Source organism: Malania oleifera, chromosome 2 (genome assembly GCF_029873635.1).
Source record: "Malania oleifera isolate guangnan ecotype guangnan chromosome 2, ASM2987363v1, whole genome shotgun sequence".
Lineage (NCBI taxonomy): Eukaryota > Viridiplantae > Streptophyta > Magnoliopsida > Santalales > Ximeniaceae > Malania > Malania oleifera.
Genome location: NC_080418.1, coordinates 84,648,470 through 84,720,558, shown reverse-complemented (window position 1 = coordinate 84,720,558; position 72,089 = coordinate 84,648,470). Strand labels below are relative to the sequence as shown.

Below are 72,089 nucleotides of genomic sequence, written 5' to 3'. Positions count from 1 at the left end.
CAACCCCCTTATGTGTTATAAGCCCCAATCGAACGACCTTAATTTTTGGGCAATTTTATATAGCCCCAACCGACCGACCATTTTTATACTTAAGTAGCCCAGCCAACTGGCCTTAGTACTCTACTAGTTTCTACAGCTCCAACTGACTGGCCATTATAGTACAGAAAAGCCCCGACCAACCGAACCATCAAAGGATTGAAAAATCACCTAGGGCTAGCCGACCGACGCTTTGCCCAGTCAATCGAACCCTTTGTTGCTTTCTGCAAAAGCACTGAGGCCAGCCGACCAGTGACTTGCCCAGTTGACCAAACCTCTCGGAAAAGCTAATTTTTGCCTAAGGCCAGTCGACTGGTCCTCTCGGGTTGGCCAAATTTTTCAGTGCTAAACATGATTAATTTTCAATTAAACAAATTCTAAAATGCCTAGCATGTCCCTAATGGTCAAATTTTTTGAGAATTCTATATATAGCCCACTCATAAGCTTAATTAGTAACTTTATTAGCATTGAAATTCTCTCAAATATTTTGTGCAATTATTTTACTACTCTCACAAATACAAGCATATTTTTTCATTCTCTTTCTCATACTCATTTGCAAAATCATCTCAGAAAGAGAGCATTAATTCATCTTCTTTATTTGCAAATTCATTGCAACTTGAAGATTTTTTGAATTCTCATTCTTGTGGGCATTATACATTTTTTCTAAAAGATTACACTCTCATTTATTCATTAGTTTTTTGAAATCATTTTTAAGAGTAAGTTTTGAGTTCTTCCCATATTATTTTTTAAATAAATATTTTTGGGAAGACTCTTTACAGCTAGTGAACCTTTGTACATTGCAAAGATTCAAAAGCTTATATTGTGGTTATTGCAAAAATATTTTTATAAGCTAATCCCCAACATCTCCACTTCATTTTTTGAAAAACATATTTGGAGATATTAGTTGGGAATTTAGATCTTTGGAATACACTTGGTAAATATTTGATATTTGATTCAAATATCATTTTCATAATCATCTCTCACATTATTTCATAAATACATCTTTGAAAGAAAAACTTCAAATAATCTATTAAGCATAAACTCTCATCATACAAGAGTGCATTAAGCTTAATATTGTACACATTTGCTTATTGTAAAAGCACTTTATTTGTAAACAATATTATCATATCTGTGAACCAGTTTGGCTCCACTCGGTAAGTGAGTTAGGGAGACTCCGCCCTGTAAGGAGAACTGGTCTAGCTTCGCCCGGTTAAGTGAGCTAGGAGGGCACCATCCTATATGGTGTAACGGTTTGGCTCCACCCGATAAGTGAGCTAGGGAGACTCTGCCCTGTAAGGAGAGTTTGTAAACGGCATCGCTCCACCCGGTTAAGTGAGCATATAGTGAATCCTCAAGTGGGATGGCTTGAAGCGAGGACGTAGGTACGGTTTGCTAAACCTCGTAAAAACCGAGTGTCATTCTTTCCCTATTCTCTTTACATTTCTATATTTGCTTGTTTACTTTCTCTATTAAGATTACTGCAATTGCATTTAAATACTGTTTTGTGGTTGATTGAGAAATATTGGAACTGTCATACTTGTTCAAGTTATTTAAAATTTCATATATCTACTTGACTTGTGTTTGATTAGACAGACTCTAGGTTGTGTAATATTGGTCTCGATTTTACTTTGACCTAGGAATTTTAAAATATTCAATTCACCACCCGACCCCCCCCCCCTTTTCTTGGGATTACACCAAAAATCACACTTAGCCCTTAAACATCAAGTCCAAGACCTCATTGTTGCCAATATCCTAAAGTTCCAACTAGTCATAAATACTTCAAATATTAATGTGAAAACAAACCCTTTACCAAATTATGAAAGCACATCTATCAATACGAAGTATGTGAAATCCATTGCATCAGTCAAAATACATCTTCCATTACCATTAGCTTCACACCAACTATTATCCACTATAATCCACACTTCCTAATTAGTACCAAACCTTGGATTCTTGAACCACCTACTCCATTTCCATATTCCTCAAACCGAGTTGTATCTTGGAAGTATGAAATAGATGTGGTGAAAGTAGATGGGTTAGCCTAGATTACTGACCTAATTGGTATTGGTGGCATGACAAGTGGGCATTGCTATACCCCTACAGAATTAGAAATAAAAAGGAAGGATAAAAAGAAAGTAGATGAAGAGAAATAAAATGAAGCTGACACAGAAAAGAGTAAAGAAGTCAATGATAAGGAGATTAAGAAGTTTTTATAACAACTCAAGATCAGTGACTACAACATTATGCAACAATTGAATAAAACTTCAGCTCAAATTTCAATACTTAATTTGCTCACAACTTTAGAAGGTTATAGGATTGCTTTGCTAAAGGCATTGAAGGAAACTCATGTGATGTATCTCAGAATGAACTAGTTGAATAGTTTGAGAATATAATCAATCATATGTTGGTAATTAGCAACATTGCTTATATACATGACGAAATTCCATTGGATGGAAGGGGTTATACGAGTCCTTTATAGATTACTATAAAACATGGAAAAAAGATCATACCACAAGTTTTGGTTGATAGTGGTTGAACCCATTAACCTAGGCAGCAAGTTAGCCCAAGTCTAGATTGCAAGTTGCAATCTACCAATTGGCTCAGCCCCCTTTCAATTTTAAATTCAGTTCATTGTTCATAACTTCATATTTGAGTTTTTTTTCCATTTTTAATTTTATATTATTTAAAATTATTTAAGGGAAGTTCATGGGGAACTTTATTTCCCTAGTTAATGCATCCTAAAAATTGCTGGACCATCCAGTGTTTCTTAAATAAAAGACGTTGGACCATTTAGCGTATGTTAGTCCGGGAGAGGTACGCATTGTTTGACACGTGGCAACCAAAAAATGCTAGATGGTCCAGCATTTTTTGCTCTGGTATTTCATGTAGAGACCTAAAGAATTATAACAATTAAATAATAAAATAAAATAAGATAGGGTTTATCAACAAGGTCTCGTCGATGAACATAAAGCATTCGTCGACGAATTGTCATGTTGGGCTCATCGACGTGGACACCTATCTCATCGACTTGAAATTGTCGAAAGCTATTTTCAGTCCTTGAATTTCGTCGATGAGGGTACTGTGTTCATCGACGAACTTGCTTCTTGGCCTCGTCAACGAAGTGACGTGTACCGTCGACGAAGGCAGGGGTATAAGTAAACAAGAATTTCCTTTTTGCTACAAGTTTTGCATGCAGGCTTCCTCTATCTATCTCTAAAATCGTCCCTCCCTCCTTCTCTCTTCGATCTCGATTTTGTTCTTCGCCAGTTCAATGATCTGAAGCCACCACGTCACTCTTGGGAAGATTCTCTTCAAATCTGCTAGAGCAATTTGTTGGTTAGGCCAACTTGGGCTCCATCCCAAATTCAAGGTAAGTAGATTATTTGGATATTCTCAGTATTAACGGGTTTATCTGAGTTGAGATTTTGTATTCTATGAGAATATAATGGTGTTTTGTGGAGTAAAATCAGGGTATTTTATTTTCAAGGGTAGGGTGTTTTGGGTCCCTACAGGCAAGGGTTGAGGACCCCAGTGGGTGGTATTTCAGGAACGCAGGTAAAATGATATAGGGATTATAGTTTAGGAATTGTGCATATGTGGATTTGGGGAAATATGTATGCGATAATTTTTAGGTGAATTCAATTGTTTGATTGGGAAATTATATGTGTATATCTCAGGATGTTGAAATTATAAATGCTGCACGTGTGAGACTATAAATAGCAGCTAGTGTTCAGATAGTCAGGTAAGGGAAATATACTATGCTAGGAATTTTAGTATGATTATCACCAAAAATTACTTGTTTTACCAGATATTTATTATTCATGTTATAAAATATTTGTATAGCAGAGAATAAAAATTTTAGAGCATGTGAATTTATTTTTTTAAATTGTGTGGCATGAGCTTATAGCAAATTAGCATAGTATTTATGCAGCTACAAATACCATGTTTTATAGTATACTAGCAAAAAATATCATGGGATATATACACAGTATATTTAGAAACATGATTTACAGTATATGTACAGAAACATATATTTTCATCAATTTTAGAATACCATGATTTCAGAACCGTAACACCTATATACTCAGATATTTAGACAATTATTTAGTTATACAAAACTAAATATTTAGTCAGTTATTCAGATTTTCAAATCATTTTTACAAGGTTATGGTTATTTCAAAATCATGGTAAAACAGTAATATAGAAACAATAGTTACATATATAGTATCAGACCCTAATGGACCAGATTCAATTAGCATAGCACGATACCATAGCTATTTTCAGTTCAGAGTGCAACCACATAACTCAGATAGTATATGGATATCAACAGTCAATCGTGCCTATGTTGTGGACAGGCTCATCGTCAGTTAGGGTTGAGGAGGCCGATCTTACTTTCAGAGTTCAGTTGACTTATTCTGGTCGTCAAGCCAAGATAGGTCCCGCCTTTGGGCCGCACAACCCTGTCATGAGGGGTTAAATCATGACTTTCAGTTATCCATCTAGAGAAAATTTTCTCTGTTATTATATTTATATCTAGATTTACAAAAATCGTAGACGTACCTATAAATATTAGAAGTAGTATGAATAGAAAATTCAAGAAAACAGTTTATGTTAAGTAACATAGGTATAAGCTATACTGTACATTATCTATATGTGTTTTCTCAGATTCAGTTATTTATGGTATTTCTAAATCAGATTTTACAAATATGTAAACTCAACTGCCACATACTAGCAATAGCATATTTCATCTTATTGAACGTTGTCTCATCCTAGAAATTTAACATTTTTCAGGTGATCCAGTTAAGCGAGTAGATTAGACTCACAGGTAGAGGGGACTACATTACTGCCCTGACTGTATGATGAGTATTCTGTGTAGTCATTTTTTACTAGTCCCTGGGTTTAGATGAGGTTATTTTGAAAATAGTAATATATATATATATATATATATTTTGGGCAGACTTCTGTCACTCTGGTATTGTATATATTATTATGGTTGTATGTATTCTGCTTCTCTCTACTTAGGTAGTTTATGGTGTCTCAGATTCTATGGGTCCTATCTGGACCGTGATGTTGGTTCGATTTGAAATTAAAAGGTATTAGAGTAGTGAAATTTTACCGTTAATAATAATAAATAGAATAAAATAATGGCATGGAAAATCAGGTCGTTACAGTTCGGTATCAGAGCATAGGTTACTGGGTTCTGTAGACTTTAGAGTGTTGTGGAAGCAATATCAGAGTATAGGAAGAGATTTCAGGTTTTGTTCTAAAGTTTGGGTACAGGATTTCCATGGTGGTTTCCGTGTCTTTCCTAGGATGACGATTTTAGGAAATCTATAGTAAACTATTGTTGGGTCATGTGTCTAGGTTACAGGATTTGATTTTGAATTAAGAACAGTGAGGATAATTAATAGTGAATATGAGATTTTAGTTGAATGAAATAAATTAGATCTGTACGGGAGATAGGGTCCTTAAATAATGTTCTTTGCCTTTTTAGGATGGACCCAAGGTGTAGTGGTATGAATGCTAGGGGTGATGGAACAGGACCTTTCAGTAAGGGAGGTGGAGATACTGAGGCAGTATTGCACAGCGTCACTCAGCAGGTGATGGTTGAGATGGCCAGGAGCTCAAGAGAGCGTAGCTACACGATTAAACAGTTTACGCGAATGAAGCCCCCGTCTTTTTCTAGAGGTGTTGACCCGATTGTGGCTGAAAATTGGGTCCAGGACATTGAAGAGACGATGGCAGTGCTTCAATGTATAGACAAATAGAAGGTAGTATTTGCAATGTTCAAACTGACAAGAAAGGAAAAATGCCAGTGGAGATCAGCGCGGTTGATTAAGAAGCAGAGGTTGGATCCAGTGCTAGTGACGTGGAGTCGATTCAAGGAGCTATTCTTCGAGCGATATTTCCCTACTATCGTTCGGAGCGCAAAGGCAACAGAGGTCATGCATTTAGTTCAGGGGTAGATGACAGTATCATAGTACGCAGCTCGATTTATTGAGTTGTCTCAGTTCGCCCCACATGTGGCACCAAATGAAGAGAAAAAGGCGAGGAAGTTTGAGGAAGGTCTGAGACAGAACCTATTTGAGCAGGTTATCGATTTTTGGGCTCAAACATTCACAGAGGTCGTAAATAGGGCTGCAGTTATTAAGAGTGGTATGCAGAGAGGCATTGCTCAAAGTCAGAGAAAGAGGCCCACATCTTAGGGTTTTCAGGAAGGTTCCAGTCGGGGCCCATGTAGGGGAGATTGTTATAGGGGAGGTCAGAGGCAGATAACGGAACCTCGTGAGAATCAAGGAGTGCAGACCAACCCTGTATGTCAGACATGTGGGAGGTGACATCTAGGAGAGTTTTGAGCTGGGAAAGACGTCTGTTATTAGTGTGAGAGACTTGGCCACATGGCACGAGCATGCCTAGGACCACCGATCCAGGTTCCAGCTCCCAAACCCTACTAAGGAGGTTATCAAGCGCCTCGTGGAGGCTAGTAGAGGAATGTAGCCCCGACGAGGGTATATGCGTTGACGCCAAGAGACGCTGAGGTAGCTAAAGACATCATTACAGGTATCTTTACTACTTTTTCGTATCAAGCTGTTATTTTATTTGACACAGGTGTCATCCATTCTTTTGTCTCAACAAGGTATGCTAAGTTAGCTGGGATTGAAGCATGGTTGTTAAATGTTGAGTTTGGTGTAGCTATGCCGACAGGATCTACTGTGAGATGTAGGAAGGTATTTAGGAATTTTCAAGTGGCCATTCAAGGGAAAGTATTACCAGCTGATCTTATGATATTAGACATGTAGGGATTTGATATAATACTGGGTATGGATTGGTTGGTAGCTAATCACGCTAGTATTGTTTGCCATCATAAAGAAGTAAATTTTAGATCCCCTAGTGAGCAAGAATACAGATTTTTTGGTTCACATGTGCGTGCCTTACCACAGTTAATATCAACCATACAAGCAAGCAAATTGCTCCTGGATGGAAGTCAAGGGTTTATAGCTTTTGTAAAGAAGGTGTCAGGAAATGAATCAAAGCTTGACAATACACCAGTGGTAAGGGAATTTCCAGATGTTTTTCTAGAAGAGCTACCTAGGTTGCCTCCCGATCGTGAGGTAGATTTTGCTATAGATTTACCTCCAGGGACAGCGCCAATCTCTAAGGCTCTTTACCATATGGCTCCAACTGAATTCGGAGAATTAAAGGATCAGTTACAGGATCTATTGAATAAAGGATTTATCAGACCCAATGTATCGCCCTGGAGAGCACCAGTGCTGTTCGTAAAGAAGAAAGACGGGTCTATAAGGATGTGCATAGATTATAGGGAGATAAACAAGGTAACCATTAAGAACAGATATCCTTTACCCCGTATAGATGACTTATTTGATCAGATTCAAGGTACACGGGTCTATTATAAGATTAACCTCTGATCAGACTATCATCAGGTGAAGGTTAAAGCAGAAGATATCTCAAAAATAGCATTTCGAACCAGATACGGGCACTACAAGTTTTTGGTGATGTCGTTTAGGTTGACAAATGCACTAGCAGTATTTATGGATTTAATGAATTGGGTGTTTCATCAATATCTATACTAGTTCGTGGTGGTTTTCATTGATGATATACTGGTCTACTCGAGGATTCTTAAGGAGCATGAGACACACTTACAACTAGTACTTCAGATGCTCAGGGAAAAGAAATTATATGCCAAGTTTAGCAAATGTGATTTTTGGTTAGAGAAAGTTGCGTTTCTGAGGCACGTTATATTAGGGGATGGAATTTCAGTGGATCCCAGTAAGATAGAGGCAGTGGTAAATTGGGAAAGGCTGAGGAATGTTCAGGAGATTAGGAGTTTCTTGGGACTGGCGGGATATTACTGTCGATTTGTAGAGGGATTCTTAAGACTATCAAGGCCTTTAACGCGACTGACTAGGAAGAATGCCAGATTTGCATGGGATGATGAATGTGAGCAAAGCTTCTAGGAATTAAACCAGCGGCTCATCACTGCACCAGTACTAACAATTCCATCTAGGGGTGATGGTTATGTAATTTACAGTGACACATCTTTGAAAGGGCTGGGTTGTGTGTTGATGCAGCATGGTAGGGTTGTAACTTATGTCTCCCGATAGTTGAAAGAATATGAAAAGAACTACCCTACCCACAATCTGGAATTGGTTACAGTGGTACATACACTAAAGATTTGGAGGCATTACCTGTACGGTGAGAGATGTCAGATATTCTCTAATCATAAAAGTCTAAAGTACTCTTTATGCAAAAAGAGTTGAACATGTGGCAAAGGAGATGGTTAGAACTCATCAAGGATTATGATTACACCATTATCTACCACCCAGGTAAAGCAAATGTGGTGGTTGATACACTAAGTCGTAAGTCAGAGGGTACAACGCAGTTAGTAGTAGTAATTCAGCATCCAATTCAGATGGACTTGGAAAGGCTCGGTGTGGAGTTAGTGGAGGATGATCCTCAGACATTTATTTCCAGCTTGGTTGTGCAGCCTACGCTGTGTAAAAAAGATTAAAGCCACTCAAGGAAATGACCCAAAATTAGCAGAGGTAATAGCCAGAGTACAGGATGGTCAGGGAGAAGATTTTAGCATTTCTGATGATGGGGCTCTGAGGTTTCGCACTAGATTGTGTGTGCTTGCATATGATGATATTAAGAGAACGATTCTAGAGGAGGCTCACAGATCTCTATACACGGTTCATCCTGGCAATACTAAAATGTATAGGGATTTGTGAGAGTATTTCTGGTGGAGTGGCATGAAGAGGGAGATTGCTGAATTTGTGCAGCAGTGCTTGATGTGCTAGCAGGTTAAGGTTGAGCACCAGAGGCCGACAGGATAGTTGCAGCCACTCTACATCCCTCAGTGAAAGTGGGACCACGTATCCATGGATTTCGTCACTGGACTACCATCGGCGCCACATGGTCAAAATACCATCTGGGTACTTGTTGATCGACTGAAGAAAACAGCCCATTTTTTACCCATTAAAGTTAGCTACCCTATGAACAAATTGGCAGAAATTTATATTCAGGAGATTGTTCAACCCCATGGAGTGTCAGTATCTATAGTCTTGGATCATGACCCACACTTTACATCACGGTTTTGGAAGAGCTTACAGGAAGCTTTGGGGTCTCAACTAGCATTCAGCACTGTTTTCATCCTCAGACAGATGGTTCGATAGAGAGGATGATCCAGGTACTTGAGAATATGCTGCGAGCGTGTATATTGGATTTTGGGGGTAGTTGGACCTAGTATATGCCACTAGTTGAATTTTCCTATAATAACAATTATCAAGCCAACATCGACATGACACCATACGAGGCACTTTATGGTAGGAGGTGTCACTCTCCTTTATATTGGGATGGGCTAGGTGAGAGGCAAGTATTGGGGCTAGAAATAGTGCAGCAGACATACAATAAAGTTCGACTTATACGAGATATAATTAGTGCAGCTCAGAGTCGGCATAAAAGTTACGCGAATACTCGCCTCCAGGAATTGGAATTTAAAGTAGGTGACCATATGTTTTTGAAAATAGCACCACTGAAGGGAGTTATGAGGTTTGTGAAGAAGGGTAAGTTGAGCCCTAGGTTTATTGGCCCGTTTGAGATACTTTAGAAGATTAGGTCAATTGTCTATTGACTAGCTTTACCACCAACTTTGTTCAGAATACATGACGTATTTCATGTTTCTATGTTAAGGAAATACATCCCAGATCCTTCCCATGTCATCAGTTATGCAGAATTAGAATTCAGTGATGCTCTAGCATATGAGGAAACTCCAGTACAAATCTTAACAGGAATTGCCCAGTAAGAAAATACAACTAGTAAAAGTCCTGTGGAGGAAACACGTGGTGGAGGAAGCTTCTTAGGAGCTTGAGTAAGAAATCAAATAGAAATACCCACACCTGTTTAGTGGGGTATGGTAGTGATTTGTAAGTTAAATAATAACAAATTTATTTTTTTTAGTATAGGGTAATGAATGTGTAATCGTAATTTAGAATATAGGATAGGCAATGTTTTGTTTTTGGGAGAATTTTCTTTTATGAGTATATTTGTAATCTCCAAGAACCCTGAATGTAACCATGATATTCCTCTGCCATAAGTGAGGGTTAGTAATAAAATAAGTAGCCCATTTTCTTTAAAGGATGGTGTGAATACAGATAGTAAATTTTGAGGATGAAATTTTATAAGAAGGGGAGATTGTAGAGACCCGAAGAATTATAGCAATTAAATAATAAAGGAAAATAAGATAGGGTTTACTAGCAGGGTCTTGTCAATGAACACAGAGCATTTGTTGATGAATTGTCTTGTTGGGTTCGTCGACATGGACACGTGTCTCGTCGATGAGAAATTGCCAAAAGCTATTTTCAGGCCCTGAATTTCGTCGATGAGGGTAATATGTTCGTCGACGAACTTGCTTCTTGGCCTTGGCGACGAAGTGACATGTCTCATCGATGAAGCCAGGGGTATAAGTAACCAAGAATTTCCTTTCTGTGAGAAATTTTGCATGCAGACTTTCTCTTTCTCTCTAAAATCGTCCCTCCCTCCTTCTCTCTTCGATCCTAGCTTCGTTCTTTGCCGGTTCAACAATCTGAAGCCACCACATCACTCTTGGGAAGATTCTCTTCAAATCTGCTGGAGTAATTTGTTGGTTAGGCCAACTTGGGTCTCATCCCAAATTCAGGGTAAGTAGATTATTTGGATATTCTTAGTATTAACGGGTTTATCTGAGTTGAGATTTCCTATTCTATGAGAATATACTAGTGTTTTCTGGAGTAAAATTAGGGTATTTTATTTTCAGGGGTAGGGTGTTTTGGGTCCCTACTGGCAAAGGTTGAAGACCCCAGTAATGATATATGGATTATAGTTTAGGAATTGTGCATATATGGATTTGGGGAAATATGTATGCGATAATTTTTAGGTGAATTCAGTTGTTTGATTGGGAAATTATATGTGTATATCTTAGGATGTTGAAATTATAAATGCTGCACGTATGAGATTGTAAATAGTAGCTAGTGTTCAGATAATCAGGTAAGGGAAATATGTTATGTTAGGAATTTTAGTATGATTATAAGCAGAAATTACATGTTTTATTAGATTATTATTATTTAGATTATAAAATATTTGAATAGCAGAGAATACAAATTTTAGAGCATGTGAATTTATTTATTTAAATCGTGTGGCATGAGCTTATAGCAAATTAGCACAGTATTTATGCAACTACAAATACCATGTTTTACAGTATACTAGCAGAAAATATCATGGGATATATATATTATAGAATGATGAATTTTCAGTATATATATAGATAGAAATTATACAGTATATGTATAGAAACATATATTTTCAGCAATTTCAGAATACCATGATTTCAGAACCATAACACCTAGATACTCACATATTTAGACAGTTATTTAGTTATATAAAAACTAAATATTTAGTCAGTTATTCATATTTTTAAATCATTTTTACAGGGTTATGGTTATTTCAAAATCATGGTAAAACAGTAATATAGAAACAATAGTTACATATATAGTATCAGACCCTAATAGACCAGATTCAGTCAGCAAAGCATGATACCGTAGCTATTTTCAGTTTAGAGTGCAACCACATAACTCAGATAGTATGTTGATATTGGCAGTCAATTATGCCTATATTGTGGACAGGCTCCCTATCAGTTAGGGTTGAGGAGGCCGATCTGACTTTCGGAGTTCAATTGACTTATTTGGTTGGCCAACCAAGATAGGTCCCGCCTTCGGACCGCACAACCCTATCATGAGGGGTTAAATCATGACTTTCAGTTATCTGTCTAGGGAAAATTTTCTCAATTATTATATTTATATTCAGATTTACATAAATCATAGACGTACCTATGAATATTAGAAGTAGTATGAATAGAAAATTCAGAAAAACAGTTTATGTTAAGTAACATAGGTATAAGCTATATTGTACATTATCTATACGTGTTTTCTCAGATTCAGTTATTTATGGCATTTCTAAATCAGATTTTACAAATATGTAAACTCACTTGCCACACACTAGCAATAGCATATTTTGTCTTACTAAGCGTTGTTTCCTCCTAGTGATTTAACATTTTTCAGGTGATCCGGTTAGGCGAGCAGATCGGGTTTGCAGGTAAAGGGGACTACATTACTATCCTGATTGTAGGGTGAGTATTTTGGGTAGTCATTTTTGACTAGTCCTTGCGTTTAGATGAGGTTATTTTGAAAATAGTAATGTATGTATATTTTGGGAAGAATTTTGTCACTCTGGTATATCATATATTATTATGGTTGACGGGTCCTATCTCGACCGTGATGTTGGTTCAATTTGAAATTAAAAGATATTAGAGTAGTGAAATTTTGCAATTAATAATAATAAATAAAAGAAAAAAAATGGCATGAAAAATCAGGTCGTTACATTTCACGTCTTCCTCCTTTTTTTTCTTTGTGAATTGCAAAGCAAGTTGAGGGTGAGAAGAGGAAAGGACGCCTGGACGATATGACAACCTTGTAGACGACCGTCGCTTCGAATTGGAGAGATGACCATTGTAAGACAAAACCAAATCCGAACGTTAGGGAAGGTATTATATAAAGGAGGGAAATGAGGTATGTTTCCTACATTTAAACATTTTTCATTTTATTTTTTATTAAAATTAGGAATTTTGAGTACAAATTTGTGTTAGTTTGTGGTAGAAATAAGTATTTGATACATTGAATTTGATTGTATTGAGTCAAATTTGGTGATTTGAAGCATCATTTGGGAACCCCCAACTTGAGGTTAGAGTTTTTTCATATCTTGATTTGTTCATATTTAATTTATTTGATTTTGTTCTTGTTTTGTTAATATTCGTAATTTTGAGTGCACATTTGTGTTAATTAGTGGTAAAAATTAGTATTTGATACGTTGAATTTGAATGTATTGAACCAAATTTGGTGATTTGAAGCATCATTTGGGAACCCCAAATTTGAGGTTAGAGTTTTTTTTTTTCATGTATTAATTTGTTCATATTTAATTTATTTGAAAAAAATAGCTCTTCAAATTTCAAAGTAATCATTATTAGAAGCTATTTTTTGTCATGAGTGGAAGCAATAATGGATCTGTAGTGTATGTTAAAATGTTCTTGTGTTGTTTGTTATCCAACATTAGAAATTGTTAATTAATTATTTTACCAATTTTGCATTTAAATTTATTATATGACATCTATATTTTATGCACTGATTTGACAAATGGCATACGTATATTTTGGGTTGAGTAATGTTTTTCATGTTGGAGATAGAGAAGGGATGTAAATAATCATAATGCTCCAAGAAAGTGTAACTAGGCATTTTTCCATAATCATAAATATATCAATGGTATAAAAACTATCATAATGATTTTAATTATTATATTTTAGAACTCACTTTTTTGTACTACAAGAACAATCTTGTTGTACACAACAATTCCAAAATTGTAAAAACATTTTTAAAAATGAGCTTTATCCTTTGTTCAACTTGTTTAAATTTTTTTTGATATTTCTATATTAAGTATATTTTAAATTCACATGACCATTTTATTTTAATCACATTAAGAATTATGTAAAAAATGAATGATTAATATGATCGTTTTATTTTAATCACATTAAAATTTGTATAAAAAATGAATGATTAATCCATAAAATTTAATTTTATATATTAAAGTATTGTGGCAATTGTCGTAAATTGAAAACCATAAGAATCTTGTTTTTAGTTTTTTTTTTTCAAAAAAAAAAAAAATGACAAGAGAAACAAAATTAGCAGTGTAAAAAAAAAATAAAAATGCGCGCCATATTTCTCCATAATAAAAGCACGTAAACAAAAAGTATAAAAATAAAAGATACCAAACAACCCCTTAGTTCCTCCAATGCATTTTTTGAGATAAGACCACATCTTAGTGCCACGAGGAAGACATGTCCAAAAAATTCTATGTTGTCACCAATCTTCCTCTTCATCCTTGATTGTTGTTGCCATCACCCTTCATACCGCCAATGACTCCCTTAAACTGGATAACCATCAACTCCCTCATTTGTCTTCATTGCTATCATCACAATCAAAATGGCAAGATCTAACATCTCCACAACATTCTCTTCAAGCTTAGCTAGGTTCCCTTTTCATCCATAGCCCATCAATTGTGTACTATGGGGGACATGTAGCCATATAATATTAACTGTGCAAAATAGTTTGTTATTTTCTTAATAGAATTCAAAGTAATACAAAAGAATAGTTTTCCAATTAATCAAAGTCTAAAGTAAATGATTTTATATTTTTCATAGGTATTTACTATTTCTTGAGGGTCGGTCTAAATGGTGGGAAGCTCAAGTAGTATTCCAGTGACTATGTTGTTGTTGGACATTTGGGGGGGGGGGGGAGGATTATCAGAAGAGTAGATGGTGTTAGTTATAGTACTAAGCCTATTCGAGCAATTCAAATTGGCAATAGGGAAAAATTATACAAATTGTATGCGAAGAGGTACCTCGACCTCACCCGCCTACACGAAGATGGACAACAAGCACTATACCTCGACCTCACCCGCGTACACGAGGAGGTCAAGTTCCTCCAGTACGAGGAGGACACACTCCGCGTGCGGATAGTGGTTCATGGAGCCCTCCGATGAGCCTCCTGTTGTACAAAGTGAGTACATGTTTGGGCCATCAGCATCATATGCATGTTCGATGGTAGATGATATTGTAGAGCTGTCTAGTAGCAGATGTTATGCTGGAGATGCTCCTTCATCCTCCAGGCCTTTAGGTTTGAGTACCCCGTACGACTCCCCTACCACCTCATCTATGTCGTTTCTGTTGGACGACGGTCTAGATGTTGAGGACGTGGATGCACCAATTATGTCACTTCATTCCCGTCCAACATCATTATATAAGCCAACTCCCCATTTGCTTCATATGGATGATGATGTTGTACCTCATGGTAGAGATGATAGACCTACAGGACAGCGACGGGACAGGAGACCGGATGGAGATGACTAAAAAGGAATGGGTGGACGCAGACGACATCCACTCCGACACTGGAGATAACTTGTGTGTGGCACTTAAGTAGTCATTGTTGTATATGTACTTTTTGCCTTATATTATGTTGTACATTAGTTTGATTCTTATGTTTTCATGTGTATGGCGTCAATGTATTATTTTTGTATAATTGGGGATGTTTATTTGTTGTTCCCTAATATGTATATGTAATTGAAAAATACTATTTGCATATTCTTAATGTATGCAGTTGTGTATGAAAGTTGTGAAAATACTGTTATTAATTGCCGATGAAAACTGTTTTCTTTGAATATAAGCAAACATAGATAGGTATACTCAATTTTAAGAGGAGACTCTCTCGAAATTTTTTATAGTAATTCGATGTAGTGTGAATGTAGACAATTGTGTATGAAAATTGATAACATACTGTTATTAATTGTCGATGAAAATTGTTCTTTTTGAATAGGTGCAAGCATGGATGGGTATACTTGATTTTAAGAGGAGATTTTGCCAAAATTTTTACGCATACATTATCATGGTTTCCTTAGAATAAATTTGATGTCATGAATGTGTTGGATTTCATGAAAATAATATGTTCTTTCAAGGTACGTACAACATTTTAAATCTATCATTTCATGATAGCTTGATGTAGAGAACTCAAACTCCTTTTGCCCTAATGTATATCTTCTTAGGTTATTACTATAAAAGGATCTATGTAGCTAGACCCTTCAATCAAAACCTTCATTCCCTTATCTTGGCAAGACTTTTGCTCTCATGCAACTAGGGTATCCTCTTACTTCTTCAATGAACTCAATGAACCAAATATAATATGATTGCCTTCAATCTTTCAAATGAACACTTCCCATCATAACTAATTGAACACTTAGAAATAACTAATTCTTGTTCACTCTTGGCTACCTAACTCTTTATTCAAATGAAAAAAATAAAATAAAATTGTAACCAGTATTAAATATTCATTTTTGAAAATTATTTACAAGTAAATAGTTTGGAATCTCACATTTTTGTCTAAAACACTACCACCAATAACAATAATAAAAAATAACCATGCCTTAAATCCTAGTAGGTGGTGTCTGGGTCAATTACATGAATCATTTTCCACCACTGCAACAACTAGTTTATTTTTGTTGATTTAAGATTATTAGGTTGTTACATTGGTTATTTTGTGTATGCAATTTGGATTTTTTTTAAATTAATATTGGTGGACTTTTCTCTATCATTATTTTCTTTCATATTTTGGTAGTTTGAAATAACAAAATTATTCGTGCAAAGTTTGTTCACTAGATTCTATCCTACATTATTTCATGACAATATTTATTTAATGTTATCCACTATAAACTAAAATTGCACTTTCGATAGATAAAAAATATAATGGAATTACTCCTTTTTCAAGTTTTAGAATACAATGGTGTTTGAAAGTGATAAAAAGATTTACAAGTTAAAAATTAAAGTTGTTTAAATACTCCCAATATTTTTTTGTCCTAAAAGAAAACGTTGAAATCCGTTTAACTCTCCAAATAATTCCTAATACAAAAAAATATTTGAATTATTGAACGTTGCATGAGACATGAAAAAAATGCTGGATGGTTTAGCGGTTTTTACTAAAAAAGTGCTAGATGGAACATTTTTTAAATAAAAAATGCTAGACCATTTAACTTTTTTTATGATGCATCAATTGAGGAAATAAAGTTCGCCTAAACTTTAATTGAATATTTTTCAAAAAAATAATATTAAAAACGGAAAAAAATCCTTCATCTTTCATTCTTTTGAGTTTAGGTTTCACACTTTCACATAGCTATCATAGCGCCAAAGTGCCTGCCTCAGCCCTCAGTCGGTCAGCCTTAAGGGTGAGCATAATTTGATTTTAATCGAATTAACTGACCAAGTTCGGTCGGTTCAGTTCGGTTCGGTTCGGTTCAGTTGAGGTAATTTATAGTTCGGTTCGGTTCGATTTGATTCGATTCAGTTTTAGAATGAGGTAATTTCGGATATTCGGTTCGGTTACGGGTAATTTGTATATGGGTAAACCAAATTACCTGAATTTTTAATTAATAAATAATTAAATATAAATTATTAAATTATATGATTTATGATTTTAATTTTTAGGCTAGGTTGGGCGCTAGCCGCGAGGTTCCATTCGGGATTCGGCCATTCCTAAATCCCAATGTCCTATTTACCTCTTCTTCCCTCTTCGGCTCTTCCCTTCCCAAGTTCGCAGTTCGCAAGTCGCAACTTCGCCGGCAGCTGGCACTCCCTCACAGCCTCACTCCCAGTCCCAGTTCCCTTCAGCTTCACTTTCCCTTCCCAGTTCCCTTCCCACTTAGCAGTTCGCACACAGTCGGCAACGGCGAGTTCAAACCTCCTGTTCCAGATCGGCAGATCCAGTCTTTCCCTTCGGACTTCGGCTTCCACCTTCCCAACTTCGCAGCTCGCACTCTCGCAGACTCGCAGTTCTCCTTCGGACCTTCCGTCCTTCAGGTTTTTCGTTTTTCCGTTGTGTTCAAAACTCAAAAGTCTTTGCATTTTGATGTTTATTGAAATTTTACAATACCCTAAGATGAGCACAATGTGTTTGATTATATGTTTGAGAGAATATTTCCTCCAAATTATTATATTTATGTTGATCAGTCTCCCTCTTTAAAATGGGTTTCTTTGTGTTCTTTGTTCATATTTGTTTGAATGTTCATTGAATTTGAGTTTTGTTCCTTTTTAATTTTTTTTTTATATTTGTGTTTTCTTACTTTTGTTGTACCCAAAGTCCAGTGCCCTGTTCTCTTCTTCTTCGGTTCTAACCGAGATGAATTTTTTTCTCATAATTAATTTTATTTTTTATTTGGTTAAATTTGGTTAACTAAATTACCCAACAATTCGGTTCCATAGGGTACGCCCCCCACTGCACTCCTGTGCAAGACGTCATGCGCATGACCACCACTGGTGACTGCTGCCGCTCGATTCCACCCAAGCCACGCCTACGCTGCTGCCCTCACCTGTGCTGGCTGTGGTGAGGTTTTTTAAATTTTACACAAACTCAAATTGTTTTCTAGAAAATTATCGTTTCTTAAAAATCTATAATTGATTAATTACTATCTTATTTGGTTGTAATTTCAATAAATGTTTGATTTGAACTTGGCTGATTTGGTGAATTAACATTCAATTAGGAGATGAATATACTTTTAGTTGTTATAAAAATTGTAATTTATAATTTGTATTGAAATTACCATAAATTAAAAAGCTATAGGAACTGAAATTACAATAATTTGACATATACATTAATCACATTAAAATAAATTTACATTAACCAAATGATTTTTTTTTTAAAATGAAATGATCAAAACTACATCAAAATAAATTTACTGTGGCCAAGAATTTTATTTTTTTTAAAAAATTAATGAAAAAAAAAAACTGCATTTAAAATATGCAAAGGCTTGGCTCATGAATTTATTATTTGCTCAAAATAAAGTTCAAATTTTCAGTAATTTTGTAGCTGGCATTGCTTAATTACTTTAGACAAAGTTCAAATAATCAGTTCAATTAGATTTGCTTGCTGTTTTGGACATATTTTACCTCATTTTTCAGTGTTTTAATTCAATATAGTTCTAATATTGACTATTGTTATACACTTAATTTTTGCTTGATTTCTTTGACTTTGAGGATGACATTAAGAACGAGACTTTATAATCTTATGTGTTCATTCTTCCTTTATTTGTTTGGTTAATAAAAATTCTTGCATTTGATTTCCCGTTTCTCTATTTTTGCATTTCATTACTAGGATTAGAAAAAAATGTTTGAGGCAAATGCAGTTGATCAAAATGATGAAATGAGTGAAGAAGAAATTCAGTTGCCAGATTCATTTAATATAAAACCTACAAATGAAACAACTTACCATTATACCATACTGGCATACTTATGAGGTATTAGGTAAAATAAAATTTTACTTTGTGATTGATTTCTAAATGTTTTACAACTTACCAAATTCTAATTTCGAAAACAACTTGAATTATTATGATGCAAAATAAATTATTAATAAAATGATAATAAAATTATATTTGAGAATGGCAGATTATCCGCCATCCACCATGAATTATCCAACCTGAACCGCCATCAATCCGCTATTTAAACGAGTCGAATATGGATTATGATTTTTTCACCCGATAATCCATCATGGATTATCTGATTTGATCTGCTTTGTCAGATCTAGTCCTTGGGCAGAAGGGGGGAAGAGATTTCTGCTGAATTACAAAATTGTTATTGAAATTCATCATAATTACAGAACTGCCATATGTACATATTTAAATGATAGGTATCCTAAGCACTTATATATTTTTTTGAAGTGCACTGGGCAAACCACTCTTCGAATTGAAGCAGTCTCAGGGAGGTGCCATTGCCCTCCGCCAACTGTTTTATTAAATTTCCGAGAGAAAGAGGTGGTCAGACAGAGCATGGGTAGGAGAGGAGCAAAGAACAAAGGGCAGGTTAATACTACTGGTTCTCGAACTCTGCTCACGTTGAGAGAAGAAAGCAGTGGGCGAAAGCAAACCAAATCCAGCAATGTGAAGTCCGTGTTGAAGATGCAGCACTTGCAGAAGCTGGCAGTTTGGGCGAGCAGGAAGGCCTCTGTCCCTTCTTTGGGTGCCTTTTTTGGGCACTGCTTGGCTGCTTGTGGGGAGGCCGTGGGTTGGCCTACTGATTCTTCATTGTTTCCCTGTGAAAGGTATGTCATGATTAGGGTTGAGAATTGAGATATTATTTTCGTTTGTTATCTTCATCTCCTAGTAACTTTTGCAGTCTGTTTTTTGAATGGTTTAGTTTTTTTTGCTGATTGTGTACAGTTGGTTTGATAAAGTGTCTTGTTTGTGTTGATACATCTGTAGGTTTCGGACATCTGTTTTGGGCCTTCAATATATCAGAAATTACACAGATTTACTACACTCTTTCTTTGCAGTGTCTTCTCATGTCATACACCATGCTTGAAATGTATTTTGTAGTTAGCTATAATTCAAAACTTGCAGGAGATTGAGTTGATGCCTGATTTGTTGCCAGATAAGTTGTAGGGTTATATCATAATTTGTAGTCATTTGGTCCGTCCCTTCCCCGGACCCCGCATACGCAGGAGCTTTGTGCACCGGGCTGCCTTTTTTTTTTCAAGACTTTGAGTGAGATTTCCTAGAAATTACTGAATATGATGGAGACAACTTTGTCACTCACTTAGGGTGCTCATTGTTGGGCCATAGTATTTTTATTTTTATTTTTTTTTGCACAAGTAGACCACACTTGTTGAGTGGTATGAAAACCCCAAACTTGATGCAAATTGTGAAGTTCTTTGTTAACCATTTTGTATTGTAGGTTTATAATACCAAGAAATAAATGTTTCATCTTAAACCACATTTACTATAAAATATGCCCACCACATTGTGAAAATTTCTCAACAATATTCATTGGTGCAAATTTCATAAGGTAGTCTTTGGGAGCATGAATTTCTAGCTTTGGTTTTGGATTTGTGTGGATTTGGACAAAAATCAATACAATTCTATACTATGTTTTGCTCAAACCCACACAAATCCAAATTTAAGTCCGCAAATCCATGCTCCCAAACATAGGGTAAATTCATTTTTATGGTGAAACACCAATGGAGAACTTTAGATGTTAATAATGTAGCTACAATATTTGTTTTAGTTTGGGAAAATTTGTGGTTATTTTAGAAAGTCAGTTAGTTTAGGGTTATTTTGTGTGTTTAAGTACTTCGGGTTATTTTGTGATCTCTTGTTTTAGTTGGGGCTCTTTAATTGTAATGTTAGATGTATATGTACTTTTTTTTGTAATGTATGAAACAATTAGTTATGTTTTGAACTTGATTGCAATTTAGGGTTTGTTTGGTAACATTGCTGTTTTTGATTTTCTATTTCTGTTTTTCCATAGTGGAGAAACAGATTATAAAAATGCATTTGTTTATATTGTCAGTTTTCTGTTTTCGTTGCCAGTTTTTAGTCGTATGCGAAAAAATTGAAAACCATATTTTATGGTTTTCAGTTGTTTTGACAACCTTTTGCCAACAATTTTAATAACTAGAAATAGTTTTTTGGATTAAATTATTCATAAAGTCAATTACAAAGTACTTTTACTATTTTTCAATTGTTATGTCCAATAAAATTTTTATTTAGTAAATTTTGAAAGTGGAACAATCAAGTAAAATAATTATAATAAATTTTATTTTTATTATAGTATTTTTTTTAATGTGTATTATTTGTAATTTTATTATTTTAATCATATTTTTATAATATTAATTGATTTAAAGATGAAAATGAGCATTTTTTACTAAGTTTTTAATTTGTATTAGTTTTTCAAATGTTAACCAAACAAGTTGCTGATTTCTAGTTTTTAGTTTTTGTTTTTGGTTTTTGGTTTCCATTTTTGGTTTTCCTTTCTCTAATTTTTGACAGGGATACCAAACGGCCCCTTAGTTTCCCTCTCTCCCCCTCTGTTGTCTCTCTGCCCCTCCTCTTTCTTCTTCCTCCTTTCTTCTTCTTCCCTTCTCTTTCTGTTCAGTTCTGTTCTGCTCTCCTCCGTTATCTTTGCTGCTAGCACCCTATTTTCCTTCTCTTCTTCTCTTATCTTCTTTTCCTTCTCTTCTTCACCTCTTCTTTCTAATTCTCTCCCTTTGATCTCTCTCAATTCTCTCTCTGTTTTTGAATCTCAGTTGCTGTCCTGCATCAACTTGGTATAATCATCATGCAGGTTGTCAACTACAAATTTTCTAGAATAGTACAGTCGTGCCCTTGAGTTTCAAACTCCACTTTCCATGTATAATTTTATCACATGGCACAATTTTATCACACCTCCATCGCCATTAGAAGCAGAATGCTCTCAAACACCAACCCCTGTAGTTTCATAGCTGTCCAACCATCAGAGAAGACCCACATTCTGACTACATATTTTCCGATCACCCTATAAAATCTTACTGTTGATGGTCTTTTCTTGATACACCATCATCACCATTTGACTTACCACCCCTCGATCTACTACCAACTGGGATTTCATTGTTAAAGGAACCTCGCCTGTGGCGTACATGGCCCATGTGCCAACGATGCGCATGGGAGACAACCAGATTCTCCTGCATCTTCCAGAATCACGAGAAAATGAGTTTAGTCTATTTGGACTTTTTTTGAGATATTTTGACTTAGTCTCTGAGATATTTTGACTACCATAAGATCTTGGACTGTCAATGCAAACTTCTGAGTTTTGAAGGCCAACTAGCATTTAGATTGAGGCTGCTGTATTTTGATATTTACCGTCACAAATAGTTTTCCTTCGTGAGGTTTTGATATTGGTATGAACAAATCCAACTTTAATTGTTTGACACATATTTTTGGATGGACGAATGCAGTGCCCTAGCACCATTCTTCAAGTTTATTAGTGGAAAAATCTATAAGCATCCAAGGACCTTTGAAATCCAACTTTGTTACAGAGGACCACCTACATCTTTTAGGCTGCCCACTTGGCACACCTATTTTAGGTGTAAATTTAGGAAATTGTGCTTGTATTAGACTTTCCTTTGTATTGTGTAATTTCTTATTTTATTGGGGTTTTCACGTAAATATGCATTAGTAGTAGGGGATATAGATACTGGGCTTGTAAGTTATTTTAGCAGTTAATGATTGACTCATATTTCAGTTTCAGTTCCCATCCTTTTATCTCCTTCCTCTTCTTCCTCCTTCCTTCTTCTTCCTTTCTTCTCTGTTTCTGTCTCTCCCTGTTCTTCATTCTGTTGCTGTTCTCTGTTTTGACCTTGCTTTCTACCTGCAGCTTCTTTTTTCCCTCTTGTATTTCTTCTTCATCTCGCCTCTTGCGGTTTCTCTCCCATAATTCTCTCAATTCTCTCTCTATCCTGATATTTAGTTGATGCCCTACATCAACTTGATATCAGAGTAAAAATCGGTTCAATCCCAGCTTCCTTGTTGGTTCAATTCACCTCACCTCCTTCACCATCACATATAAACACCACAAGTTAAACATTATTTTGATTCAATTTCCATAACTTTGACTATTGTGCACAAACTGCAAGTCATATGAATCTTGCAAGGGTCAAGAACTGTAGGAAAACTTCAAACTGTTCACTTTACATAAAATTACAGTTGTACCCCTAATTTTGAAATACTAACTTCCTGGCAGCAATTCACCACACCTCCTTCACCATCACATATAAACACCACCAAAACCCCCTCCCATGCAGTTTCAAATTCACTTGACCATGGGTGTGGCCCCTCATGCCACTCGAATGTACCATGGCCTACTACCCTTCAAAATCCCATACTTTCTGAAGTTTTCTTGACAACACACCACCCTTACTAAAGCCACCACCCCTCGATTTTCTGCTAGAGTACCATCGATGGAGGCAGTTGTCAGCCCAACATGTTAGGAAATTACGAGAATTTCTCCTGCTTTCTAGATTTGTGAGAAATTGTTCCAGCCACAATAAATTGGGTTTCTCCTTAAGATATTGAAGCTAGATTGAGGAAATTTCAAGCGTTAGTTTATAATACATATTCTTGTTGGAAAATTTCAAAGCCAACACTAGATTCAGACCTATTCAGCTCTGTTTGAAGGCTGTTTTCTGAGGATTTGAGAAATTGGGAGTTGAGAAATTGCATGACTATGCTGAGAGCTTGATAATCATTGCAATTTGTGTTCAAAATCTTTGGTGAGTTAGCCAAATTCTCCCATTTATCTTGATTAATGTTTGAAGGATTAGGAAATTAATAATTTGCATCGATCCAAGTTTCTTGTTACCATTTAAAAAGAAAATCTGCCCTTTTTCATGTGAATTCCACTAGTTCATTCATTGGTTGAGCCCTTTTTTCATACCCATACTTGTCAGCTCATGTGTGTTATGTTCAATCATGTGTGTGCATTGTAGTAATTTTAGGATTAATATCAATTGTAGTCAAGTTAGTCTTAGCATCATTGTACCATATTGCATTATCCATGGCTACCAACAAAAACATTGAACACATCCCGACTAAACATGTACCAATTGATACCCAATCTTTGTCTGTTTGATTAGACATTCCAAGATTTGCTGGATCAAAATTTTGAGCACCTTACATAATAGATTGCCCAAATCATGAAGTTGTTAGGTAAAGGCTATGTTGTAGATGGCTTAGAACAATTAGTTAGGCACCCTAAAAAGACCTTATATTCAGTAAGGGTTGGCCTAGGGCATTCTTCTCACTCCAGGAGTTCCTATAGCACCTAAAAAAGATGAGTTAGATTGTAAGAAAAACCAACACCAGTTTAAACCCTCTAGCCTCATGTTAGTCAAAAGTTTGGGTTTGAGAAGGGTAGCTTCGAGAAGTTTGACAATGCAGTGTACCAACCTAATACCAGGAATTTTATCCATTCCCTTGGGCATGATCAAGAGGACTATGGAGATGTTTCAGAGATGGTCAAGAGAGATGTGCTTACCTATGATGGGAAATAAGGTCTGAATTCTTTTTAGAATAAATAAAGGAGATGGAGGATTACTTTGAGTGGTACAATGCACAGGTTGAGGACAAAGTTTGGTTTGCCAAGATGAAACTTGTGGGTACAACTAAGAGGGGTATTGGTGAACTACACAACAAACCGTATAACGGTTCGATGAACCTTGTATTGGCCAATGGGAAGTTATGAGACAAAGGTTGGAAGAGAAGTACCTCCCTCCTTCCTATAAGAACCAATTGTTTAGTAACATTTTGATCATCGACAAACCACCACTGTAGCAAGCTATATTGAGCTATTCAAGGAGCTATTGCTTAGGAGTGGTATTGTTGAGGTCATGCAACACACTATGACTAGGTTCATGAATGGTCTGTGCAGTATCATAGTTGCCATGCTAGAGGTTACTTTGCTCCAATGTCCCCAACGAGCTTTAAATTTAGAGTGTGAAACTAATGACATGCCCGATTGAATTAGGTTGTAGATGTTGTTGAGCACTCCGGAGATGAAGGCGAGCTTGTTGATGATTTTAGGGAGGATGACAACCATGTTAGTGTGGTTAGGTGTGTCTTATCCACTACTAAGGATAGTGAGAAGTGAAAACGAGCCACTATTATGACACTCTCGTTGTGGAGTTTGGAATTTAAGTTAGTCACTGATGTGTTTAGTAGCATAAATGTGATCACCAAAGCTACTCTAGGAAGATTGAACCTTAATGAAGAGCCACAACCTCGTCCTTTTAAAGTGAATTAGGTAAACAGGACAAATCTACTTGTCACTGAGAGGTGTCTTGTACCCATCCAAATGGGAGATTATAAGGATAGGTTTTGTTGCGATGTACTCCCAATGGATGTTTGTGGTCCATGTCTTGTTTGGAGTGTTCGTGATTATATGATCATGATGTAATCAATTGTGTTATAGGGAACACTTATGTGTTTAGGCTTAAAGATAATAAGACCATCTTGACCCCTACTGAGCCCACTCCCAAGGATCCCAAATTTAGGAATAGGACAACCCTTAAAGTCATAGTTCAAAGAAGCATTCACTTGGTAGACCATAGGGCTTTTGTGCAAGAGAGCTTAGAAAATAGGTGTATTTTAACAATTATAAAAGTTTAGGATCGAGAGTTTTCATGTGAGTATCTGCCTCAGCTAGGAGCATGGTTTTAAATAACGGCTGTGACCGTTACATAACGGCGTTCAAAGAAGCATTCATTTGGTAGACCATAGGGCTTTTGCGCAAGAGAGCTTAGAAAATAGGTGTGTTTTGACAATTATAAAAGTTCAGGATTGAGAGTTTCCATGTGAATATCTGCCTCAGCTAGGAGCATGGTTTTAAATAACGGCTGCAACTGTTACGTAATGCCATTATGTAACAATTTTTTGGGTTATTGATACCGTTATACACCGCGAAATTGGTGGGAAGAAAAATCATGGCCGTAGCGGCCGTTATGGACCACGACCGTTATGTAAAGGCTGCTATAGCCGTTGCGTAACCGCTACAGGATTGTTACACCAAAAAATTATTTTATTTTTTACTTTTTCTTCTCACTTTTTCCCTCTCTTTCATATATCATTCTCAATATACCAAGTGGCAAGAAGGGGAAAAAATCATGAGGATGACTATGATACAAATTTTACTATTTCTTTAAATGCTCACAATTGATGCATTAATTAACAATTTGAAAATACTTACTTGTTAGGAAAATATTTTATTTTGATAATATTAGTAATGTGATATTTATGTTCTATATTATTCGTATGTCTTATGTGTCTTATAGATTAATGGAGTGTATAATGTATTTTGTTTTATTAATTGATTTAGCACACATAAGAATTTATCACAGTTAATAACAATGAGAAGTCTAAATATGCGCGCACACGTAATTTTTCTATCAATGGTGGTTTAAAACAAATGTAAACTTGTTGCCCTTACCAAATAACTTAGTTACTCAAACTAGAGGATCCAAAATACACTAAAACTCTTTCTAAGAAGGGCTAAAAGCTTAAAACATGCAAGTGCACTAATATGCACAAGGTTGTGCGTGCTTCCAAAAAATTCACTTCCATTACACCTGCTTCCTGTTATGTAACATCTGCTACTCCCACTTCCTTTTACACCCGTTACCGGTATTACTTTGCGCTACCCACTACCGCAATTTAAAACCATGGCTAAGAGGTTTTGTTAGTTGAGTTCTTTGATGTAGTACCTAGTGAGTTATCTAGTGAGCTACCACCTGTGTGAGACAAGCATGCCATAGATCTCATTTCAGGTTGACAATGACCTAATTTGCAACATTATATAATGACTCCTAAAGAGCGTGCAGCATTGAATAGGTGGGGAGGAGAACTCTTTGACGAGTGCTTTGTGGGACAGCCTTACTCTTTGTTTAGTACCGGCTCTTCTAACTTTGAAAAAGGATGGATTTGGGAGGATCTGTGTGGGTACTAGAGCCATCAACAAAATTATGATCAAGTATAGGTTCCCTATCCCAAGCATGGTTATTAAAATCGTGATCTGGATCATAGAATCGTATGATTCTACAATCCAGATTTACCCAAACGATCCAAGTTGTAACAAAAATCGGTATAAGTAGAATCATGGTATAATTGTAAAAGAATTGGTAGAATTGTAGAATCAGAATCATAGAATTGTACGGATCCTAATTTGTTATGTGGATTGGGTCCCCCCCCCCCCTTTATTGGGCTTCAATAATATGTCCTAATACATGTTTTTCTTGGATTAAAGGCCTTGAAAGGTTTATGTGTGGTCCAAAGTCTTCAAAAACTGGGGCAAAATAGGTCTCAGCTTCCCATCGATGAACAGATTCATTAGAATCTGCACCTACTTCCCTGGAGTTCGACACCTCAGTCCTATACTCTTCATTGAAGTTCAGCAACCAGCACCTAAATTTCTCTCCTGTTTAACAACCAAAGAGCCCTCCATCTGGTGACTGGTGTTCGATCAGCAGCAGTGAGTAGTCTTGCTGTTTGATCAAAAGTTCTTTGGTGTTTGACAAGGACTGAATCCTTTGTCCTCTTCCTTTTTTGTTGTTCGACACGTACACCTCAGTCCTCTTCAACACATAGTTTCTTGTGGTTTGATCAGCATCAGCCAAGAAAAGAGCCAAGCCAGCAGGCCCAGCAGAGCTGCAGAGGTATGCTTCGAAACAGTTATGCTTCTTGAAAAGACTCAACAGTAGGCACTGTTTTTTTAGTACTTATTTTCCTTCTTTTCTTGCTCTTCTTATTTTTATTCTTTTTATTGTTTGAACTTTTTATTGGATTTTAACTTCTTATACTTCCAAGTTACTAATCAAGTTTTTAGTCGTAAGACTTGTCATAATGTTCCACATATATAATTTTTTAATATTTATTTTGCATTGAAAGTAGAATCTTACAATTCTCGATTTGATTCTATGGTTTGATGCAACGCCATGTTCATGGAGGACGATAATCCTGAAGGTTCCTGCAGTTTTTGAGGAAGTTTGAAGATTAACTTAGAGTGTTGATATATGCTAAAAAATGGGGGTTTCTATTTTCTTTTTCGTAGAATCCAAAACTTTTGAATTCTCAGTTTAGGAGAGTGGTTCTTATTTCATGTTACGCATTTTTGAGCGAAATCGATACTCTCTACGATCTGTTTGCATGGGCAAAGAGAGTGCAAAACATTTGCTAGCTATTGTGGAGGAGCTAATGTCCATTGTAATTCCTGGTAATTTTGCACGAACATTTAGAGATGGTGAGAAAGTATTTATTTTGCAGTTGGGATCCAATGCACATGGTTGTTTTTTAATGATCTCGGAACTTATACATGGCTGTCAAAAAAGATTTGTGGTGGTGCCAGAAGGAAAACTGGGCAGTGGGTGGAGAGGGTTTGGATTTCATCTACAGAAAGCCATTGCTCTTGAGACATTAACCAGCAAACAGACATGCCAATCAGCACTTAAACTCACAGGGGAGAATTCCAAAACCTTTCTGTTGGCTGTGGTGGAGGGGGGTCAGAGAGAGGATGGTGGTAGCAAGAATGGAAAGCAATTAATGCCATATTCTCAAAATTCAAAATTGAGAAATCATAGCCACGATAGTCATGATTTGGTACTGGGAAGGAACAAGCAAAATCAAAGGCTAATGTTTCGGTGGAAATTACTGAAAATGTGAGTGGTAACACAAACTCTTATGTATCTCTGAATATAAGCCTCAGATTGCATAGTAGGCCGGATGGAGAATGGGAGGTAATATGGTCCAGAGTTACTCAAGCTTAGGAAGTGGGTTGTATAGAGAAATCAAGGAAAACAATAAAAGTTTTAAGCCCAAAGCTCCCTTCAAGCCAAAGCCCATACCTAATCCCATGCCCATCTCAATCTGGCTGCCCAAACCAACACAAGCCTTTCAAAACATTAAGTCCCAGAATCCAGAATCGTCATCTTTAGCCTTGGGGAGTTCAATGAGAAGGGGCGATGTTGTGGTTCTTGATTCGAAGCAATCTGAAGTTGATCATCGGAGTGTGTCGATGCTAGCCCAGTCGATGAAATCTTCCGATGACATCGGGATTGACAGTATCGGCACCGATGAGACCGATACTGAGCTCTTAGGCTCCGACAAGACCAATATGGAGCATTTAGGCTATGATGAGGTCGATAAAGAGTACCTCGGCATCGATGAGTCAGCAAAGACATCCGATGGTGAGGAAAATTTGCAGCGAGACATTCAATTGATTCTTCAAGAACATTCCGGCAATATTTTCAGAAAGTGGGGAAATTTTGAGTAGTGGGTGCTTGAGCTGCAAGATGGAAGAAGAGTTGCAGTTCCAATTTAGATTTCTTTGCCACCTAGTGAAGTCACTGAGGGTTTAGAAGGGCAAAACCAATTGTCCTTGGTTCCGTTGAAGCCTGCAGATACTTTGGAGGTGTTACTAGCTCAGTTTGATGGGAATGATGTACTTGTGGAGGATTGGGCCTCGGACAATGATACAGAGGTTGCTAAGCTACCTAACAAAAGGGGTTTGTCACCTTTAGTAGTGGAATCACTAGCTTATTCTTTACCCTTGACTATGGAAGGATAGGAAGTTGTCAATGTGGAGAGCCAAGTGAGGGACGTACCTTATTCTGAGTGGTTCCAAAGAAGATCTAAAGGGTTTGACAACTTTATGGGCACGTCCTTACAAGGTTTGGAAAATCAAGTTACCACTTTTTTGTTAGCTGTTGAGGCTCAATTACACCGTGGGGCTATTGTGGAAAAAAATGCACGTGACTTAAAGAGAACTGGTGCGAAAGGTTTAAGAGAATTGAAAGGTTTATTTTGTTCAATTAATTATGGTTCTACTTCATCTAGACGCAATGGTTTTAATAGGGAGCGGGCTGTTTCTAAATGAATCTGAAGATACTTTCAGGATTGAATAAGGTTGAGAAGAGGCTTCAGATTCGTAATTTGTTGCGTACATGGAAACCTGATATTGTATGTTTGCAGGAGACTAAACTTGAATGGATTACTAGAAGAATTGTCTAAAGTATATGGAGTTGTCCATATGTAGACTGGTTTTACTTGGGTTCAGAAGGTGCTTCTGGAGGTATTGTCCTAATGTGGGATCGAAGGGTAGTGGAAAAGGTGGAGGAAGCAATGGGGTATTTTTCTGTTTCATGCAAATTTAAAAATGTTGGTGATCAATTTGAGTGGGCTTTCACAGGCGTTTATGGGCCAAATTTGAACAAGAGGTGTAGGAAAATGTGGGAGGAGCTGACAGGGCTGATTAGTTGGTGGGATTTGCCATGGTGCCTAGGAGGTGATTTTAATATAATCTGCTTCCCATCAGAAAAACTAGGGGCTGTAAGTTATGATTGGGCTATGCATGAAATTTTGGATTTTATCTCTTTTCATGGGCTGGATATATCTATGGAAGGAGGCCTTTACACCTAATCCAATTCTTCCTCCGCTTCTAGAATAGATTGGTTTCTTTTCTCTCCATTCTTGGCGTAGCACTTCATTCAATTTTCACAGAGAAGACTGTCCAAAATGCTTTCTGATCACTACCCTATTCTGTTGGAGGGGGGAGTCAGCGGAGAGGTAGAACTCCTTTTCGCTTTGAAAATATGTGGTTGAGGGTGGAGAACTTTGTGGATCAAGTGAAGGAGTGGTGGGCATCCTATTCGTTCTAAGGAAATCCTAGTTTCATACTAGCTAAGAAATTGGCAACTTTGAAGTTGGATTTAGAAAGTGGAACGAGGCGAAATTTGGGAATGTCACTGTTAAGATACAGAAACTTTGGAACAAATTGAATGACTTGGATGTTAGAGAGGAAACTCATCTTTTAACAGCTGAGGAAAAGTTAGAACAAGCTACTCTCCACACCGATATTGAAAAGCTCACTCTTTTAGAAGAGATTAGTTGGAGGCAGAAGTCTAGGGTGCTACATTTGAAGGAGGGGGATGCAAATACCAAATTTTTCCATAGAATGGCTAATTCTAATAGAAGAAATAATGGTATTGAGAGCCTTGTGGTTGATGGTGCCTTGTCTTCCGATCAAGGTATGATTGTTGATTACATCACTCAATTTTTCATGAATTTATACTCTTGAGCAACAAGTTAGTCGATCATTCCCAGAATTCTTAGTATTTCCAAGAATATTCGGTGATAATGCAGATTGGCTAGATAGACCATTTGAGGAGGCAGAAATTTTTGATGTCATCCAAAATTTTAATGGTGATAAATTGCCTGGACCAAATGGATTTACAATGGCTTTCTTCGAAGCTTGTTGGGGGATTCTCAAACTTGATCTTATGGCTGTGTTCCATCATTTTTTCGATAAAGGTCAGTTTGAGAAAAGCCTGAATGCTACTTTCATCACTCTCATCCCTAAAAAAAATGAAGCAATTGGAGTAAAGGATTTTCACCCTATTAGTCTTGTTGGGGGGGTTTATAAGATCACTGCTAAGGTCTTAGACACCAGACTTCGCATGGTTATGGAAGATATAATTTCAACATCCCATAGTGCTTTTGTGAGGAATAGGCAGATTCTTAACCCTGTACTTATTGCTAATGAATGCCTTGATGGTAGATTGAAAAATGGGATGCCAGGGCTTCTTTGCAAATTAGATGTTGAGAAGGCTTTTGATCCTGTAAATTGGGGTTTTCTTATGCAGTTACTAGAACGGGGTGGGTTCTCTGCAAAATGGAGGCGCTGGATTTTCTTTTGTATATCTACAGTTCATTCTCCATTTTGATAAATGGCACTCCTTGTGGATTTTTTGAGAGCTCTAGGGGGTTGAGACAAGGTGACCCACTATCTCCTTTGTTGTTTGTCTTGGTTATGGAAGCCCTGGGGAGAATGTTGGATAAAGCTGTCCATGATGGTCACATGTCAGGCTTTGGTGTGGGATGTATAGAGGGAAGAGCTTTGGTGGTGTCTCATCTTCTCTTTGCGGATGACACTAATTCTTTGTGATGCTGATCTAGATCAGATTTTGTTTCTACGTGTGATACTTATGTGGTTTGAGGCGGTCTCTGGTTTAAAGATAAATTTGGGCAAGTCAGAGTTGGTTCCTGTTGGTACGGTGTTTAATTTTGACTTATTCTTGCACGTCCTTGGCTGTAAACAAGGTAATCTTCCTATGAAATATTTGGGTCTTCCTTTGGGAGCCAAATTCAAGGATAAGACAATATGGAACCCAATTTTGGAGAAGATAGAACGAAGGTTAGCAGGGTGGAAATGTTTGTACTTATCTAAGGGAGGTAGAGTCACGTTAATTAAAAGCACTCTATCTAATTTACCCACTTACATTCTATCTTTATTTCCTATTCCTGCTGCTGTGGCTAACCGTATTGAGAAACTTCAAAGGAATTTTTAATGGGGTGGCATTGGTGATGAACCAAAATTCCATTTGGTAAAATGGGATACTGTTTGCTATCCCATTTCTTCAGGTGGTTTGGGGATAAGGAAGGTAAGACAGTTTAATGAAGCTTTGCTTGGGAAGTGGTTATGGAGATTTGGGATGGAGAAGGTTGCTCTTTGGAGGCAAGTGATAGAGGTGAAATACGGCTGCGAATGGGGTGGTTGGTGTGCTAGGCTTGTTAATGGTCCAGATGGTGTTGGCTTGTGGAAAAATATTAGTCGGGGTTGGTCTTCTTTTTCTTGCCACGTTCTATATGATATTGGAAATGGGTCTAAGGTGAAATTTTGGCAAGACCATTGGTGTGGTGAGACATCTCTTGCAATCAGCTATCCTGATTTGTATAGATTTTTCCGAGATAAAGAAGCTAGCGTGGCTGAGCTTATGAAGTTTGATAATGGAGTCTTGTTTTGGGATGTAAGTTTCCTTAGGGGTATGCATCTTCGGGAATTAGAGGCCTTGGCTGGTTTTATGGATACCATATATGGTGCTTCGGTGAAGGGGTTTGGTGAGGATAAGATGTGCTCCAATATGGAAGCACCATAATGGTGCTTCGGTGAAGGGGTCTGGAAATATGGAAGCACCATATATGGTGCTTCGGTGAAGGGGTCTGGTGAAGGGATCTGATAGAGAGAAGGGCTTCTTGTTTAAAGGTTATTATGGAATTTTAGTGGGCTCCAAATATTGTGGCTTTCCTTGGAAAAGTATTTGGAAGCAGAAAATTCCATCTAGAGTAGCTTTTTTCGTCTGGACTGCTGCTTTAAGGAAATGCTTAATGATTGACAACTTACAAAAAAGAAAGGTTTGGATATTGGATTGGTGCTACATGTGCAACTGTAATAATGAGACTTTTGATCATCTTTTTATTCATTGTCCAGTTGCAATGGACTTGTGGGTTATGGCATTTGGTTTGTTTGGAGTGAGCTGGGTTATACCGCAATCTGTAGTGGGACTTCTAGCATGTTGGCAAGGCAGCTTTGGTTGTTATCGAAATGGGTTTATTTGGTTGATGGTTCCTCATTGTTTATTGTGCTGTCTTTGGAGGGAGAGAAATAGTAGGTGTTTTGAAGATAAGGAAAGATCCATTTCAGACCTGAAGCCATTTTTCTTTACAACTTTGATGGATTTGTTGGCTGCTTTGCGAAACCAATCATTTGCTTCTATTTTTAATTTACTAGATTCTTGTAATTTCTGTTTTTGATTTGTTTACCCCATGTACACTCCTTGTGTAATTGGTGTTCATTTTTGTTATCAATAAACTTATTACTTATAAAAAAAAAAAAGTTTCGAACAATCCCACTTAGAATCCTGATTCTAACAACCTTGATCCCTAGACTTGAGTATATGTTTGCTACGCTAGTTGGTTGTAGTTGGTACTCCAAGATTGACTTGTGCAATGAGTATACCAATTTAGAATTAGACAAGATGAGTGGAAAACGAACTTAAGACCTAGGATGGTTGGAATATCTATGCTCTCAATATTTTTATGAGGGTTAAGTCATGTTGCAGCCATTCATAAGGAAAGTTCCTAGTGGTTTATTTTGATGATATAGTGGTCTACAATAATACTAGGGTGGAGCACCTGATATAGCATTATAAGGTTTCTGTTGCTTTGAGGGGAGCAAATTGTTTTTAAGAAGTGCAACTTCTTGCAGTCTAGTGGGCTCATTCCTGATTTTGTGGTCATTTCATAGAGAATAGCCATTGAGCCTGACAATGTTAGAACCATTAGAGAGTAGCCCGAGCCTAAAACTATTATTGAGGTTTGTTGCATTCGTGGCCTAGCTACTTTCTATAGGCAATTCATAAGGCATTATGGCATCATCATGGATCCCATCACTAAGTTTTTGAAGAAAGGGGAGTTTATGGACCCCTTTATTGGGTGGCTTTTGATCACTTCGTTTGGGAATTGCATGCTGGAGAGCTGGTCATCTAGGAAGGGATAAAAATATTGCCTTAGTTGAGGATATGTTTTAATGGTCTTCCTTGAAGAGCAATGTTGCTAGGACAAAGACATGTGAGACAAATCTAGGGGACGCAACATTGGTCTTTAAATTATACCCCTCTTCCCTAGCCACACATACCTTGGAGAGACGTAAGTACAAATTTTGTTCTTAAGACTCCTTAAAATAGTTAAGGACATGATTCCATATTTATTTATTTTTTGTAGGGTTTCCAAGATGCCACATTTCATCCCATGTAATAAAACTTTTGATGCATATCGTGTGGCTAAATTGTTCTTTAAAGAGGTTGTCAAATTGCATGAGTTGCCAACTTCCATAGTGTTTGATAGGGATATCAAATTTTTGAGTGTGTACACAGTTACAAATCCCATTCATCCATTGATCTTGTTCCTTTGCCACCAAATTTTTGAGGGCACATTCAATCTTTTGTTCGTTACATTCATGTGTGCATGCAAGGTTAGGCGAAATTTTTGCATGGGTAATATGGATTACAAGCTTGCTGCTTGTATGCATCATAGAATTAGAGACTTTAATATAGGCAAAGGACTTAAATTTCGGTCAAAATGTCGAAAATTTGAAATTTCGAATTTCGTTGGGTCCTGAAATGAAATTGAGAAACATATTCGATTTTGCAGAAATTCAACCAAAATTTTGAGATTTCGAATGAAATTTTGAAAATTTCAAAATTTTGGCTGTTCTTCCGAAATTTTCTGGAAATCATGGGGGAAAAAAAGAAAAAATTTGGAGGGGGAAATTTTAGTGCTGCTCTCTGCTTTTGTTTTGTTTTTCCCATGTGATTTGTTGGCTCTTTTTTGTGCAACCCACGAGTTTATAGTGGAGACCGGAGAGATTTGAGTCAAATCTCAGTTCACTACTTTATTTACTAGATGAGTCATGACAAAGAAAAAAGGGATCTTGTAGAGATGCTCTGCAGATGCAAGCCAGCTATTCCACAAATTCATCAAGAGGCTGAAGACCTTACCGGCTATCAATGAAAATATCTACACAACAATGCAAACAAAAGGAAATTTTTTTCTATAAATCAGCTTGTAGCATGCATTAGGATACATACCTCAAGGTCCTTGACAAAAAGCTTCTTCTTCTTCCACCTTCCACCTTCAAACTTAAAAAAAACCCCTAGATTTCAGCTGCCTCCTGCCTCCACCTTCAAACTCCGGAAAGCCCTAGCCTTCGGCTCCCCTCCGGTGCTCCAACCCTTTGACCCTCTCCCTCTAGCCTTTGGCTTCACCCTCCACCTCCATCTCCCAAATCACAGCCAGCAGCAGCACCTCCTCCAATTGCTGCAATCTTCCTCTTACAGAGCTGCGAACACGATCAAGTTGAGACTCGAGTCCATGAGTAGCAACACAAAAAAGAAAGGCAAAGCTGGTTGCTTGGTTTTTAAGTTTTAACTTTTAAGTTTTAAGTTTCTTATTTTTTTTTACTTACTTAAAATCTCCTTCCTCCCCAATATATTTATGAGATTGCCCCTCCTTAGATACATTTTCCCTATTCTCCCATTTACCCCCTTAATCCTAGATTGCTAGTAAATGGTAAGTTTAGTAGCTAAATAAAATTAAAGTAATTTACTATTTATTAGCTTATTATAGTATAAATTATTTCATTTATTTGAATAACTAATAGTAATTTTTGTAAAAATCATCATTAATTTTGTAATTTTAATTTAATGATTTAATATTTCTGTTAGTTATTAATTTATCTTGATTTAGCATCTAAATAATTTTCTTTTAAAATTGTAGAGTAACATCTAAATAATTTTCTTTTAAAATTTTAGAGTAATTTAACACCTAATCATTATAGCCTAGTAATTAAATAAATTGAAGTAATTTACTACTTATTAGCTTATTATTGTTGAGATTATTTCATTTATTTGACTAATTTAATTTCCATAATGTATTAGTAATTTTTTAAATTATCATTAAATTTCGTAAATTTAATTTAATATTTTAATGTTTGACTTATTTATTAATTTATATTGATAAAACATCTTAAATAATTCCTTTTTAGAATTATTGACTAATTTAACACTTAATTATTGATTCATTGTAACCTTGTAGGAAAGTAAAATTATTGGCAAAAATGTCTGAAGGAAGAAAACAAGATCCAACATGGGAACATGGGTACCCAATGCCCAACGTAAAGAATGGATTTTTTTGCAAATATTGTGGAATACAAATGAAGAGTGGTGGTGCAACAAGATTAAAAATGCACTTGGCAAATTATGATCCACAACATAATATAAAATTTTGCGACAAAGTACCTCCAGAAGTTAAACAAGAAATGAAAATTATTTTGGAAAGAAAAACAGCAGTTAAGGCAAAGAAAATAGAAAAAATGGAGGAAATAAAAAATGAATTGTGTGGGAACTTGATGCAGCCACAAGAAATTGATGAAGATGACGATGTTGATGATTTTACATTCCCATCTGACATTTCTCCCTATGAAAGGTTTGCATACCGTCGAGCATTCGAAGCTTCAAAACAAACGGAATGGGAAAGAGACCAATCTCATGGGTTTGCAGGTAACCAACAAGGAGGCAGTTCTGGCGTTGGTAGCTGTGGAGGGTGACCTCTGATGAGGCGAATTCAAAGTGTGAGAGAGGCAGAAACAGAGCCATATATTTCAAAGCCTTCTCAATATTATAAGTCAGACGTGACAAAACAAAAAAGCTTGAAAAATTTATTTAGAGGTAAAATGTTGATTTCAAAGTTTTTTGTATACGATAATGTTCCCCCTAAGAAGACAAAGTCACCTCATTTTAAAAACATGGTGTGGGGTTACCAAGCAGTTGGAATGAGAGTCTATCCACCGACACCCTATGAAATTAGAACTCAATACCTTGATTTAGAGGTAAAAGAAATGGAAGACGACGTCGAAGAAGTGAAGAGAAAGTGGGCCACGTATGACTGCACTGTAGTGTGTGATGGATGGACGAGCCCTATAAAATTATCCATCATAAATTTCATGGCTTTCTTGAAAGAGAGCACAATTTTTCTAAAGTCAGTAGATGCTTATGACAAAATAAAAGATCATGAATTAATGACTATATTCCCTGATTAAAACATGTTGTGCAAGAGGTAGGAAAGCAACATATGTCTAGGTGGTGACCGATAATGACAGCGCCTACAAGAACGTGGGTCTAAAATTAATGAAAAAATTCAACTTGTATTGGACTCCTTGCGCTACCCATTGTATTGATCTCATTTTTTAGGAGATCGGAAAAAGTGAGGCAATAAGTTCAATGATCTTGCAAGGGAGATAAATCACTAATTTTATATATAACCATGGATGGTTGCTTGCTAAACTGAGGTAGCACTATCAAGAGGATATTGTGTGTCGAGGAGTCACACGATTTGCTACAAACTACATTGCCCTTGATAGCTTACAAAAAATAGAGTAGGCTTAAAATATCTATCACATTTGATGAATAGGTTGAGTATGCTATTAGTCGAACAAAATTGGGTAGAGAAATTAAAAGCACAGTTCTTAACCATCAATTTTGGGATAGAACGGAAAAAGTTTGTAAGATTTATGAGTTTATATATCGAGTATTGTGTATAGTCGATAGTAAATTGTGACCAACATTAGGAGTTGTGTTTGAAGCAATAAGGGGGATGAAAGAGGCCATTGAAGTAGGTGCAAGAAGTGCAAGATGGGTTTTAAAAGTAATCAATGACTGGTGGGGGAGAACCCTTGAACATCCTCTTCACATAGCAGGTATAAAATATTTATTAATTTCAAGAAATTCATATGTCAAATTACTTATTAGTTATTATATATTTATATTTTACTTTAATTGATTAACAGCTTATTTTTTAAATCCAAAATGTCAATACAAAGGTGGTGTTGGGGAAGATCCTTATTTGCTTGATGCACTTCATTAAGTTTTTAACACTCTTGAGCCACATTCCTCTGGCCTAGATCAAATTGGAAATGAGGTATATTTTCAAAATAAAAATTAAATAAAATAAGTTTTAATCCATGTTTAATTGTTTAATAACAATTTTTGTTTGAGATTATTCTATTTAAAGATGTGAAAATAAGCTTCGAAGAAGCAACTGCTAAAGTAGCTAGGGCAGCCATGGCAATTGGTAAGTATATAAAAATATACAATACAATTATAAACTTCAAGTACAATCTACTAAATACAGACTTATGTTATTAAAATATCTTGCACAACTGATTGGTGGATGATGTATGGATCAAATGCTCCAATCTTAAGGAAGCTAGCATTATGCATTTGGTCACAAACTACATCTTCATCACTTGTGAATGAAATTGGAGCACATTTGCACTCATTCACACAACAAATAAATAGACTAGCCTACACCAGACTTCAGCAACTTGTTTTTTGTTATTACAACATGAAACTTCGAATAAGAGATATGAAGGCCAAAATGGACAAAGTGGCTGAACAAGATCCCCTGGACCTTCTTGACATATTAGTTGAATTGGGTGATGAGGATGATTATCCACTTTTCCAGTGGATTAGACCATCCCATCTTGATGAACAAGATGGAAGTCCCCACCCACGAATGGCCAAGCATGCATGAGATGACTTTGACATTGATGTTAATCAAGTAATGATAGAAGTAATATCTAGCAGTGATGATTTACTAATGAATCTTGGGTCTAAATATGGAACTTCATTCACTATGCCCCCTGGTGGTGATGATGATAATGTCGACAACGATGTTGGTGGTGACGGATCTAACCCCGGCCGTAGTAGTGGGCAAGGTGGTGATGGTGGGGACTATTGAGGAAATGAAGGATGACAAGATTATAGACCAGAAGTGGAATATACACATCCTTCCTAACTAGAAGATGAGGGTCCACAAAGAGAAACACGTCCAGTTGATAGGCAGTATAGCCATAAAAAGGGAAAAGGGAAGATGCATCAAATAGAAGAGGAGACCTTTTTCTTAGTTTGGAATCTATGAGTATAGGAACAGAACATGATTCTAATAGTTATAGTGGTTATGAATCTACACATAACGGTTCCTCACAATCTACATATGGCCGACCATTTCCATATGCATATGAGCAGACACAATAATATGGAAATTGGCAACCACCTGCCTATGGGTATGGACAAACAAACCAAGAATATGGGTATGACTAGTATGCAAATGCAAAACAATCCTATGGACATACACAACAAGTAGAACCTGCAAGAAGATATCCTAGTACAGGAAGATCTTCGGACTATGGAGGAATATGAACAGCACATGTACACCTATACTCAATACTTTGGAAATTATATGACATGGAGTGATTATTGTAAACAATATATGTCATCTTGAAATCCCAATGATAGGGATAGGAGAGATGACTTTGAGCCACCAAGAAACTCCATGTGGTATTAGATCATTAAATGTATGATATTTATTGAAAATGTAGTTGTTTAAAATGATAATTTGTTGGCATCAAAGAAATAACTTCAAAACCTTATAATCATTTGAATGTTCTTCACTTCATAGCTTATTTCGCGATACGTAGATTAATATCCTGCACACTAAAAACTTGTCATATATGCATTTTTTTAAATGTATTTTGATACCATATTAAGCATAATCATCTATTTTAATATTTCCTAAAGTTTTATTGTAAATTTTCATCATTTACTATAATTTTCCGTAATTTCTTTAAATCGAAATCGAAATCGAAATTTCTATAAATCGAGACCATTGAAATTTCCATTGAAATCGAAATTTAAGTCCTTGAATATAGGTGATAGCATCATGTTTGCACTAGACTTGGACGATACCCTGGAAATTCATTTAAAAAGTTCTATGGTCGTGCTGTTGATTCTTTCTCCATTCTTAAGAAACTTGGACCTTTGCGTATTTACAGTATTTGCATACTCATATGACCATTATTCTAGATTCTAATGTGGAGGATTTGACACCTTATCAAGGCACCTTTGAGCCTCTTGCTTTGCCATCAGGTACTCCTGCAGGGTCAGCAGCTCCTCAGCCTCCTTCTATTTCGTAGTCACAAGAGACAATGGAGCCCATTTTGGATGATGAGTTTGTGACATACTTGGTTGGTACTTGGTTCGGTGGAGAGATTGTCCTGCTTCAGATGCTACATGGCTTACAAGGATGCTGTTCAGGAGAGCATCCATGCGTTGTTGAGTCATATTTATAGTCATGCTCTCTGGAGCAGAATTCCTTTTAGTTGGGGGATTCAGCGCTTTTATTTTGGAAATTGAGCTTGTGTAGAAATTTCCTATGTATTGTGTAGTTTCCTATTTTATTGGGTTTTTTTATGTAAAATATGTTTTGGTACTAGTGAGTATAAAATACTGGGCTTGTAAGTAAACTTTGCAGTTATTGATTGACATTGCAGTTTCAGTTTCCCTCCCTCTATCTCTCTCTCTCTCTCCCCTGCAGCCTTTGCTCTCCTTCATTCTTCCTCCTTTCTTCTTCTTTTTCTTCTCTGCTCTCTCTCTCTCTGTGTCTCTTGCTCTCTCTGTTCTTCACTTCTTGCTGTTCACTGTTCTGTCCTTGCTTTCTGCTTGTATCATCTACTTTCTCCCATAATTCTATCAATTCTCTCTCTATTTTGATACTCAGTTGCTGTCCTGCATCATTTTCATTGTTCGATACATATTTTTGGAAGGATAAATTCAGTGTGCCAGCCCCATTTATCAAGTTTATTAGTGGGGCTGTCTAAGGACCTTTGGTAGGGTTGCATAAATTTCCACTACTTGTTTAAATCTGCATCAGTCCATATTTGCTCTTTGGTTTAGAGAAAGAAATGATGTGTTGAATCCACATTTTTGGTTCCCACCTACTTGGCAATTCTCAAATTGGAGGACCAATTGTGTAAATTTCTTCTAGTGTCACCAATTATTACCTAAAATTTAGAGACTTCATTTGTAGGGATGCACTTGGTGAGGAATCTAGAGTGGTGATTATGTTCAAGAAACGGTTGAGGGATGAAATCAGAAAGCATATGATTTTGCAAATTCGAAAAATGTCCTAGGGTTCTGAAAGAAATGTCTCTCTCTCTCTCTCACACTCACTCACACACACACACACACACACACACACACGCACACACACACAGTCTCTCCCTCTCTTCTCTCCTTTCTCTTCCTTCTTACTTCTCTTCTCTATTCTGTTCTGTCCAGTTTCTCTTGCTTTATGCACTTCTTTAACTCTCTGTTCTGTTCCTGATTTCTGTCCCACCGTCTCTTCTGCTTGCTGCATTTTCTTTTCTTCTCCTCTTTTATAATTTTCTCTTCATTCTCTGTTTCTCTCCCTCAATTCTCCTACTATTTCTGGTTTTGAAGGAGCATGCTACCTATATGACTCAATCCTCCCCCCAGTAGGCTGTATTTGAGAGCAGGATTTTTGAGTCTTGATTTCAAGGCTTGTACAAGATCGTCAGGCAATATCTCAAGCATCATGTTCCCAAACTTCCCCAATCCTAACTCGTCCTTGGAAGCTCCATCCCTAATTCTTGAAGTCCTGTGAGATTTGTGTTCGGAGGATGCAACTTGAAGCCTGAGGGTTGATATAATCACAATCAACAAGAAAGAAAAAGAGACAACCATGGAAACTAGGGCGATCGAATTCTTCAAGAAGCACTGTATTCTGATATTGTTTTAGAGTTCCATAGTAATTTATTTTAAAGAATTGATCTAATCTGCTAGTTTTTGACTTTCTTCATTTTCAAGTTTCTTGCTTTTTCTGGGTTCTTCCTGAATGCTTCGCATTCTTGAAAATTTTGAAAATTCTTAAAATCGAAAGTGCAGAAGCGAGCAAGATTTTTGGAGACTCAACTCTCTCTCTCCCCTATTCTATTGGTTCAGCAAGCATCACTGTCGACTTCATGGGCAAGCATCTGCAGCAGCAATTCCTCAATTCCATTGCTAAAATCTTGATAGCAAAAGAAGAATTTTGTTAAAAGATTAAGAATGTAAACCAGGAGAATAAGACCTCATCAAAGTCTAGGAAAGTCCAGACAAAAGCAAAGAAGAAAACCAAAAAGAAAAAAGAACAAATCAAAACTAGCACACACTAACAATCCAACAGATATCACCAATCACGCTGAATATCTGAAAAGCTCACCCCCTTAAAGTTCCCATGATCCCCACACCAAAGAGAAACCAAATAATGAAACTTCTCCTGAACCAGTAATATGCTTATTTCTTCCTTGTAAAAATACTTGCATCGTGTTCCATCCACAGCCCCCAAAATAGTTCTAGGAAAGCACAATTGTAGAGCACTTCCCTCTCCTTTGTACTGCCAAAACCTACCAAAGAAACTGCCAAGAAGGCCTCCACTGTCTCTAGACACACCCAACATTCGCCAAAAAACCAAACAACTTATTCTATACCCTCCAAGCAAAATCCAAATGTATAAAAAGATGAGATTTGATTCCGAACAGTTAACACAAAGTACTCAAACATCTAGAAAGAGAGCCTTCAAAGGTCTCCTAATCTACCAATTGTTTATATTCATTCTATCAAGTGCAACCAACCAGAGAAAGGCCTTGATTTTAGAGGGGAATTTGACCATCTAGATGGATTTATAGAGAGGAAAAGAAAAATTAGAGCTAGTAAAAAATTCACAAAAGATTTGCAAGAATAACTCTTGAAAGATCTAAAGTCCAGGGTTGACTGTCCTTTTTCTAGAGAAACTTATAGTTATTCAACAAGACTAGAAAAGAAGATAACTCTAACACCTCCCTATCATTCAATGATCTCTGAGAGTGTAAATTCTAAGAAGATAAAGTATCACATGGATTAACAACAAAAGAAGAAATGGAACCATCTTGCTGATTCCTGCCCTACGCTCAAGAAAAAAGAGACGAGGAAAATAGTTTAATAGAACTACATTCCCTAATCAAATATCTTCCCAGAAACAAATATTACCACCCCTACCCAATAGGAATTTAGGATGGGGAATGAAAAGGGCATAAATCTGAGAGATAGCTTAACACGGACTTTCCAAAGAACATCTAGATCCCAAATTAATATCCCACCCATTCTCGTCTAATCCATACTTTTAACAACTCTATGTCATAGGGAAGAATTCTTTAGCGGGAAGCACCAAAGCCATTTAGCCAAGATAGTCATGTTTTTAGACCCCAAATTTCCAAAGCCCGAACCAACCTCCTATTTAGACCTGCACACCACTTCCTATCTCACCAAAAGATCCCTAAAGCCCTTTGCCTTCGACTGCAATAATAATTCCCTCATTACTCTCTAAATCTTGCTAGCAACCCCTCAAGAATCCTAAAAATAGAAAGAAAGTAGAACAAAATATCAGAAAGACAAGCCTGAATGAGAGTAATTCTATGTTCAAGAGAAAAAAAGCACCCTATCACTCAACTAAGTGCTTAGACACCCTCTCAGGGTCCTAAAAAGTTATAGATCTAAGATTGCCCCCCAATGGAACACCTAAATAGGACAGCGGCCAATCCCAAAACACCACACTCCATCTTCAAAGATAACTCCTTGACACTCTAAACATGCACATTTATAACCACAATACCACTCGTCCTCGTGTTAGCTTTGGTGCAATCCCGAGAGGGGGGGGGGGTGAATTGGTATTTAAAAATTTTATCCCCTAGGTCAATCCATTAATAGCAGTATTACACAAGCCTAGGGTCAATCTAGTGCTGATAAGTAAATGAATATAAATATGCTGCAGAAATTAAACTGCACAAATAATTTAGTTAAGCATGCACAACAAAGCAGTAAATAGAGAAGCCCAAAAATGTTATCGAGGTTCGGAAAATTGCCTACGTCTCCGCCTTGGCTAACAAGCATAAGGATTACCACTATAAGACTCACTTAACGGGTGGAGCGGCACCTAAACAATCAGGTCAATTAGCACAGGCCTAACCTCAACCTTTACAACCAGATCAATTAATATAGGGCTGACCTCAACCTTCACAACCAATCCTTATCGGGTTGGATTACTACCTTCTCAGGCCACGCCTGGAATACAACAGATTTCTCAATATAAGGGTACAGTGATTATGCTTCTTAGTCAAACATATATGTACCAAATGTAATCAATCAAATGCACATCAATTATATAGGTAAATGTACGCTCAGTGATGTAATTTTGTGCAAGCAACACTCAACAAGGTATTATCACTAATATGCTCAAAAGTGTTCTAATCAAGCTATTTCTTTGAAACAGTAAATATCAAATCTCAATAATAAATCAGGGTTTCAAAGATGCTAATAAGATAATCAAACTAACTCAAAAGATTTCCTTCAATGAAATGAGCACAAGAGTAGTTTGGAAATATTGTAGCCCGTAAAAAATATTTTGCACAACAAAATCAAGCTATAGGAATCTTGCAATGGCAATGCAAAGATCCTCGAGCCTATGAGTTTATCCCAACACAATATTTACTATATTCAAATCTGTGGGATAAACTTTGCTTAACTCCCCAAAATAATATCAAACAATCAAGCCAAGCAAATGGGAGTATGAGCAATCTATACTAATCAATAACCCAATATAAAACTCTCACAAAGCTAAGATATATCAAGGGAATGAAGATTTGAGAGTGTTTTGAAGTAAAATGGGCAACATGAACTTTTGGAAATAGAGAGGATTTTGGCTAATGATTTTTGCTAATCTCTCACTAATCCTCACAAATGAGCTCATTTATGTAGACTAAGGCTTAATTATGACTCTTTAGGACATGTAGGGCATTATTAGATTTGTTTTAAATCAATTTGGAAAAATTAACCTTGTTTAACCCCTTTAACCTTGGTAAACTATTAAGTAACCCGAGATGATTTGGGTGGCTGAACTTTTGTTCGGTCGCCCGAATAGACACAACCCAAAAATGCCTTTTAAATGGTTTGGGTGCCTGAGTTCAAATACAGTTGGCTGAACAAAAGTCAGAAAGTTTTTGGTGTACGGTTCGGGTGCCCGAGAATACGTTCGGTTAACCGAACTGAGGGATTTGGTCGCCCGAGGCTTGTTTTGAACTGAAAAGTTCGGTAGCCTGAGTTGGTGAAAAGTCATTTTCTAAGGGTTCAGTCGCCCGAGGGCGATAGAGTCATTTTAGGTTCGGTTGCCCAAAACCTGGTCAAATTGCTGACTTTCCAGCAGTTCGGGCACTTGAGGTGTTTTGAACTCCTGGGGTTCGGTCGCCCGACCTCTCACAAATATGCCAATTATGTTCAATTTCATTTCAAGTTGATCCCTGAATGGCAAGATATTATAGGGTCTTATTAGTGCATATGTGTAGGGACCTAAGGTCTTTTCTAAGACCATTTGAGGACACTGAAAAAATCCGGTGTCGGTTGACCGAAGGGTGCCTTAAGTTCATTCGGTCCCTATGATCAATCTACGGTCATGTTGAGCTTACACCTACATGCATGACATGCTGAGATTATTACAGACCGATATAAATTATTACAGACCAATATAAAAATGAATGCAAATACAATAGAAAATAGGTCTTCATTCTTTCGATTCTTTAAATGCCATAAATGAAGCTTGATTTTCATAGTTTGTATGACTTGCTTGAGTTCCTACCAACAGTGCATGTTAAGGATAAACCTGTTCAAGAAGCTCAGTGCACAGGTGAGAAACATTGGTTTTGTCATAATCAAAACGGAATCAGATTCATAGAGTCAACACCCTGTATTAATCGAAAGCCTAGAAACCTTCTAAAAAATATGGAGAAGACCCAAAATATTTAAAAAGTAAGTTCTTTGGTTTGCTAAAAAGAAGATAGTAGCATTAGCAAATTGAAGGGGCAAAACCATCACTCCCTCCCTCCCACTTTGAGTCCTTTCACTAAACCTCTATCCACAACTTTATCTAGTAACTTACTCAAAACATTAGCAATTAAAAAATAAACAAAAATGTGGAGAGAGGGTCACCTTACTTAATCCCCCTCGTAGCCCCAACCAAGATTTAGGCTCACCATTCACTATAATTAAATAATCACGTTAGACAAGAAACTTCTTATCCATTGATGTCATCTTTCTCCAAACCTTTCACACAAAAATATTATCCAAGAAGTTCCAACTCATTCTATTGTAAGCTTTCTCAAAATCCAACTTAAAAATGAGCCCCTTCTTCCTTCTTTGAATATCCTCAACAACCTCATCAACAACCAAAAATGGCATCCACACAGCTCTAATTAAAATAAATTATTTAAGTATATGATGAACAAATTAATTATATTTTGTTTAAATGGGAATATCGACTATTAGTGATGCCTAATTTGGTTGGAGGGAGAAGGTATGGATGCCTAATTTCTCTCTTAGAGAATAGCATTGAGAAATTTTGTAATGTTCTTACTTTGCTTAGTATTTCTGAGATGATTTCAAGATTAAAGATAAATTTGGCCAAGAGTGGTTTAGTGGGTATTAATTTGAGTGTAGGGAGGGTTTCAAATCTCTAGCAAGGCATGACACTTTTTCTTGGCCTATTTCATATCTTGGTCCTCCTTTGGGGCAAGGGGGGGGGGGGGGGGTGGTGGTTAATCTTTTGTCAGATTCGTTCTAGGTTTGGTAGTTGAAAGGGGTTGGAAAATATTAGAAGGGTGGATAGGCTTTGTCTCTCATCGGGAGGTAGGATTGTTCTCACCCTCTCTAATATTTCCATTTAATTTTGGTCGTTATTTTAAGTCCTTTCAAAAGTGGCTAGGAATTGGAGAAGTAAATGAGTTCTTGTGCTTTGGTTTTGGGGAGGACGAGAGGGATTACCTTGTTAGTTGGGAGATGGTTAGGAGGCTTTCTTTTTCCTTTTTTATTTTTTTGGGGGGGTGGGAAGGTGTTGCTGTGCTTGGAAATGTGATTTTTGGGAACTTCTCTTTAATAGGTAATGGTTATGGAGGTTCCCTTTAGAGTCCAACTCCTTGTGACATCAGGTTATTAAGAGCAAGTATGGAAGTGGCATTGTTACTCATGCAAGCCTTTGGAAATTCACAGATATCTTTTTACTTCTTTCCTCTCATTTGTTTTAAAGTGGGTAATGGTGCTAAAGTCCTTTTTCTAGGATGATATTTGGGTGGGTGGGATTTTGTTGGAATAGTTTGTGCTGCATTTAGACTTTTTTTTCATAATGCACCAATTTCAACTTTCTATTTTTCTTCAGAGGTGGGGGGGGGGGGGGGGTCTTTTTCTTGGGATCACCACATCTTTAGGAGTCTCAATGAAAGGAGAGGTTGTTGAACTTGCTTATTGGGTGTTTTGGATTCTTATATTCCTAATGCAAGGTGAATGCTGGGCTGTGTGTTCCTTCTCTTCAAAATACTTTCTCACCCATCTCACAAAAAATCCCCAAAAGCTGTGTGGAAGGCAAAGTTTCTTTTAAGATCTAGGCTCTCAGTTGGACTCTGGTTCTCAATGGGATTAGTACAAATGACTTGATTTATATTTGAAGGCCTCGTAAGGCTCTTAGACCAAATGTGTTTGATATTTGTCGTGAGGAAACAGGACTAAGGGTCATTTTTCCTTCATTGTTTGGTGGCGTTGAATACAATGGAGGAACTTGTTTTCTTGTTTTGATGAGGTTTAGGTTGCGCCACCAAATGCTCACGATTTCTTTGGTGGTGAACTTTTGAGGTTTTGGAAAGGATAGAAGAACTTTTTAGTTGTGCAATATCTGCTATATATCATGGATACTTGGCTTGAATGGAATTTCTGGAATTTTTATAGACCACAAATTTTCCCTGAATTGATTTGGGAGAAAGTTACTTCTTTCTGGATCATTATTTTGGGTTTTGTGGGTCTTTGGCTGTCCAATATTCATAGGGGTTGGAAGATGGCGTTTGATGTAATTTTTCATTTTATGGAGGATGCCTTATCCTCACACTGTAATTTTCTTTGTTTTTTAATTAATGAAATTTTCTGTTATCTAAAACCTTATTTTGATGAAAAGTCGGCCCTCTTGACCAAAAGCATTTACTAATTCCAGCTCCAAACATTCGTGGGGTTTTTGAGGATCTCTGTTGTCTCTCTCACCTTCTAGTCGATCAATGGGCACAACTTCCTCTCTCTCCACTAATCCTTTATGAGATGTGATTAAATCAAAAGTATTCTTAGCCTGCAGAAGAAATGGTAAGATACCTTCACTAGAACTAGAATTATTGCAAAAACTAAAGGGAAAAAAGAAGCAGACAAAGGAGCCTCCTAAGTGGTAAAAATGGGGGAGAGAAGGTGTGGTAGATGCACAAGGAATGAAAACTAATTCTTCCCCATAAGCTGAGGCAATTGTGGAATTTTCATTGTCCTTCAAATGGTGAACACAAATCTGAGCAGATTCAAGAAAGCTGCACTGACCTCTCTGATGGCAATCCTCTTCCCATTTATTGCCAAGAATCTCAATGCCTAAATTAGGGCTCCTTTTTCCTCTAACTTGAGGCTTGGGATTATCTTCCAATTCTCTATGCTCATCAATGAGCAAAATGTCTCCTCAAAAGGCTTTCCAAATCTTCTTCAATGCCATAAAAATGCAAGCCGGGAATTTCACTGACCTGATCATGCAGTGCATCCCAGTGCTGATTTTAATGTAAAAGAACTCATTTAATTGGAATTAAAGTTGAGATTGACCTCCTGATGCTCTAATAATTTTCCTACAAGCAATGTCTCAGGCTATAATCCTGTTTCTTCTCCTGTGCTTCTAGGAGTGAGCGAAACCTTGGCATCAAAGCTCTTTAATGTCTTCCTGAAACCTTATTTTTACCTTCAAATCAATTGCGTTGGATCAATTGAATCTGTTGATGGCTGTTCTATATTTCTTTGATAGCAGCAACCTTTCTTTGTGCTTCCTTCACCAAAAAACTGAGTAAGTGTCTTTGAGTAACCTCTTGTGCCTTCCAATTTTCTATTCTCAAAATGGAAGATTTTCTTGCCTGCTTTAAGCATTTGCGTGAAGCCCAAGATTTTACTGTGCTAAATCTGGCTTCTTCTGCATGCAGAAGATGTCAGAAATGGATGGTAGTCTGGTGGCCACAAGTGGGATCCATGATTCTGGAGTAAGCTCAGTAACACAAACATTCTCAATAGTAGGACTAATAGTAGTCAGATGCGCAAGATGCACACATGTGCAAAGGGCACTTGGAGCCTAGGCACAAGGCGTGAGGCAAAGGTTTGCGCCTAGCAAAGGTGAGGCACACATTTATTAGAATTGTCTGTAAAATACCCTATATAATAGATTCTTGATTGTAAACATGTTAGCACTACTATTTGGATTTTAAGAAATCAAAATATTCAATACTAGAACATAAAATGAATACTATAAGACAAATTTTCAATAATATGCTATGTTCATGCCGTAAGTTCAAAAAATAGAAGCATAAATAAGCATCAGGAAACAAAAAAAGAGTAAAAGCAGCAGCAGTGCAGCTCTGACTGAGATGCAGGAAATTCCACATAACAGAAGCAGAAGTGCCAAGAAAAAGAGAAGGTACAAGGGAAAAACAGCTCAGTTCCCAAATGAAACAACAAAAAAAGGGGAAAAAAAAATATATCAAAGAGGGGGCCCAGAGCTGAGGCACGCTGCGGTGCGAGAGTACGCATTGCTTTGCCTCAATCCCTATGAGGCGCAAGCCTCATTGACTCAGTGCACCTTGTGCCTAGGGGCGCTTCTTTGACTGCTATAGTAGGACCGTAGGACTAGGATTATTGTCTTGGATTAAGTTGATGATGCCTTCAACCTCGGCGTCGCCTTTGAGGATGGTGGCGACTTTCTTGATGGTGGCAATGATGGAGAGGGGACTTAGGGATGACAGCGAGGGTTAGGAACGATGGCAAGGCTTAGGCTTAATGGAGAGAATACCTTTAGTGATCCTATTTCCTATTAGGTGGAGATCGGGGATCCATTTTCTTCTAACACAAATCTTTTTAAGTTCTCTTTTTCTTGTTTTCTTTTTTCACGATGATGCTTTGTATACTAGTTTGAATGCTGCATGGTGGGGTTTAAATAAAGTGGGAAGGATGCTAGGGTTGGCCACATCACTGAAGATGCTCTAAAGGTCCCTTGCCTTGGGGCTTTCCTTATCCTCCAATATGCATCACTGAATGCAAATGCAGTAATGTACATTCCATAGTTTAAGGAAAGTCCAATGTTCAACTTAAAATTAAGGGCGTCCTTGGGCTACAAGACTCCCCACTTTGTGAGGGTAGGGGAAGGGTCATGACAGTGCATTGCCCTTACCCCTACTTTTGTGCAAAGAGGTTGTTTCATTTGGCTCGAACCCATGACCGACCTGGTCACAAAGAAGCAACTTTACTGTTGATCCAAGGTCAACCCTCCCAATAATCTGTAGATTCAAATTAAAAAATGTAGAATTCATGTTAGATGAAGAGCTGCTGTCGTTCCAAGAAAGGGCAGCACACTTTTTTTTTTAAAATATAAATTTAAACATTTGAAGATAAAAATTTTATCATAAATTCATATTTAATATGTGCTGTAGTAACAATGCATAACTTTAGTACAACAATAACATTCAGAAGTACTAAAGTAAAACAGTGAAACAAAGCAGTAGGTTAGAATGGTCTTAAAATCTCTCATGAGTTGACTCATGCATACAAGTTGGCCCAGTGGCTTGTCATGACACTTATACACTGATGAGTCGACTAATGTTGACCAGTATCTGTTTTCAACTTGTTTCAGGAATATTTGAGTTGCAATATGCTAAAATAATTATCTAACAAGAAAAGAAAAGAAACATCACGCATACTTTAGGGTCATCAAAATAACATGATGTGAATAGTGCTCAAGTCACTAAGTATAAACATGTTCACCATACAAGCACAATACTCACAATATGCACATGTTTTAACTATTTTATTTTAATTTTTTTTTTTCCAAATTTGACCCTTTAATGCGTTTCTTTTACGCAGTTTTTATAGTTGATGGGGTAATTTTGGTATTCTAAAAAAATTATTGTAGTAGTACTTTCTTCTCAATTATCTCCCACATTTCGAGAGATTATAGAAGGGAGTTATAACTGGTGTTAATCTCCTTCTGTTCTCTCCCATTTATTTCATAAAATCCTATCCAAATGAGTGATTTGGAATGAGTTACAACATGGACATTGCCTGAATTTGAAGATGTGGCATCTCAAGAATGCTGTGTAACAATCAGTTGACTATTGAATTTTTTGTTGACTCTGAAGCTGATCAATGGGGCAGTAGTTTGGCTGCTGTAGCATCTATATTGATTTTTACATATGTTTTCTTAATGGTTACAATACTACGAAGAAAAATAGGAAATATTCCTTATATTTTTGAATTATTTATTCCTACTTCAGATTGTTGCAACTTTGTGTTTAGCACTGCCGTCAATGTTCTATTGGCAAGATTTGCCACCAACACTAGGTTGAACTACTTAGGACATACTTTTAATGTGCAATTTGTTTAATGTGCTACCCATTCACGCTATGCTCTTTGTAATGATATTTTAAGGCTCTGAGCTGATTACTATTTCACTGTTCTACAGATGTGAAACAATTCTTCAGCCTGGCTATAATTGTACTATCCGGGTTGAGAAGAATAGTAGAAAGGGGCGGCATCGACGTAAGAAACCTGATATTCCTATGCAGAACAATGTGGTCTACAAGTGTCACTTCTGCTCCCATTGGAATATTAAGATAGGCACTCCAGAAGGCCATATGAAAGAGATATGTCCACTGAATTGTAAACCATGTTCAAAATTGGAAACTGCAAAATCTATAGTTCCGAGGTGTGGCTTGGAGAAAGGCATGAGAAGTAGTGTTGAGGTTGATGAGATGGATCACATAGCATCAACCACAATTTCCGGAGACATTCCTATGGTTAGTAGTCCAGAAGAAGTTTACAAGAAGGATGAGATAACTTTGCCTACAGCAGATAGGGATAATGCTGACTGTCTAACAACTCCATTAGTGCGAAAAGGTGCAACTTTGTTGGAGGGGAGGAAGAGGAAGAGGCAAAAACCGGGTTCTAGAAAAACAGCTGAATTTGAAAACATTTCTGCCACAACTGATGCAGAGAAATCTGTCAGCACGTCCAACAAACGAAGGAGAAAATGGACTAGCCTGAGAGAGATTGCACAGAGCACTGAGCGTGATAAAATCCGGAGTACACCCAATTTAGCTATCCCTTTTTGTACGTCAGTGGTATAGTCATTTAATGATTATAGACAGCAAAATAAATTGCAGATATCCAATTATGGTACATCAAAAGTGGAAAGAAATTGAAGCTGCTGGAAATTTTGATCGTGGGAGAATGAGTTGCTTGAAGTATTAATTCATGGTCACATCCTTAGTGAGTATTTTGTCTGAGCATGTTAGATCTACATCAACTTGCTGTTTCATAACTCGATGGTTGGAAAACGGATGTCTTGTGAACAAAAAATAAAAAGCAAGCTTCCAACTAAATAATTCCTTTAAAACTAAAATTTAAAAAATCTTGTTTCATCATATGCTTACATTCCCGGCCCAGTACATAGACTTTGTGCAGTGTTCATTATTTATTAATGCTGAGACTGCTCATTGTTTATGATGTGTGAGCATAAGGAAAATGCTGAATGAAGCACCGTGTCATCGTGGACTTGCATTACATAGCATGATTCGTGAACGTTTGAACTTTCTGTTTTGTCCATTGGACCTTGTTTTAGTATGTAACGTGCACCTTTCTGGTGTTTGAAGGCTCTTTCTCTTCTGAGCTTTCGTCAATGTCGATGAATTGCTGTGAGCTAGCTCCATTGCGTAAATCCTCTGATTCTTTTGACAATATGTTTTGTAAAAGAAAAAGTAAGGGAAAGAACAGTGTATTGAGAAGAGAGAAAAAAATTATTTCCTTTGCCCAGAGTCCAATTATGAATTTTGTAAAATTTGGTAGACTTTTTATTCCTCAATTTTGAGCTTGCACACAACTCATCCAGCATATGATGAAGAAGATTTTCCTTTCCTCTTGACATGAGCAGAAGCTTGGCAGCTCTATGTGATTTCCCTTTCTTCAATGCTTAGACAGTAGAACCCTCTCTTTCTCTAGAATTAACTTTTTTATTTCTTTATTATGCTTCACTGCTATATTTCTGGTTCTCATAGTTTCTTTTTTAAATTGTACTTCATTGATTATTTGAAAATTCTTAAGTAGGGTTTTCCTTCACATTTAACTATTTCTAAGGTGGGTTTATTGTTTCTTTCTCTAGAAGCATAGAGATGTAAAGCTCAAAAGTTTGAATTTTTCCGTTTTTTCATTTTTTTGAGGGGTTATTCTTCAATCCTCTAGATCCACATAGCTATTAGGGTCAAAAGATTGAAAGATATATTTCCCCCCTTTTTTTTTGGGTCATTTTGCAGTCTGCATGGTCTGCCTTTTTTTTTTTTAAAGCTTGTTTTGCTTGGAATGCAAGTGAAACTAAAAATGTTTCTTTATTATTCTTTGATGAGAATTTCTTATTTTGTTTGTATCTCTATTATTACTTAATGTAAGTTTACATAGATATTGGGCTTCATTTTCGGTCAAAGGCTTTTGGTTTTAATTTCTGATATCAAGATCAGTTTTTTGAGGTTTTTGAGATTGTAGTTAAGATCCTTCCACTTTTCCATTCATTTAAGAGGATTGGAGATTGTTGTTCTTTTACAATCATGTTCTATAATTTGAATATACATGCTTGATTTCTTTATGAATCGTGATTACTTATTTTATTTCACAATTTTAAATTTTGTAAGTGCTATTAGTCACGACCCGATTCTAGCCTTAGTAGCCTTCCTAGGCATCATTTGTGAGTTATTATTTGTTCTTATCTCAACACTTGAACTCATGAACATGCGTAGCCTTGACTTGAATGATCATGAAGATTTAAACTAAATACATCGTATTGTGATCTAACAGTGCTTTTGCCATGTATTTGTTTAATGTTTAGGTTACTTATGTTCGTAGGTAAGCACTATTTCTACTATTATGCTTCTTTTACCTCAATTTTCAGATGTTGAGTCCTACAGCTGCCAATCATTTCAAAAACTTCATCTCTTAATACTTCATTTTGTGAAAGGTCTTTGTTTTAGGATTCTAATCACCCTTACTGTGTGTTCAGGAGCTTGGAATTTTGGACCTTAAATTTATATTTATGTGGATTTTTAGTAAAATGTAGTATAAAATCAGAGATTTTCCAAATCCATAAAAATCCAAATATAAGCTGTGAAATTCTCGTGTTGCATCGAGAATATCGATTGTTCTTTCCTTTTCTTTGGGTGCAGGATGTCCTAGAAAACTATACATGGAGATTCCAGTCTAAAAAAGACTTGAGCCTGGGTCCTAGTCCTGAAAGTATTCTTCCATCTCTGTGGCACTATTTTTGGGAGGTGAATAGAAATCCAAAGGTTTCCATCTCAGGGAGAATAACTCATTCCAGTTAAATGTTGTGAGATGGAAGGAGATGAAGTGCTGAAGCAGAGCTCCGTATATTGCTCCGAAGAAGTGCTAGAATTGGCTGTTTCTGAGAACAGGATAAAAATTGTCATGCTGTTCTAAATTTGAACAATTGATACTCTGGTGAAGCCCTAGAGAGGGACTCCATTGAGAAACGTAAGTTTAGATGTGATTAGGTTGTTGGGACATCATTAGAAATATTTGTTTCATGATTTCTCAAATTTGAATGGACACGTTGGAAGAGATAATAAAAATTATGAAAGGATACATAAAGGATATGGATATGGAGACAAAAATGAGTCTGGGGAGATGATCTTAGACTTTGCTATGTCATATGATTTTAGTATAATGAATACTTGCTTTAAGAAAAGAGAAGAACACTTAATAACCTTTAAAAGTGGACAAAATAGAAGTCAAATAGATTTTTTTTAACTAGGAGGGTAGATCGTGTATCATGCAAGGATTGTAAAGTTATTCCAGGTGAAAGTCTAACCACACAACATAGAGTCTTAGTGTTAGATATATGCATTAAAAAATGGAAGAAAAAGGATAAAATAAACCTTATTAGAAGAACTAGATGGTGGAACCTAAAAGGAGAAAATATAATAAAATTTAAAGATAAAATGATCAAAGATGGGGATTGGACCTTAGAGGATGGGATAGATTCAAATACTCTTTGGAATAGATTAGCTAGCTCTATTAAAAAGATAGCAAAAGAGATTTTAGGCGAATTAAGGGGAAGATTCTCAAATAGCAAAAAAAGTTGGTGGTGGGATAAAGATGTACAAAAAATCATAAAGAGAAAAAGAATTTGGTATAAAACATGGCAAAAATATAGAAACAGCGATAACTTTGAAAAATATAAGGAGGCAAGAAAAGATGCAAAAAGGGCCGTTAGTGAAGCTAAATATAGATCATTTAATAGTTTGTATGATAGATTAGGTACAAAAGAAGGGGAAAGAGATATATTTAAACTTGCTAAAGTTAGAGAAAGGAAGAACAAGGACTTAGGAAATGTAAAATATATAAAAAGTGAGGATGATATTGTCTTGGTTAAAAACGAAGATATTAAAGAAAGATGGCGAAGTTACTTTAGTAAGTTGTTTAATGAAAACCAAATAGAAGGCTTAAATTTAGAATTGTCAAATGAGGAAAAGACTAAAAATATAAGATTTATTCGAAAAATTAGAGTTAAGGAAGTTAAGTTTGCACTAAAAAAGATGAAAAATGGGAAAGCTATGGGACCAGATAACATCCCAATTGAAGTTTGGAAATGCTTGGGTGATAACGGAATTATATGGTTAACTAATTTATTTAATACAATTGTAAAAATTAAGAAAATGCCAGATGAATGGAGGAAAAGCACTTTAATACCTATATACAAAAATAAAGGAGATATTCAAAATTGTAATAACTATCGTGGAATTAAACTTATGAGTCATACGATAAAACTATGGGAAAGAATAGTTGAACAAAGATTAAGGTTGGAAACGAAGATCTCAGAAAATCAATTTGGTTTTATGCCTGGGAGATCTACCATAGAAGCTATTTATCTTTTAAGAAGATTAATGAAAAAGTTTAGGGAAAAGAAGAGGGACTTGCATGTGATATTTATTGACCTTGAGAAAGCATATGATAGGATACCTAGGGAAGTTCTATGGTGGGTTTTAGAAAAAAAGGGTGTATGTTGTAGCTATACCGATGTCATTAAGGATATGTACGATGGAGTAATGACTAGTGTAAAGACTGTAGATGGAGAAACTAGAGAATTTCCAATTACCATAGGTGTACATCAAGGATCTGCTTTGAGTCCTTATCTTTTTGCTTTAGTGATGGACCAATTGACTAAGAGTATTCAAAAGGAGGTTCCATGGTGTATGTTGTTTGCAGATGATATTGTATTAATTGACGAAACTAGGGATGGAGTAGAGGCTAAGTTAGAATTATGGAGAGAAGCTTTGGAATCTATAGGCTTTAAGATAAGTAGAAATAAAACTGAATATATGAAATGTAATTTTAGTAATGATAGTAGGAATATTGGAGACAAAGTTAAACTTGATGATGAAGAAATAAATAGCACTTGTAGATTTCGATACCTTGGATCTATTATGCAAGCTGAAGGAGAAATTGAAGATGATGTAATGCATAGAGTTAAAGCAGGTTGGGTAAAATGGAGAAGTTCTTCAAGTGTTCTATGTGATCGTAGAATACCTTTAAAATTGAAAGGGAAGTTTTATAGGACAGCTATAAGACCAACTATGCTATATGGATCAGAATGTTGGGCGACGAAGAAACATAATAAACAAAAAGTAAAAGTTGTCGAGATGAGGATGCTTAGATGGATGAGTGGTATAACATTGAAAGATAAATTAAGGAATGAACATAGTCGTGGTAAGTTAGGTGTAGCTCCTATAGAAGATAAGATAAGGGAAGGACGACTTAGATGGTATGGACACTTGCAACGTAGGCCTTATAGTGCACCTGTGAGGAAGAATGACTTAGTTACTGTGGGGGGCAGTAGAAGGGGTAGGGGTAGACCTAAAATAACTTGGGAGGAGATAATAAGTAAGGATTTAATATCTTTGAATCTATCAAAAGAAATGGTCCATGATCGCATAAATTGGAGAAAAATGATTCATATAGCCGACCCCACTTAGTGGGACTAAGGTTTGGTTTTGTTGTTTGTTGTTATTTCTCAAATTTATGTAAAAGTGCATGCACACGTAGAATACCAACAGGAGTTATTCATGTTCAAGACCGCTGTGGCTGTTACAGATGTATGAGATCCTCTGGGGTTTTTTGGATTTAGGGGTACAAGAAGAGGGACACCATTTGCTGCTCAAACTGCAGCACGAAATGCTGTTTGTGCAATAATAGATCAAGGTATGCAACAAGTAGAAATCTATGTCCATTCCTAAGTGAACCAATTTTTTGTATTTGCTCTGCCATATTTTATCATTTCATAAATATAAGTAAGAGATATGTGGATATATCCATTTCATGTAAAAAAATAAAAAATAAAAAATAAAAATGGATCCCTTATTTTTTTTTTATTTGTATATTGGGTCTTTTATATATATATATATATATATATATATATATATAGAGAGAGAGAGAGAGAGAGAGAGAGAGAGAGAGAGAGAGAGAGAGAGAGAGTTCTTTTTAGGGAATCCTCTACGTATCCGTGTGTTTGTTTCCTAAATTACACATTGACTGAAAATGAGCCCCCCTCTGATATTAATTAATGTACGATCAATTTGTCACATGTCCAACATTTAAAATACAGACACATATACACGTGGAGGAGAGGTCCCTGTATAATTTCCCTGTCGAGACATATCATCACTCAGCCTTCACTTGGTTCATATACAAGAAGTTTAGTAATAATAAAGGGTAAGTTTAGAAAGACTATCCTTTGTATTTGTTTATGTCTCGGATTGGAACAAATTACTATCACTCATCCTCGTCTACATATCACTCAACATTTTTTTTTACAAATTTTATAAACAGAGGCACCTATTTTCATATTTGTCATTCCTTACTTTAATTTTGAATCTATTTTTTGGTTTTTGGAAGAAAATAAGTTTCTTTGAAATTTTGAACTTTGAATTGTATACCCATGAAAGAAATGTCAAAGTTAAAAAAATTAACTAATCATTCAAATCCTTGTTGCGTAGTTTATAAATGATATGCCCTTTGGTTGAATCATAATATGACTTATTTCAATTTTGACCCTATCTCCTGGTAGTACTTGTATAAAACTGTTTCGAATTTTTCCTAAAAAATAACCTATAATCAAATGAATTATCTAAATGAGGAACATGCCATTGGGAAGTATTTAGTAATTAAACCCTCATGAATCCATTTTTGTTTTTTCATTTTAAGTAAAACTCCTTGAAGTATCAACTAATGGATTAGGAGTGATATTAAGTATTTTTTTTTTTGTTTTATTTTTGTTTTGTTTTGTCTTGTTTTTTGTTTTTGTTTTTGTTTTTCCCCCCCCACAAACAGAGTTCTGGATCTAGTTAGGACAATAGAAGGATTACCATATATAGCACAAAATTTCTTTGCCAATTTCTTCTAGTCAAGCTTCTCGATTTATCATTAATATACCTTGAGAAGTAGAAAGAATTACAGCCCCCATCCTACCCAAAATTCTAGAAATTCATAGATAGCTAGAATAGGTTTGAAGACCAGGATGACTGCCTATTTTAAATTTAAAATATTTCTTGTATATGGATCTTTCCTATTCCTTCTATGTTTTAGTGTTGAAACCAAAAAATATTTGTGACTTTCTCGGTATTTTCTCATGTTTTCAATACATCCTTCTCGTAAAGGTATTTTAACAATGTTTTCGGGGATGTTAGTAGATGCTATTTGAACCGTTCCCTCTATCTATGTTGGCATTTCGTATATAGGTTATTTTATCAACAATAGTGTACCTACCAATTATGAACTAAATTTATTGATACGTATGAATTTTGATATAACCAACATGTTATTTCTTCTATTTTATTTATGTTTAAAAATTGTTAAATAAATCAAATTAAAGTGTATATGCGTGAGATACAATCTACTAAATTAATCTATTTTTAATTTATTTCATTAACATCCTACTATTACTATAACTAAAATAACTATGTTGTGGTTTTATAACAAAACAATATTTCCTTTATTTCTTTGACCTTTGCATTGAAAGAAGGGATTGAAAACAATGATATGATTCAACTTGAAACCCAATTGAATGTAACCGACACTAGGGGGACTCAAAAATTGATGTGTCTTTGAATAATAGGAACTAGCACTCGTCGATATGCTTATATTGGTGATGTTATTGTTGCTATGATCAAAGGTCGATTTACAATGGGGCATGGAAAAACATGTTTCGAGAAATTATTATTATTATTATTATTCGAAGGTTGAGGTATGTATGTATGTATGTATTATTATTATTCAAAGGTTGGGGTATGTATTATTATTATTATTATTATTCGAAGGTTGGGGTTTGCATTGAAAGAAGGGATTAAAAACAATGATATGATTCAACTTCAAACCCAATTGAATGTAATGGACAATAGCAAGGCTCGAAAATTGATGTGTCTTTGAATAATAGGAACTAGGACTTGTCGATATGCTTATATTGGTGACGTTATTGTTGCTACGATCAAAGGTCGATTTACAATGGGACATGGAAAAACATGTTTTGAGAAATTATTATTATTATTCGAAGGTTGGGGTTGTGGATATGCTTATATTGGTGACTCTCTCTCTAGGCTATAGAGTCAGAAGAATTAGAGGTGAGAACATCTTGTCCTTGTTAGAAGGATAAGAAGCCAGAGCTTCATTGACTGTAGAAATAGTGTTTTAACATATTAAAATAGAGCCATCTCCCATATCTTATAATGCTGCTAACTTTAGCCTCCTAAAAATTCTTATATCTTTGATATAAAAATATGCGTTGCCTAATTGTCATCAAGTGAGTTTGGCTACCTATAAATCTCTCGTGGATGAATAGGGTTCGAGATACCATTGGTGGTCAATGGAAGGTCGCCTGGATATTTGACTGAATTCTATTTACATGTAAGGATATCCATCCATATAATGGAATGTTTGGATCTCTTTATATTTTTAATCTCTAAGCTTCAACACTTTGTTTTTTCAGTTCAACGTAATAATATTTAAGCCGTGTTTGGTTGCAGTATTGAATTTAAATTTGGATGAATTTGAATAAAACTTAATACAATTTTATAATACATTTTATCCAAATCCGTACTAATTCAAAAATCTAATAAGATCACCCTCGCAAACACTACCTTACTCGACCAGATAGCGCTATTTGGCCTTTGCAAAAATGGCATTAAAGCAACTCGCACTCTAATGGAGCCCCAGTCAGTTGTTCCATTTTTATATGCTTACACCTCCTATTCGAATTTCTCGTCCGCTCATATCGAATTAGGAGTATAAAAATTATCGAAAAGTTGAAAATCGGACCAAAATCGAATTTAAACATATTGTGATTTGGTTTTTCGATTTTTGGTTTCAGTTCCAACTTTTTTTTTTTTCTAAATTTAGTTTCGATTCTGATTTGTTTTTTGGCCCAAAACTAAAACTGAAAACCAATTTAGTAAATTATGTCATAATTCTATATTTTACTAATGTTAGGTTAATGTATATTCTCTTTGACAATTATTTCGTCATTCTATTGATAACATCCTAACTTTAGTTATTAATAATAAAATATTTAATAATTAACTTGTTTTTACCTAATTGTAAATGAGGGAAGTTGGGATGTGGCATTTTATACAAATGGTGAGGCTAACCCAGTTTGCAGATCTTCAACGTGCTGCCCTGCCTCCTAAAATTTCCAACCCAATGGTCCTCCCACATGGCTTGTGCATGGGAAGGGAATATATTTCTCTTCCTCTAAGTACAAACTCTAGCCCTACCCCATTCTCACATTCCAGCTCCCATTTTGGGCTTGAGATGTAGGCTTAGAATAGTCCCACATCCCTTCATTGCTGGTCCAAGTTTTGACCAGCTTTTTCAACAATGCAGTCCAATACACATGAAAATCAATGATTCGCTAAACTAAACTAGAAAACTAGGAGTTTGATATTTCTTTTGACTGACTATATATGGTTTGGTTTGGTTGTGATTACACCCCACCCCAAAGTCGAATAGAAATATTCATCTATTGATATTATCGAACACACAATCCATGGGTTTCTCCGGTCCTAACACTTTTATCATGTAATGGTAATGTAAGTTCCTATTTTCCTTTGCTTCCATCCATTAAGATAGTTAAAGCTTAGGGCAATCTACCCATTTCTTTGGCCAAATACCGATAGCAACCTTCATGTCCTAAAGTATTCATGCACTTATATATGGGTATGGTTGATTTGATTTCCTAATAGCAAGGGCAAGACCTTTCCAACACTGGCGTCCTACTATAGATGATACAAAAGTGGTTTTTTGGCATACTTTTCTAAGCTTATCAATCTTTCTATCATCGTGCAATGTTTGGCAAGTAAGGTAATTGTGCAAGACTTGCGTTACCATATAGTCATGGAGGGTCCATGTTCATTTTTGACATTTTAACTAGTGTCTATTCTCTTAATTTTGGGCCCACTAGTACTACTTTGCCTCTAATTGACTGGAGCACGATATCTTTTAAGTCAAATTTTCCTAAAATTGGTGAAATTTTTTAAATACCCTTTTGAGTTGCATATGGGTGTGCCTAAAATTCAATTTTGAAATAAGGGGCCAATTTTACTCTTCAAAAAAAAAAAGGGAAGAAATCAAAGGCTTAGGTTTTTTCCTTTTTTTTTTTTTTTTAAAGGTGACAAATTAGAGATTTGCTTTAATTGTGTGTCTTACAAAAAAGTTAATGGCTTGTATCTATTTAAAAAACTGTGGGAGGTTGTTGAGACCGATGAGGGAGGGTGGAAGCTTGCTAGATAGACCCAACGATCACAGACCTTGTAAGACATGGCATTTTTCTCACTTCCTACATATTTTAACTTTGTTTTTGACATAGTTCTTATTTATATTTTCTTAAATAAACGATTCACCTTTATTTTCTCTATCTTTCACTACAAAAAATAAGGTTATTAGTGAAAGATCGAAACCGTCACTAATAATCCCAACCGTCACTAATAGTATTAGTGACGAATTTATAAGTATTAGTGACGATTTTAAATTAGTTGCTATATCTGCCGTTACTAATAATTATTAGTGACGAATATTGAAACCGTCACTAATAATATAGTATTAGTGACGAATTATAATCGTCACTAAAACCCTAATACCGTCACTATAAAGTCTACATTGACTTGACTCAAAATCGTCACTAATAGTAGGGTATTAGTGACGAATTTCAAGATCGTCACTAATAATAGGGTATTAGTGACGAATTCCAAAATCGTCACTAATAGTAGAATATTAGTGACGGTTTTGAAATTTGTCACTAATGCCCTACTATTAGTGACGATTTTTAATTTTTCACTAATACTATACTATTAGTGATGATTTTGGAATTCGTTACTAATACCCTACTATTAGTGACGATTTTGAATCCTTCACTAATACTTAAAATATGGACAATTATTAGTGATAGTTTTAAAACCGTCACTAATAATTATAAAATTAATAATTTTTTTAGTCATTATATTCTGTAAAAATCTGTAATTACATTTTCGCATACATAACATTAAACCATAATTACTACAAAATTCATAAATTATTCAAAATTCTAATTCAAATATAGATACATTATACAAATTTAATTAAAATACAAAAATTCTATCTGTTCAGATAACAAAAAAAATATTTAAAAAATCAAATTCAAATACAAATACATTATACAAATTCAAATTATAATACATAAATTCCATCTGTTCAGATAACAAAAAAAAAAAAAAAAAAAAACAAAAAAAAAACAAAAAATAATCAATAGTTGCATCTGACAGTAGTGCATGACATCGTGCTGATGTTATGATAGCTGCAAACCCTACAAATTAAGAATTATAAAAAAAAAATTAGTATACGATTTTTTATTATATATGTATACATACCATAAGTATCAATAATTTGATAGTAAAATAATCGGACATTTGGACACTAATGCGAAAGAAAAAACTTAAAAAAAAAAAAAAAAAACTCGAGAGAAGTATAATAATTTAAGTGCAGTTATGGAAAACGTACATAGGAGGAATTACTGATGAGTTCGCAAAAAGATTTAGTCATTCGGTGCATTATGGATAGTAATCTGTAATGCTGTTCACATAAAGGATGAAGTTTTAATATTCGTTTAACTTTCACTCATCCTTTCAAAAATATTTTAACATTCATTTATCATAATTATCTTTGTACATGATTTATTTTGAGAAAATTTTAACGAAATTTCGGCAGCATGCCGTCGATAAATTGGACATTTTCCCATAAAACTTGTACCTGAAACCTGGTTATTTTCAACAAATAAATCATTTCAAACATGCAACATCCTAAATCAACTACCAGCACACAATTCACAATATACTGCATCAGCCATGCAGTTAGCGTTCAACACAAACATGTATTTATGATATATATTATTTATATTATACATTTCTATACAATAGTTTATATCTTATAGTTGAAAAATAATATGCACTAAATATTTTTTGGATGATTAAATTTATATAAATAAAGTGTAAATGCTCAAACTAAATCGAAATCCAAGTAAAATATTGAATTTTTCTTTAAAAAATTATAATGATTTAAAAATTGTTTAGATCGAATTATCAAACTGAACTATTGGTTAATCAAACCATAGTGAACCAAAAGGTTTAGATTGATTTCGATTTACAAAAGCACCAAACCTAAACTTTTGGTTCGTTTCAATTCTGGAAGTTTCGATTCAGGTAACAGAATCATGAACAACCCCATTAAAGACTAGTATCATAAGGACAACAATAAAAAATGTAAGGATGTTCAGTAGCTAGTGAAGCTAGAGGCTAAGGTTAATACCACTCATGTCAAAATTTAGAATTCTTCTATATTTATCCCCAATTACTATGATACAGCAAAGGAGACAAAGCAATTAGCAGTATAGAATCACATCGTTGATGTGCACCATAATCGTTTTAGAGCGAAGATGACATTAGCCAATGAAGAGGACTCGCTTCAATGGCTATGAAATCAATCTACCCTTGTCAAGATGCTAGGAGAATTAGACTAAGGCTCTTTTTATGTTGTGTTTCTCTAACTAAAGTCCCAAGCACTTCAGAAATTAAAATAAACCTAAACAAAACCTAATATTTGCTTCAAATCGTTTTCCATATTAGCCTCGATGATGCTGGTCGTGCATTTTATTTCAGCAATTTTCTAAGCATAATTTGTTTTACCTCAAAATAATCAGCTTCATGCCAAGCGAGGTTAGTTTAAATGATACTCATCATGCGCTTTACTTGGCAATCTTCTTGTAAGCCTATAGGAAAATCCTGAAATTAGGCTATTATGACCATTAAGTGACACTCATCATTTATTAATGAGTAAGCATATATTTTTTTTCCTTCTACACTTTGATTGTCAAGAATATATTATCCTTTCTAGGTCAAATAGTGATTGACTCATGAACCATACTAGTGAGTTGGTTAAATTTGAACAACCAAAGTCTCAAAGTTTGAGACCGAGCGGTGCTTCCATCAGTGACAAATTTTCTGCGAATTCTGAAAGGACTTTTCACGTTGAGCTAAAGTCACATTGAGAACTTGTAACATAGATAATTAAGTCATTTTATAACCAAGATAGATGAAGAACAATACCATAGACTGGCAGTCACTGACTCGGGACATCAGCTGTTGGAAGAAAAACCATGCCCAAACTTGCTTCAGACCAACCCCTTCTTTTTGCACCGAAGCACCTATTTGTCGAGTATATATCCATAGCATTGAGTGTGCATAAATAAAAACATACTTGTATCAATAAATTTTCCACTATCAAACAATGGCATGAGACCAATGCATTCATTGTTGACGTAAATGATCAATTATTTTATTGCTGTATCAGTTAGTGTTTCCAGTCACCACTGTTTTTAAATACCTGATACAAAATGGCAATATAATTACCCATCAAACACTCAATGCAAACCTTGAGGCAAGACAAGCTGAAACTATGGTTTTAGAGTATTAAAAGAGTGGAATTACCTGTAACCGCATTCGTTGTTGTACCATGAGACGAGCTTAACAAAATTTGGATTTAGAGCAATCCCAGCCTTTGCATCAAATATGCTTGACCTAAAAGAGTGAACCCAAATACCAAAATCTTGGAGAAAGCACAAAAAAGGAATTTGCACCATGCTAGCAATGAAAATCTTGCTTCCATTCATTTAATCTCAAAAGGAAAAACACATATGTTGAATGAATTTCAAGAAAAAAAATACAAGAGGATAAATTATACTTCAAATAGATACCCATGCAACCGAAAATCCCACAACCTAAACCTAATAAAATGTTGAAGAAGGAATATCAAATATAACCTTGAAGCAAAGATGGCAATCCTAACCTTTTATCACCCACAAAGTCCGTAGACACCACATCATCTTCAGTGTAACCCAAGATCCCCTTGAGATTGCCCTCAGCCTCCTCCCTGGGGATCACAAAATAGTAGACAAAGAAAATGAGAAAAAAGAAATCGAAACTATTTAATTACGCCGAGCACATAAAAGGGTTTCCATCACATACTTGATAACAACTTTGGTTTGTTCATAAGTGGCAGCCTTCTCCAACCTAACAGTTAGGTCAACAACCGAAACATCGATAGTGGGAACATGGAAAGACATTCCGGTCAATTTACCATTCAGTGCAGGGAGCACCTTTCCAACAGCCTACGTGAAAATGAAAGTAAAATACTAATTATTCAAGCTACACAATTTTGGCAGTGCGACTGGTTGACTGCAACTTGCATTAATTTTTCGAATAAAATTGAACATTAAGAAAACCCAAAATATAAAATAATTATGCTATTAGTTTTTCCATTATGTTCTACAAATTCCAAATAAGGAGAGCATTAAGCAAAGCTTTAATATCCATTCAAAGAACAATATTGCTGCGAACGAAAAATGCATTTTAATAACTATACCTTGGCAGCCCCAATGCTGCTAGGAATAATGTTGGAAGCAGCAACTCTTCCACCTCTCCAGTCCTTGTTTGATGGACCATCAACAGTCTTTTGTGTAGCTGATAAATATATTATTGAAGATATTAGCAACTTCAATGACTCCTTGAGCCATAACTATATGTGGATAAACCAGATGCTTCTAATGAACATGTTGATCCATTTCTTCGATAGGCAGGTAATTTTAAACACGGCAACACAAACATAGGCAGATGCATAAGCCAGAGAAAAAAAAATAAAAATAAAATGGTAATAAAAAAGAAAAACAAATAAAAAAAATATCAAGAAAATAGATGTAATACCCTTGTCAATTCCTTGACTGAGATCACTCAGTTTCCCTCATGCTCAAAATGCTCAAAACCTGTCAATTTCTTGACTGAGTCAAGAAACATAGCGAAGTTGAATGGAGACGCTGACGGCGACATCTCACCCACCTCGCCACTCTCCATGGCCTCCTCCCCCAAAAATTAACAAAATTGGTGCATCAGGTGAGGGACCTGAAGAAGCAGGAAGAGGAAGTGGCGCCAGTTGTAGCGGAGCACGACGGCGACGTTGGTGGTAGCGGCGAGGGATCTGAGACCTCCTGGTGCTTCCCCGGTGACGCAGACAATGTTACGCTAAGTTACTGTGGTGAAGGCGGGGAGATTATAAAGGTGATGGTGTGCTGCGAGGACCTTCCTGGTCTGAATAGGGACTTAGCACATGCAATCCGATCGGTGGGGGGGGGGGGGGAGGGCGGTGAGGATGGAGATGGCGACGGTGGGCGGAAGGATGAAGAGCGTGGTTGTGATGCAGTGCAGCCGCAATGGAGATTGGGGAAAGAAGGGAAAGGAAGAGGATGGGAGGGAAAGGAGCGAGGGAGATTAGGGGAACGTGTGGGTTCTAATTTCAATGTATGACTATTAGTGACGATTTGGAGAACCGTCACTAATAAGGGATTAATAGTGACGAAAATTTAAATTCGTCACTAATAGTTTTAGATAATTTTTTTTCTTTTTTTAAAAGAGGGAAGTATTAGCGACGGTTCCCAAATCCGTCACTAATAAGGGGTCAATAGTGACGAATTTCTAAATTCGTCACTAATACTCTGAACTGAAAATTTTTAATTTTTTTAAAAAAGGGAATTATTAGTGACGGTTCCCAAATCCGTCACTAATAATGAGACAATAGTTACGAATTTTTATATTCGTCACTAATACTCTGAACTAAAAATGTTTAATTTTTTTTAAAAAGGAATTATTAGTGATAATTCCCAAATTCGTCACTAATAATGCGGAAATAGTGACGAATTTTTAAATTCGTCACTAATACTCTAAACTAAAAATGTTTAATTTTTTTTAAAAAAGAATTATTAGTGACGATTCCCAAATCCGTCACCAATAATGGGGCAATAGTGACGAATTTCTATATTCGTCACTAATACTTTGAACTTAAAAATTATAATTCTTTTAAAAAAGGGAATTATTAATGACGGTTCCCAAATCTATCACTAATAACGGGCAATAGTGACGAATTTCTATATTCGTCACTAATACTCTGAACTAAAAATGTTTTTTTTTTTTAAAAAGGAATTATTAGTGATGGTTTCCAAATCCGTCACTAATAATGAGGCAATAGTGACGAATATCCATATTCGTCACTAATACTCTGAACTAAAAATTTTTACTTTAAAAAAAAAAAAAGGAATTATTAGTGACGGTTCCCAAATCCGTCACTAATAATGGGGCAATAGTGATGAATATGCAAATTCGTCACTAATACTCTGAACTAAAAATTTTTACTTTTTAAAAAATAATATTAGTGACGGTTATTTAATCATCACTAATGTTTATCTTTTAGTGACTAATTTAATTCGTCACTAATATCACAAAAATCGTCGATAATATTTTCCTAGAATAATTTTTCCCAAAAAAATATTTTCGCTTGATATTTTTGGATTTTAGTAACGAAACTATTAGTGACAGATTCAAATTCGTCACTAATAGTATCGTATTAGTAACGGTTACTAAAACCGTTACTAATACCCTACTATTAGTGACGAATTTGAATCATTCACTAATAATTCTATCACTAAAACCAGTTTTTTTTGTAGTGTTTGCATGATTATCATTTGCTAAAGAGAGGTAGAATAGCTAACTAGCCATAGTCATGGTTTGTTAGAGTAGTATGGTAATTGAGGAGTTGTAGCTGCCATGGAGGTTTGTAGGCACACAACTTTGAGAGAGAGAGAGAGAGAGAGAGAGAGAGAGAGAGAGAGAGAGAGAGAGAGAGAGAGAGAGAGAGAGAGAGAGTGTGTGTGTGTGTGTGTGTGTGTGTGTGTGTTAACTTTACCGTAATCCCAAGAGGGGGGTGAATAGGTATTTTCAAAAATTAATGCCCTAGGTCAATCCTCTAACAGCAGTATTACACAACCTTAAGATCAACCTAGTGCTGATAAAATAACTCAATTTAAATGTACAGTAGAAATTAAATAGCACAATTAAATTAATCAATCATGCACGAGAAAGCTATAAATAAAGATGACACCCATAAATGTTATCGAGGTTCGGCAAGCTGCCTACGTCCCCGTCTTGGCTAATAAGCACAAGGATTACCACTATAAAGCTCACTTAACGGGTGGAGCAGTACCTAAACAACCAGGTCAATTAGCACAAGGCTGAACTCAACCTTTACAAACAATCCTTACCAGACTGGATTACCGCCCCCTCAGGCCATGCCTAGAATACAACAATATTTTCACAATATGACCAGTACTGTGATTATGCTTCTCAGTAAAGGAGATGTGTACCAAACGTAATCAATCACAAGCACATCAGCTGTATAGAATATGTAAGCTCAATGATGTGAATATTTGTGCAAACAACACTCAATGAGATATCATCACCAGAATGTTGATGAATGTTCTAAACAAGCTATCTCTTTGAAAGAACTTATATTAATTCTCAATAACACATCAAGGTTTCAAAGATGTAAATCAAATACTCAAACTAACTCAAAGGATTTACTTCAATGAAATATGCACAAGAGTAGTCTGAAAATATTTTAGCTTGTAAAAAATATTTTTGCACAACAAAAAAACAAAGCTTTGTGACACTTGCAATAACAAAGCAAATATCCTAAAGCTTGTTAGTTTATCCCAACACAAGATTTATAATATTGAAATCTGTGGGATAAACTTAACTAAAAATCCCCAAGAATAACTCAAACAATCAAGCAAGAATAGTGGGAGTATTAGTAATATCTAGCAATCACAAGCACACTCAATAAACTCTCACAATATCAGGATGTATCAAAGGAATGAATTTCGAGAGTATTTGGGCAATATGAGCTTTTAAAAGTAGAGAGGATTTTCACTTAATGATTTTTTCTAATCACACTTAATCCACACAAATGAACTCATATTTATAGACCAGGGCAAAAATATAACCGTTTAGGACCTATAGGGTATTATTAGAAAAGATTAAAAATGTTTTAGAAAAATTAACCTTGCTTTGGGCTTTTTAACCTCTGTAAAATTTAAGTAACCTGAGAAGATTCGGGTCGCTAAACGTAAGTTCAGTCGCTCGAACAGACTCAGCTAAAAAAACAATTTAAATAGTTTGGGTTCTTGAGTTTGGATTCGGTTGGCTAAACCAAAGTTAGAAACATTGGCGTGCGTTTCGGGTGCCTGGTGCATAGTTCGGTCACTCGAGGCCTGATTTGAACTATGAAGCTCGGCAGCCTGAGTTTGTGAGAAGTTCCTTTCTTAGGGTTCAGTCACCAGAGGATGATGCGTTCATTCTTGATTCGGTAGCCCGAACCCAAGTCAAACTACTAACTTTCTAGTAGTTCGGGCGCCCGAGGACTTTTGAACTCTAGGGGTTCGGTCACCCGACCTCACTCATTTTATACTTATTATGTTCAATTCAATTCCTTTTTACACACCTGATTATGAATGATACTTATGCATGAGTGTTGGGTTCTATGACCTTACTAGGGTCTTATTGAGCTTACAGTATATCCTATATGCATGACATGCATGTAATTATTACAGACCTTATATCCTACTTACTATTACAGACCTATATTACTTAAAATGAATTTACAATATGAAAGAAATCTTCAGGATCTTCATGCTTTCATGTACCACTACTTATATGCTAAGATGAACCTGCACATACACTTGAAAGCCATCAAATATCTGAGTGTTTGTCATTATCAAAACCGAGTGTGACCTATCAAGTCAACATTCTTCCCCTTTTTGATGATGAAAAATACATTGTGCAAAAAATGCATATAGCCTTAGAAGACTCCCCCTAACAATATGCATAGTGTAAAACTTTAAATAATTTTCCATTTAAGTTCAATTCAACCCAATTTTCAAGTCAACTCCAATTTTTGCCTCTTATCCATCTCCCCCTTTTAGCAACAGCAAAAAAAGCTACAAAAATATAGTTGTAGGCAATGGGTATAAATCATTAGTATACAAGATAAGTTTGGAAATTTTAAAAATTTCGATAGCGTGCCGTTTGAAAATAGGACATTTCCCAAAACAAAGCTTGTATAAAAATGACCTGTTTTGAGTTTTTAAGATCTAATAGTTTATCCACAACTACTTAACTCAAACAGCTCCAGTATGATCAATACATAAAACATAAATACAATCATCATGGTGCAGTAGATAAAGCATAACCAATTCCATAAAGTCCAAGCTAGTGAAAGATACCAATCAGTTATTATATTAATTGTGAGACCTTGAAATTATTAGAAAGCTGTCCCTAAGTTTATGCAAATTATGAAATATCTAGAAAGTGTCTTTACTATGCATGAGACCTAGTTCACGTCTAATTTATATGAACCTATCTTTTGGAAGTGGTTTAGTGATAATGTCAACCCATTGTTCATTTGTGCATACAAACTCAAGTGCCACATCTCCTTTCTGCACATGATCATGAAGGAAATGATGTCTAATCTCAATGTATTTAGTTCGTGAATGTGAGATAGGATTCTTTGAAATGTTGATTGCACTAGTATTATCACATTTAATCGGTACTGTATTGTAGTTCAATCCAAAATCCATAAGTTGTTGTTTCATATAAAGAGTTTGAGCACAACAACTTCTAGCCGCAATATATTCTACTTCAGCTGAAGATAGGGCAATTGGGTTTTGTTTCTTGGAGAACTAGGAAATGAGAGATTGTCCTAAATAGTGACAAGTGCCGCTAGTACTCTTCTTATCAACCTTACTACTGACAAAGTCAACATCAGTATAACTCACAATCTCAAAAGTAGTATGCTTAGGGTACCATAAGCCTAACTTTATGGTTCAACTAGATATCTAAGGATTCATTTAATTGCTAATAGATGAGATTCCTTATGAGCGGCCTGAAACCTAGCACACATGCACACACTAAATATAATATCAGGCCGACTAGTAGTGAGATATAGAAGACTTCCAATCATGCCACAATAGAATTTCACATCATTAGGGACTCCTTGCTCATCTTTATCAAGTTTGATGGAAGAACTCATAGGAGTACTATAAATTTTACTATCTTCCATATTAAATTTTTTTAGCAAGTCCCTAACATATTTAGATTGGCATATGAAAGTTCCATATTTAGTTTATTTAATTTGTAGCCCTACAAAGAAACTAAGTTCACCCATCATTCTTATTTCAAATTCACT

At 35.8% G+C, this 72,089-nt stretch overlaps 2 protein-coding genes across 2 annotated transcripts; one reads left to right on the top strand and one right to left on the bottom strand.

Moving 5' to 3' along the window:
• Positions 1–14,662: 14,662 nt before the first annotated feature.
• On the top strand, positions 14,663–52,810 carry LOC131148270 (uncharacterized). The gene is made up of 4 exons (XM_058097991.1): positions 14,663–14,977; positions 17,168–17,539; positions 19,393–19,772; positions 51,850–52,810. Exons 1-4 carry the CDS (start codon positions 14,663–14,665, stop codon positions 52,511–52,513), a joined length of 1,731 nt encoding a protein of 576 aa, XP_057953974.1. The 3' UTR covers positions 52,514–52,810.
• A 12,462-nt stretch (positions 52,811–65,272) lies between these two features.
• LOC131148269 (glyceraldehyde-3-phosphate dehydrogenase, cytosolic-like) lies at positions 65,273–66,871 on the bottom strand. Its single transcript, XM_058097990.1, has 6 exons — positions 66,857–66,871; positions 66,387–66,539; positions 65,990–66,132; positions 65,811–65,894; positions 65,453–65,542; positions 65,273–65,306 (listed from the first exon to the last, which is right to left on the bottom strand). The coding sequence occupies exons 1-6, from the start codon at positions 66,869–66,871 to the stop codon at positions 65,273–65,275; spliced, it is 519 nt and encodes a 172-aa protein (XP_057953973.1).
• Between the last annotated feature and the right edge of the window lie 5,218 nt (positions 66,872–72,089).

Excerpts from the sequence above, each read along its gene's own strand:
- LOC131148269 (XM_058097990.1), bottom strand. Across the intron at positions 66,133-66,386 it reads GCAGCATTGGGGCTGCCAAG|GCTGTTGGAAAGGTGCTCCC; the intron begins GTATAGTTATTA and ends ATTTTCACGTAG. Across the intron at positions 65,543-65,810 it reads GACTTTGTGGGTGATAAAAG|GTCAAGCATATTTGATGCAA; the intron begins GTTAGGATTGCC and ends TCACTCTTTTAG.
- LOC131148270 (XM_058097991.1), top strand. The coding sequence starts at position 14,663 with ATGGAGCCCTCCGATGAGCCTCCTGTTGTACAAAGTGAGTACATGTTT. Across the intron at positions 14,978-17,167 it reads TTCATATGGATGATGATGTT|GCTAGGTTGGGCGCTAGCCG; the intron begins GTACCTCATGGT and ends TTTAATTTTTAG. Across the intron at positions 19,773-51,849 it reads TCATTGTTTCCCTGTGAAAG|ATGTGAAACAATTCTTCAGC; the intron begins GTATGTCATGAT and ends ACTGTTCTACAG.